Genomic DNA, 60948 nt, shown 5'->3' with positions numbered 1-60948 from the left:
CATCTTTGATTATATTTACCAGCGGTGCCAATAATTCTGACCACAACTGTAATTGCCCAGATTTTGCATCATGTCTGGGAAAACTTTCCAGTGTATGTTTAAGGAATTGGATATTACACATAATTTTTTTGTCAAATGTAAAGTGTTGCATATTTTATTGGTGCAGAAACTGCAGATTATACAGTATGTAGTTTGTAAAACCTTTGAAAATGAAGCGCCACATTCACACAGTGATTAAGTGTGTCTCGTTGAGTAAACAAACATCTGAAAACACTTGCGGCCTTCACGCACACTTGAACACTTAAGAATTCCGGAAATGCTTCTTGTAAGTAGACAAGTGGCTAAGTGAAAAAAACGCAAGTGTGGGTATTTGGACAGGGCAATGGTTTACATGCTTGCTGAATCGGATACCATTGTATTCCTTAAGTCTCTAAAAACCCATATAAAATTCCCTAGCAAAATTACCATGGTTGAAAAAAAGCTTTTTCACTTTTAGGTTTTAGGACTATAAACTGAACAGCTCTAAGAGGAGGAAATATTTTGAGCATATCATGCTTGAGTATTGCAAAGCTTGGAAAAGGGATGCTATAATACTGCACCATCTCAGTGATTCTGCATTTAGCTGTCGTCACAATCCGCCTCCCTTCACAGACGACTCACTATTCATTATGCATCTAAGGAGAGTGGGGTCTCGTCTCAGTGTAATAATATCTCATGCTTGGTTCGAAGGCGGCTTCATAATTAGAGGCGGGAAATCTGATGGATGGGGAGCAGGGTGGTGGGATGCTGAGCAGTGTGACCCCACTGACCTTGTTATCATTATGGGTGGCAGGGTTGACCAGTCCAGCCCCTGCTTCAGCAAGCAGCTGTTGCCTTTAATGGCATCATTTGCTCTTCACCTTGTCACCCCCTCTACCATTCTCTCTCTAACTCTCTCTCTGTCTTTTCCTCTCTGCGGTATCTTGTCTCATGGTCAAGGGCAGTTGAGTTCATGCCAAATCTGACTGGCAGCCTCATCAAGTTATCTAGTAACTACACCACCAAGTGAGGTGGATTGCTTTGAAAATATTTGCAAAATTCCAACTAAAATTATATTTAATAAACATTTTCAAACAAATTACATACAGTGGGTACGGAAAGTATTCAGACCCCCTTACATTTTTCACTCTTTGTGTGTACATTAATAAAAAACTTATTAATGTACACACAGCACCCCATATTGACAGAAAAACACAGATTGATTGACATTTTTGCAGATTTATTACAAAAAGACAACTGAAATATCACATGGTCCTAAGTATTCAGACCCTGTGCTGTGACACTCAATATATTTAACTCAGGTGCTGTCCATTTTTTCTGATCATCTTTGAGATGGTTCTACACCCTCATTTGAGTCCAGCTGTGTTTGATTAAATGGATTGGACTTGATTAGGAAAGTCACACACCTGTCTATATAAGACCTTTCTGCTCACAGTGCAAGTAAGAGAAAAAGAAAATCATGAGATCAAAGGAACTGCCTGAAGAGCTCAGAGACAGAATTATGTCAAGGCACAGATCTGGCCAAGGTTACAAAATAATTTCTGCTGCACTTAATGTTCCTAGCACAGTGGCCTCCATAATCCTTAAATGGAAGATATTTGGGATGACCAGAACCCTTCTTAGAGCTGGCCGTCTGGGCAAACTGAGCTATCGGGGGAGAAAAGCCTTGGTGAGAGAGGTAAAGAAGAACCCAAATATAACTGTGGCTGAGCTCTAGAGATGCAGTCGGGAGATGGGAGAAAGTTATAGAAAGTCAACCATCACTGCAGCCCTTCACCAGTTGGGGCTTTATGACAGAGTGTCCCGACGAAAGCCTCTCCTCAGTGCAAGACACATGAATGTTTGCTAAAAAAAAAACACCTGAAGGACTCCAAAATGGCGAGAAATAAGATTCTCTGGTCTTATGAGACCGATATAGAACTTTTTGGGCTTAAGCGGTATGTGTGGAGAAAAATATCACCTGTCCAATACAGTCCCAACAGTAAAGCATGGTGGTGGCAGCATCATGCTGTGGGGGTGTTTTTCAGCTGCAGGGACAGGACAACTGGTTGCAATCAAGGGAAAGATGAATGTGGCCAGGTACAGGGATATCCTGAACGAAAACAATCTCCAGAGTGCTTAAGACCCAAGTCCAACAAGACAATGACCCTAATCACAAGGCTAAAATAACAAAGGAGTGGCTTCACAACATCTCTGTGACTGTTCTTGAATAGCCCAGACAGAGCCCTGACTTAAACCCAATTGAGCATCTTTGGAGAGACCTGACAATGGCTGTCCACCAACGTTTACTATTCAAGCTGACAGAACTGGAGAGGATCTGCAAGTTGGAATGGCAGAGGATCCCCAAATCCAGGTGTGAGAAACTCCCAAAAAGACTCATGACTGTATTAGATCAAAAGGGTGCTTCTACTAAATACTAAGCAAAGGGTCTGAATACTTTATATAGTATACTAGATAATTCTTTTTTTTTTAAAATTTGCAAAAATCTCAACAATTATGTGTTTTTCTGTCAATATGGGGTGCTGTGTGTATGTTAATGAGGAAAAAATTGCTGTCATCCCCCTTTTTGAGAATAGACAAACGAAAGGAAGACGGACAGAGGAGAGTAAGACAAAAGAAAGTAGAACAAAACAAAGACAAAAGAAAATAAGATTAAAGTAAGACGAAAGAAAGATGAACAAAAGAAAGACGAAAGAAAGGGAAGGAAGGAAGGAAGGAAGGAAGGAAGGAAGGAAGGAAGGAAGGAAGGAAGGAAGGAAGGAAGAAAGGAAGGAAGGAAGGAAGGAAGGATTTTTTTGTGATATAAGAACTTTTTGTGCAAGTAAGGGTGACGGAGACACAGATGTTCTTTTAGTTTTTCTCCTTACAATTGCTGGAAATATTGCTCGGTAGCTGCTTGACAAATGTACCATTAAAAATCCAGCACGACTGGCTCGCTTTCGTTACGTGTGAGGAGGTACATCAGCGATGCACGTGGTGGGGAACTTCAGCTTTAAGAGAATGAATCTCCTGCTGTGGGATTAAATTGAGTTCTCTGGTAGCTTGATGAGTCAGTCTCATACGCACGCAGTCTGAGGCAGCCTGAAGGCCAGGAAACACGGCAGCCGCTCTTGGGCTCACTGATTTTAAATGGCAGTTCGAAGCATGGCCATCTGCACCATTTGGGTCAAGGACTTGACGTTTTGATGTGCATATAAAACGATGCAGTGGTTATTAAATGCTAGGTGGTGTCTCAGTGTAATGAGGGCTTGGGAGAACTCCTAACCAGGTGTAATGCCTGAGAGACAGGGAGGGTGAAGCGAGAGAGAACGAGAATGAAAGCTGCAGAGTGCCGCAGTGGTGGAGCTCTCCTTGTCAAGCCACTCTCTCTGCGGGAAGGCCTTGCCCTTGCAAACAGCAGACCACCAGGCAGACATCTATCGGCCTACCCCCGATTGAAACGGAATATTATAGAAAGAAAGAAAGGGGACGGGACTTGGTTCAACCAATTGGTTGTGGTTGATTGAATGAAGGCAGATTTGAATGCAAGTTTTGAATGTTATTAAATTAAAATGATCAAACCAAGTCATCGCCATTAAAAAGACAGCAAACTATTTAAATAAGAAGAGTGTTCAAAATGGCAGATGGGAGACGAATTTCATTTGAAGCATTGTGTATTTTAATCACATTGAAATTTGCATGTAGTTGACCATCATTCTAGCCTGGATGCCAGCTGAATTTAGCCCCGCCCACAACATTTTTAGGTCTGGCATCGCTCCATAGAGGAGTAATTATCCCCGAACAGAAATTGTTCAGACCAATGAAATCATCAGGGCGGGCTTTAGACGATGACGGACAGATGATCAACAGTAACGTAATCGTCACATCATCAAAGGAGCTTGGATTATATTTACTCGAATCCTAAACGGAGAGCTTGTTTGTATCTGCATTCACCTTCACAATTTCTCTCAAAGATGATGATCATGCGCGCGTGCAGACAGGGTTGCCAAGTTTTTACAACAAAATCCGCCAACTACTAGCCCTAAACAATAGCTTCTCGGGGGGTTCTCCTGGGAAAAAATGGTGTTTGGGGGGTAACGTGTGTTATTTTGGCAAGGTTCCCTGCTAAAATTCGCACTCATGGGTCTATATATCACATAATAGTCGCTTCAACCCTTGGACATATAAAACAGCTGTGGAAAAAAACGCGGACTTGGCAACACAATAAATGAGGAGTTGACATTTGACAATGCGTCGCTTCGTTGCTCTGATTCGTTGTAGCTCTATCCAATTGATGTCTTTCCTGGTTCGGTTGAAACACGCCCCATAATCACAGCCCAATGGAGCAGTTTCAGACTCATATTCTGACTAGAATTGAGTACGACCACGTCAGGCTACCATCATTCCAGAATAGTGAGCAAGCTGACTATCTAGATAGTGTGGTAAAAGTAGCCATACAATAGGATGTATGGCTGAAAACTATTACCATTTCAGCCTTGTCTACATTATGCCTTTATTGTGAATGTGATTATAAACAATATGCTTTCGTGTTGTGCTGCTAGTGTTTGCCAGTGATTCTATGATTTTCTGGGACCGGGAAATGACTGAAATGGTTATATTGTTAAAATAACATTTTCCCAAGACACACAAAAGTATGAACCTGGCGTCCTCCATTCTTTCCGACAACAAAGCACTTGAACACAACAAGTTCGTAATCACGAATTTTGAAGTGGGATGTAGGAAACTTCCGACAGCATGTGAAGGCAGCATTATTTCTGAACTTCCCAGTGGTAAACACGACATCAGAGGGTATGGAACGTCAAAGTAAATAGTAAATAGTAAATATTTATTAAAATAAATACATAAATAAATATACAAAGAAATGTAATAAAGCAAAAATAAATAAATAAATAAACATAGAAAAGCAAAAAATAAAGAATAATTATTTATACATTTATTTACATATTTATGTATGTATTTATTTCCATATATATTTATTTATTCTTTTATTTAGTTCTACATTTATTTATTTCTATTTTTATATCCACATTTATCATTTCTACATTTATTTTTAAAATTTTGATGTTTTTATTTTTATAAAAATTTTGTTTTAGGTTATAAAATCTATACAGGTCCTTCTAAAAAAAATAGCAAATTGTAATAAAAGATCATTATTTTCCATAATGTAATGATACAAATTTAACTTTCATATATTTTAGATTCATTGCACACCAACTGAAATATTTCAGGTCTTTTATTGTTTTAATTCTGATGATTTTAGCATACAGCTCATGAAAACCCAAAATTCCTATCTCAAAAAATTAGCATATTTCATCCAACCAATAAAAGAAAAGCGTTTTAATACAAAAAAATTCAACCTTCAAATAATTATGTTCAGTTATGCACTTAATACTTGGTTGGGAATCTTTTTGCAGAAATGACGGCTTCAATGCGGCGTGGCATGGAGGCGATCAGCCTGTGGCACTGCTGAGGTGTGATGGAGGCCCAGGATGCTTCGATAGCGGCCTAAAGCTCATCCAGTGTTGGGTCTTGCGTCTCTCAACTTTCTCTTCACAATATCCCACAGATTCTCTATGGGGTTCAGGTCAGGAGAGTTGGCAGGCCAATTGAGCACAGTAATACCATGGTCAGTAAACCATTTACCAGTGGTTTTGGCACTGTGAGCAGGTGCCAGGTCGTGCTGAAAAATGAAATCTTCATCTCCATAAAGCTTTTCAGCAGATGGAAGCATGAAGTGCTCCAAAATCTCCTGAGCTGCATTGACCCTGCCCTTGATAAAACACAGTGGACCAACACCAGCAGCTGACATGGCACCCCAGACCATCACTGACTGTGGGTACTTGACACTGGACTTCAGGCATTTTGGCATTTCCTTCTCCCCAGTCTTCCTCCAGACTCTGGCACCTTGATTTCCAAAGGACATGCAAAATTTGCTTTCATCCGAAAAAAGTACTTTGGACCACTGAGCAACAGTCCAGTGCTGCTTCTCTGTAGCCCAAAAGTGGCTTGACCTGGGGAATGCGGCACCTGTAGCCCATTTCCTGCATACGCCTGTGCAGGGTGGCTCTGGATGTTTTTACTCCAGACTCAGTCCACTGCTTCCGCAGGTCCCCCAAGGTCTGGAATCGGTCCTTCTCCACAATCTTCCTCAGGGTCCGGTCACCTCTTCTCGTTGCGCAGCGTTTTTTTGCCACACTTTTTCCTTCCCACAGACTTCCCACTGAGGTGCCTTGATACAGCACTCTGGGAACAGCCTATTTGTTCAGAAATTTCTTTCTGTGTCTTACCCTCTCGCTTGAGGGTGTCAATGATGGCCTTCTGGACAGCAGTCAGGTCGGCAATCTTACCCATGGTTGCGGTTTTGAGTAATGAACCAGGCTGGGAGTTTTTAAAAGCCTCAGGAATCTTTTGCAGGTGTTTAGAATTAATTAGTTGATTCAGATGATTAGGTTAATAGCTCGTTTAGAGAACCATTTCATGATATGCTAACTTTTTGAGATAGGAATTTTGGGTTTTCATGAGCTGTATGCCAAAATCATCAGTATTAAAACAATAAAAGACCTGAAATATTTCAGTTGTTGTGCTATGAATCTAAAATATATGAAAGTTTATTTTTATCATTACATTATGGAAAATAATGAACTTTATCACAATATGCCAATTTTTTTGAGAAGGACCTGTATATACATATCCAAGTCCTTTGTCACAGACAGTATCAACATCAGTACTTATTGTATTTCGACCAAACCACAAGGTGTCACTGTGGGCTCAATGCTTCGCTTTTGCCTACTCGGAGCTCTGAGGTAAACCCCGCCCTCCTCATTACCCTTTGCATGAATAAATGTAGGAATAAATAAATGCAGAAATAAATAACTGTAAATAAATAAATAAATATATAAACGAATGAACGGAATAAATGTGGAAATAAATGAAAATAGAAGTAAATAAATGTAGAAATAAATGAAAGAATAAATAAATATGGAAATAAATGTATAAATAATTATTCTTTTTTTTTTTTTGCTTTTCTATGTATATTTATTCATACATGTGTGTATTTATTTATTAATTATTTTTTCTTTGTATATTTATGTATGTATTTATTTATTTTTAATATTGGCAGCTTTGAAAATTGAATTGAAATTGAAAATTGAAAAAGCTTTACCTCGGAAACTCATATTTAACTGATATATCACTGATATATAACAAACCAAAATAGGCTATGGTTGAATTGTTCACAATAAGACCATTAAGATACATTAAGATAATAAATGCAGACTTTAAAAGCACAAATGTGAAGCTCATTTCACAACAGTACAGTGCTTGCATTCAGTCTTGTGTTAAAACGTATTATTTGAGCCAAAAAGCTGCTTAAATCATTATTGTAAGGCTGCCAGATTGGATATAACATTACAAAGAAAAGGTTAGTAATCAATTTTCCGCACTAAAATCGTGTTACCACCATGCATAGGCTATTTGTTGGTGAATGGTGCATTGGTGACTTCTATATTTACAGGTATTTTTTGTGGATTGAATCATGCGGTGGATTGATTACCATTTGTATAATCACAGTTTTAAAATACAGCGGTTAATAGTGTAGCAAAACCACGGTTAATTTGTGGTTACCATTGTTTTTGTTGTTGTGTTGTAGTAAAAACCCTTGGTAATTTCCGTACGGGTCAGATTGCACACACAAGTCCCTCACTGTACTCAGATGTTTTCCTTTTCCTTTTAAAAAAAGCAACAACTAAAAAGTAGACATGAATGTTGTAGTAATCAACATTATGCCACACATGTCGTTCGAGCTTAACTTAAGTTGTTTGTCTTTCGTGTACCCTTCTTCGAAGCAGCTACGCCGCTCTGAAGAGGCTTCCGTCGAGCTCACCGGGGTAAGTTCGCTCCATATGTTTACTTCTCTCGGGTGTTTCTTCTCCTTTCCACTATTTTGCAGCCTCTGATTCCGTTATCTTCAAAGATAAACAAAACAAACACAAATGCAAACTTCTCTCTTCGCATTAGCGCATCATAACAAGAAGCGACGAGGGTTTCTGACAGAATCTTCTCTGTCTTTATCGCAAGAGATATCAAACAGTCAGACTAGTTCTGAGGCAGCAGTTAGTTAGGCTGATGCCGTTCCAGACAGCTGTCATGGAAACAGATGTCTGTTCGGTTACAAGCTGCAGCTTTGCTCCCGTGGTAACGGCTTGCCGGTGCCTTTGATTGTGACTCGCTGTGCCTGCTCCGAATGTGGTTTCCATTGAAGTCCCTGCACAAAGAGGCCTCATCGTGTGATTGTTGGATTCATTAGTGGAAATTCCCCTACACTTCCTTCCAGATTTGAGGGCCCAAGTCAGCTGTGACATGGGTTTTGAAGAGAGCAGAGACCAGATGTGCTGTAATGATGGGGTGTTTTTTTTGTGTTCCTCCTCCTTCCCTTAATCTCCAACAAATTATCACCGTGTTTGATTATCAAACAGCCTTCAGATGAGATCTAAATGTTAGCAGTTGGAACAACTAACTTCCATAAATATTACAAAACGAGCTAATCTACATTCTCCATTAGGTTTGAGGACAGCTTCAGATCCCAAAATAAGACCTTCAGTATATCTGAGAATCCATAGACCTTAGGCTCAAGAAACCTAAAGCTGTGAAAGGTTACGAGCACTAAATCCTCCTTGTTTTCACCAGGCAAGGACAGTCTGAGTCTCCCCTGACCTATAACTGTTGACCGCACGTCCCGCTCTTAAGGTCTTGGATCTCAGCGGGAATTCAGAGGAGCTGAGCCCTGGACACGAAGGTCAGGACAGACCGCACTGATGTCCTAGTGTTGAGATTCTCACCTCTGTTTATTTCATGAAAGAGAAGATGCCTCCACTCCTTCTCAGCCTGCTGTGCAGCTTATCTGTATTTAAGACAACACTCAAGGCTTCCGTCTAGACGCAGGCTTAAAGCTGAGAATCGGACAGGACAGTTATAAAGCTTGAGAAAGAGAGGAATGTTCTGGAACGTTGAACGTCATGGCCAATATGCTAGGAATCTCACTGTTCTGTTAAAGATTAGTTCACTCAAAAATGAAAATTCTGTCATCCTCATGTCATTCCAAACCTATATGACCTTCTTTCTTCTGCAGTACACACAAGCAAGTCAGATTTGGAACAACATGAGGATATGTACAATTACATTTTTGGGAAAAAATATGATTTAGAAATCCTTGTCTAAAACAATTTCATTGAATGGAATGAAGTTACCCACAGGTATCAGGAAAAAAGCTATTTAATAAGAATAACCATCATGTACTCCAGCAACCCAAATGATGATAGAAAAAGCAAGGTTTTTTCTTTTGTAAAGATAAGATCTAGTTCTAGTCCATCAAGTGTTGAGCATGAACTGCAGTGACACCTGCTGTTCGTGTTGAGGCATTTAAAAAAGTGTGCATTTGGAAACAATGACCCTTTCTCAACTGAAAACACATTTGTGAAAATAAGAGCGAGATGACACATTCAAAGATAAAGATCAATAATACATTACTGTGGCACAGTATTAGTCATGTTGGAAACTAACGGTGGCACACTCACTACAATTATTTTTGTCACCTGTAATGCATCCAAAAAATGTCCCAAGTACTTATACGTAAAACGAGTTTCTGAGAGATGGAAAAATAAGTACCAGGAATCAATCTCAGGAACATGACAATTTAATTGACAGAACAATCAAAAACGAACATTTCAGAAAAGAAGAAAGCTTGTTTCTAGTGTTGTTTGCAACATTACAACACTAGCAAAACAAGACCAAAACAAAGTGCATTAGCCATCAAGAAAAAAAAGCCTAATTATAACTAAAACATAATTCATCATTATAAAATGAATGTGGAATAAAAATAGTATGCTAACATGGGGGCTTTGCTGCTCCCTCCCTGGAAAGTCTGTCTGCCTCCTCATTGCCAGTATATCCAGCATGACCTGGTATGTGCATCTAGAAATGAAAAATATTTTTTTAATTTTTACATATAATAACATGTCAATATTAAATGTAAATATGAAATGAAAACAAATAGCATGTTGTCAGCAGGTATCCCAACTTCTCTTCAGTAGATGAAATTTTTTATTTCAAGCTGCACTATGTAATTTTTTCATCCGCCAGATGACACCTATTCAAAACACAGGCGTAGTTTGATGACGCGAAGTTTGAGGGCAGCATCTTGGGACATGTGGTCTTCACCTCACAGCCGGTGGAAAATAGGACACGGGCAGAAAATCACGTTCATGAACGCGATTATTAATGTTACTGTAGTGTGAAGCAGAGCAGGACCGAGTGCTGTGGAGCTGAGCACAGCTGCTGGAGCGATTGTTATACAAACACACGGCTCACAAACACCGGGACTTTTATTATGACGGGACAGGACACATTCGCCGGGCGCCTGCACTGATCCGCTCTTCCGGTTATGATTTTGAGGTAATGCAGCTCTGTTTATCATATTAGATACATTTGTGTGTTTAAAACGATGTTATGACGTTACTCAGTGCGTTCACTTGTTCACACTGCTAAGAGTAAAGCGCTCCTGCCAAATAAAACCCGAAACTGAGGGTAGCGCAGATATGACGCCATTGACAGGCGACTCCCTCAGACGCTATTCTGAAACGTCCCGGTCTTAGTTAAAATAGCAATTTTCTCACAATTTACAATTAGTTGAAAACATCTGGGATATTGTAAGTACTCAACTGAAGAAAATATATAACACCGGCCTAGTGGTTTTTGGATCCTTTAACTCACTGTTTAAAGTGCACTATGTTGTTGTACTGAAAACAACCCCCTGATCTTGCTTTCCATCCTTAATCATCGGAGTTATCAGCTTTAGCAAAAATTATGTAGAGATGCAATGCATTTCTCAGTGCAAGTTTATCAAAATTGATGGACTGAAGGCCATGTTTATACAATGAAAAAGAATGTTCATGAACTAAGGTTGGGACATGATGTTTAAAATGTACAAGTTGAATAGCAGATGCCATATTGTACAACACTGTGAGTACAGATAAAACATACCCATGCGACCTCAAGTTCTGCATTTAGTTTATCCAGCTTTTGGAAGTCATCTTTGTTGATTATGACCCCACCATTTTTAAGTCTCCAGCCATTAGACTTCCAGGTCTTTACCCAGCTTGTGATGCCTTTGGAAAGCAAAAAAATATGTAACAGCGACCAATATTGTATTGTATTGTATTATATTATATTATATATAATTAATGATTTATATATATACTGGTTGGTGTGTGTGTATATATATATATATATATATATATATAAAATATATACACACACACACACACACACACACAGGTTGGTATATAAAATATTCTTTTTTAAGCTCTATAAATAACAATATCTACATGAAAAAAGAAATAGTATTTGACATGAATCAGTGTAGTACTAACATGTTTTTAAACATAAAAGCAGAAGTGCATACCATTAATGGTGAACTTGCTGTCCGTGTACAGTACAATCTTTTTAAAATTCATTTCTCTGGCCTGCTCGAGTGCCTTGCAAGCAGCCTGTGATGAAACGTTTTATTGATAGTTATCGATAACAGGGTATAAGAAAAAAAATAAAAAAGCTGTTTGTAAACAATTCTTACCTGTAATTCTGCTCTTTGGTTGGTCTGCCTCCCTGAAAGCCTCTCAGCCACATTACTGAGAAAATAATTAAAAGGTTAAACAATTAAATACTTTTTTTTTGGTTGAAAATTATAGAACCTACGAAAACATATATTACAGTGAGGTCAGAGAAAATGTTGAGTTATAATTAATTGTTGAATAGCAATGTTGTTTTTCCAGAATGCTATTTCATCACAGACGACTTACCGTGGATGATCACGACCCCAATATACACCAATTCCTGCACGCGCTCCTTTTTTCCCATTGGCCGAGCAACAGCCATCAGTGTACACCACTACAGAATCACCTAGGGGGGAAACTAGCTCATTTCATTTTACTATGGTAAAAGTTTTGTAATAAAAAAAAATTGGTCTACTAATTATGTTTCAGTTTAAATTTGAACAATTTCCAGAGAGACGGTGTTAACATTAAGTGACATGGCATCTGACGCACAGGAGCCAATGGCACATGTCGCGACACACGCAGTGGCACTTCCGGTTCTCATTGGCATATGTCAGTGGATAGTGACATGTGTCGCGACACACGCGGTGGCACTTCCGGTTCTCATTGGCATGTGTCACTGACACTGTCACGAAACGCTGACACTGGCAGTGACACTGAGTCGCGGAACATGTCGCTGTATGTGACACTCACTGGCAGATGAGCTGAACAACTATACTCACGTGGCACAAAAGCCAAAATAAATATCCTATTTTCGTGACTTTTTTCCCCTCTTAAATAAATGTTAATCTTACTTGTTAAATTTAGTAATATGTGTTAGTTTGTGACAAGCAGTATCTGAGTGGCATGTGCCACTGAATGATTTATGCAATGCCAATATTGGTGCCAATGTTGTTGATCACGCAAACTGCACGTCCTAGAAAACACGTACAAACCATCATAAGTCATTACAAGCATCCGTTACTGTAGTAAAGCTTTAATTTTGCATCATGCTGCACGCTCTCCTCTAGGTGTCAGTATAGCCAGCGCAAAGATACACCATAACTTAAGACAGTTGAGGAACATCAACTGGTGGTGCATTTGACATTTTGTCTGCAAGTTTGATGGTAGCAAAAACAGTATCTGATAGTATCAGAGTATATGTTAAGGCAAATTTGTAAATACTTTATCAAATTTATTTTTTGCATACTTAGGCCTACTCAGTCATGGCTTTAATATTTCACAACTAATTTTATGGAATTATGTAATGAGAAATAAACACAACTTTAAAAATGTGAACGCATTCCTTCTGGAGTTCCCTAAACGTCACACCATGGCAGACAGCAGCATGTGTAGGCAACTGGACGTGACACAACCCTATGGACACAATACACAGCGACATGTTCCGTGACAGTGTCAGTGACACATGCCACTATCCACTGACACATGCCACACATTCTAGTGACACATGCCATTATCCACTGATGTTAATGTTAATTAATTAACGTTAATGTTCCTCAACTGTCTTAAGTTATGGTGTATCTTTGCGCTGGCTATACTGACACCTAGAGGAGAGCGTGCAGCATGATGCAAAATTAAAGCTTTACTACAGTAACGGATGCTTGTAATGACTTATGATGGTTTGTACGTGTTTTCTAGGACGTGCAGTTTGCGTGATCAACAACATTGGCACCAATATTGGCATTGCATAAATCATTCAATGGCACATGCCACTCAGATACTGCTTGTCACAAACTAACATATTACTAAATTTAACAAGTAAGATTAACATTTATTTAAGAGGGGGAAAAAAGTCACGAAAATAGGATATTTATTTTGGCTTTTGTGCCACAATTACGTGAGTATAGTTGTTCAGCTCATCTGCCAGTGAGTGTCACATACAGCGACATGTTCCGCGACTCAGTGTCACTGCCAGTGTCAGCGTTTCGTGACAGTGTCAGTGACACATGCCAATGAGAACCGGAAGTGCCACCGCGTGTGTCGCGACACATGTCACTATCCACTGACATATGCCAATGAGAACCGGAAGTGCCACTGCGTGTGTCGCGACATGTGCCATTGGCTCCTGTGCGTCAGATGCCATGTCACTTAATGTTAATACTGCTACTGAATTTCCACCATCTCCAACAAGACTATAGAACATAAGAGTTACCCATGTATGTAAATCCATCACTACTGGATGCAGCTGTCTTTGGCTGTGGGGTTTCAATGAGTTTCACTCGTTTAGAAAAAGATGGTCTGTCATCTTCAGAGTCCTCACGGGTTCTTTTTTTCCCAAGGGGTACTGCCATTGAGGCATCAGGCACGTTTCTAGGAGGCAGGACCTCACACTCATATCCTTAGACGCAAACAAAAATAACGTCAATCACTTGCTTTATAGTACGCTTTAGCAGCATATCAATATATAGAAAACCATTTATCTGTGCAGTACTTTTGGCGAAGTTCCTGCAATGTGACATGCAATATTCCATCTACAATCCTTTTAGATAATATCTCATCAATTCTTTATAATTAGCAGATTTTATGGCCTCATTTATTAAGAGACCACATGGAACATTTCATTAGTTATGTCATTTAATAAACTAGTAGCTAAACAGGCAAAAAAAAGGTGGCTAAAAAATTGAATGTGGGGGGAACGCAGTGCTGTTTTATCATATTAGACACATTTGAGTATGAAAGCCTTTTTTTACAGTGTATAGTTGAAAGTTGTTATAATGCTACACTGTGCATAAATTGGCTCGCTGGTTACTATGAGACAGTAAGCAAGATTGGTATTAGGCATTGAAAAACATGGTAAAAAAAAAAATTGTAAAAGAAAAATTCAGCTGTGGCATGTTAACGCTGTCAAATCACTAGCCAATTTGGTGGGTTACTTATGTTCACTCACTCTGCTGGGAAGTAGTTAGTGTAACCCAAATCTGCACATATTTAGTGCAAATACTTGTGAGTCATCATGATATATATTAAATACAGCATATCTGACTTGCTTGAAAATATGCATCACTACGCAACAAATATGTTAATAACACTACGCATATTTACATCAAAGCAATAGCGAAAATTCAAAAAAACTATAATGTGGTGATACTTGCCTGGGGAAAAAACTAACACCAATGAAAAAAGGAAAGACTACGCCGAGCAAAGAAGGAAACCATGAAAAGAAATTTAGAAGTTAATACCACCTATCTATCTATCCATGCATCCATCCATCCATCCTCGTTTGTTTTCTTTCTCTCTCTTTTCGCTCTTATTTTAATTTCTTTTTTATTGTGAAGCATGTGATGTTCTTCTGATGTAATATGGAAGTTACCCTTTTAACTTGCAATTTTCTGTCATGTCACTTACATTTTAATTTAAAAAAAGTTAACTTTAATTTACATGTTATCTGTTGATAATAAAGCATTAAAAAAGCCATTGAAATATGTACGTATATCTCAAGCGGCAACCTCCCCCAGTTTCTCTTGAAGCCAATTCCTTGACTGGCCACTAGGGCTCCAAAGGGGAGCAGAATCTCATTGAGACCCTAGCCCGGATGCCAGCCGACCTCAGCCCCGCCCACAACATTTGAGCTTGGGCAGTTCGGTCTGGATTGATCCATAGAGGAGTAATTATGCACCAACAGAAACTGTTCGGACCAATCAAATCATCAGGGCGGACTTTAGACGATGACGGATAGATGATTAACAGTAACGTAATCATGCACGTCATCAATAAAGGCGCTTGGTTGAATTTGTTCAAATCCTAAACGAAGAACTTGTTTGTATATGCATCACCGTCTCTATTTCTCTCTGAAATGATGATTATGTTGGTAAGTAACTGTATCCTTAAATTCTTTTTTTTACAACAACAGCAAAAATTGTTTATTTCAGCGCGCATAAAGACAGGGTTGCCAAGTTTTTAAAACGAAACCCGCCAACTACTAGCCCAAAACAATAGCTTCTCGGGAGGGTTCTCATTTGGGGGTAAAATATGTTACTTTGGCAAGGTTGCCTGCTAAAATTCACATTCCTGGCAAATATCACATTATTGAGGTCGCTTCAACCCGTGGACAAGGGAAAAACCTGCGGGGGGAAAATGCAGACTTGGCAACACAGTGCAGTTGAGTTCTGTTGACATTTGACAACTAACGTTGAAGCGTCGCTCGGTTGCTCTGACTGGTTGTAGGTCTATCCAATTGAAGTGTTTCCTGGTTCGGTTGAAACACGCCGTAGTAGTACAGCCCAACAGAGCAGTATCAGACTCATATTCTGACTACAATTGAGTATGACCATATCATGCTATTGAGCGCCATGTTAAAATGCCCAACTTTACATCAGAAAAAAAAGAAGAAAAAAACTAACAGCCTGGTACAAATTGTGGTTTTGGTCAATACAGCTAATTTGTCCCTTCATGACAACTGTGAGAGGGGGAAAAATTTCTTTAAATAATTCATTAGTTTAAATTATATAAAGCCTTAACGTTCTGCATAATTAAGGCTGTGGCCACTTTGATTGACAGGTGGATAGCCATTTATCCACTGTCTGTTAGTCACCTCAGCTCCGCACATGTCGGAGATGGCAACGGACAGCTCGTCTCTAGTTTACGCTTCAAAACTGCTCTTCAGAATCCTATGGGTGATGTCACGGACACTACGTCCATATTGTTTTACAGTCTATGTCATGATATATATATAAACATATATATTTATGTATGTTTTAATCCACAAATCTCCAGGAAAAAAAATTGTGTTTGAGGGGTAAAATGTGTGTTATTTTGGCAAGGTAGCCTGCTAAAATTCGCACTCATGGCTCTATAGATCACATAATAGTCACTTCAACCTGCAGACATAGAAAACAACCGGCGGAAAAAACGCAGACTTGGCAACACAGTGCAGTTGAGTTCTGTTGACATTTGACAACTAGCGTAATGCGTCGCTTCGTTGCTCTGATTGGTTGTAGCTCTATCCAATTGAGGTCTTTTCTGGTTCGGTTGAAACACGCCTCATAATCACAGCCCAATGGAGCAGTTTCAGACTCTGATTAGACTTGAGTATGACCATGTCAGGCTAAATATAAATATGATCCAGTGACACAACTTGGCCATTTTAGAAATTGCAAATACATCATCCCAATCTTTCTATAAAGAGTTATATAAAATAAATTGTAATGGTATTTTCTTGCATTTAAGCTTAAATTTATAAATTGTGGCTGCTCTTTAGTCAAATAATTTACATGGTGAATTGACTATCTGTAAATCAACATGTTGGATATACATTTTGATCAAGAATCTAGATAAATATAACCAGCACATAAAAAAATGTACTTGCTATGAAGAATACTGACATGTAACAAAAAAGAAGGACGTTCTCTCTCAATATATGGTCACATCACATGACAAAATAGATGCACAGCTTGCCCCCCTCCTGAAATCTTTCCCTTGTACACCTGAAATCTTGATGATGCAACATTATGGCAGATCTTTATAAGGGGAGTCTTTGATATTACCATTTGGTCTCCCAAAAGATGGTGCAGCAGATTGGCTCCTCACAAAACCCCAAGCGTCCTTTTCAGAGGCAAACTTCTTATAGCTCGCAGAGGGAAACTTATCCACCTGATGTTTACATTCCTCCCTTTAGGAGAGTAAATAAATAATGCGTGGTCATGCTATGCAGTGCAACAAGCGCTCACAATTACAGAAAACACTCATATAGTTGCCTGTTCACCATGTTTGGTACACTCCTGGTTTAAATCCTTTCCTCACAGCGTAGAAAAATGTTCCTTTCTTGCCCATCTCTTCTGCGGCGTTACAGAGAGTCCTGCGTACAACATTGAAAAACCCAGGCAATCTCAACATACTCTCTGCTCAGAGCAGAGTAAACATGGCAATATCCCTTAGGCGTGGCATTTAAATGACAATAACCATGAAAAATAACCTGACAAAGACTTTCACAAAATGCTTATGGATCCAACGGTTTTGACTTTCGCTAGCGTATGCACCCACGTTACCAGTCGGATAACCAAAAGCTCGCTTCAGTTTCTTCTTCTTCTTCTTCTTCTTCTTCTTCTTCTTCTTCTTCTTCTTCTTCTTCTTCTTCTTCTTCTTCTTCTTCTTCTTCTTCTTCTTCTTCTTCTTCTTCTTCTTCTTCTTCTCATGTTTTCACCCCAAGCACTATAAAGCCATACCGCCACCAACTGGAGTGTGGTGGAGGTGGACATGTTGCAAAGAGGAAGGAGACAATACTTAGATAAAATAAAAAATACAAAAACGTCAATAGAAACATTGAGTCATATTCATAATGGCGTTAAGAGAAAATAACAATAATGTTAGTGAGTCAAAACATTCAGCGCGAACAGTGCAGCGCGATTTCCGAACATATGACTCTAATGAACCGATTCTTTTTGAACCACAAACATACGGCGCGGAACTAGCGGAGTCCGATTCCAAAACGAATGGTCTCGTATGAACAGATTCTTTTTAGTGAATCGAAAACATACTGCACACCAGTGTGAACTTATGACTCTTATTGACAGCGGATCTTTGTAGTAAATTTCCAATGAAGTGATACTCGCGAACTTTTTCAAAGCTAAGTTTTTACATCACAATGGAACTCCATATGAGTGGAAACCTGATTAGATATGTTTTAAAACTGTTTTTAAACTTCTTTATTAATCAGTATTTGCAGATTTTTTTTTAAATGCCTAGCCAGAATCCCTGAAAATATTTATAATATTGTTCTTCAGTTAATAAAATTAATAAAATAATACTGCACTTAGTCCTTCTTCACTTCACACACATGATAAATTAGAAGAACGGGCGCCCTCTGCAGACGGGATGATGATAACATTTCCCATCATGCAACACACCAACGCGCTTTTACCGGCCTCTCGCGAGAATACGGTCTCTTCCCAGGCCGTCGTTGAAAGAGGTGAGACTATTGAATGTGCCCAGCTAAAGCGATATCGAGCTAAAATGTAGAAAATAAGTCATATTTACTGCCATGCATGAGCTACATATGATGTTTTCACAGAGATGCGTTAGATGCTAGTGTATTAGAAAATGGATGGCTATTATGGAAATAGGAATTTAGACAGTTAAGATGTGCTAGCAGACGTGTCTGTACTAAAGGGTTGCTGGGGCCCATGTGCTGTTCTTAGATGCTCGAAAATGTCTATATTGAGTAAAATACTTTATCTCGAAGGCTTTCATTTGTGATGGAATTAAACCTGCAATGTAAATGTAGTGATTCTGTGCTAGCTAATCCATGCTAACGGCATGCTAAGAACATACTTAAGAGTTAGCAGGAATAGTTTTCTTAACGGTAGCTGGTGAACTAACGTTAACGTTACTTAGGACGGCCATAGTTATAATTGTAAATCGGGAGATTTATAATTCGATCAAATGCCGAGTCAATTGGTTAATGAATAATCTCGAATTGGTATTATGAATTCTGATGTATAATGTCATCATGCTTACCTGTACAGACTCATCAGGTTGTATGTCACTTTTGAAGGTTAACATTTGTCCACCCAATAATGATTTTTCTTCATTTACTCCCCTTCACGTTATTCCAAATACACGTGATTTGCATCTATGAACTACATAAGATAATGTAAATAATGTTATGTTAATTGATTTAAGTGAAGGTAAATCGAGATTAAGGCTGTCAGTTTGCAGCATTTTGCCTAATATCTTATTTTGTGTTTAACAGAGTTTGAAAGGTTAGCTTTAGAGCAACATGAGGGTTCATAAATGACACCATCTTAACTTAAGTGAACTGTTAACATAACGGGTAGTGTTTTTATTCTAATATGCCTGTTTCTGTTTCAGACACAGGCCATGTTCAGTACCAGCGCGAAAATAGTAAAGCCGAATGGCGAGAAGCCAGATGAGTTTGAGTCTGGCATTTCCCAGGTATAAATCAGCAACTCATGGCTTTTTGAAATGTGACCTCCATGCGTATTTTGCTTCCTCTGTTCTTATGATAAACATTTGTCTGGCTCATGCAGGCTCTTCTTGAGCTGGAGATGAACTCAGACTTGAAGGCTCAGCTGAGGGAGCTCCACATCACTGCTGCTAAGGTAAATTTTATTCATTTTGAATGTTTACCATTACATCAGTTCAACTACACCAGCATCAGTGCAATGATTAAACTGAACATTGACACAACCAACGTGGACATCCTGTGAGATGGCTCTCATTTGGCTCTGTCCGTGTGGCGTAAGGGAGCGCAGCACTTTGGTGCCATGACGTACAGTCCCGTTCCACGACGTTGAATATCAAGCTTGTCCCCGGCCTCTGGCTGGTGAGGACGGCGTCCTGTATATTCCTACATCTTCCCAGAGCCCTTTGGGCCGTTACTGGGGAGGTAAACCATGCAGTGCACATGCCCTCCACTGTAAAAAGTGACTTGCTGAATCACTTATAGATGTATACGGTTTGCCCTCAAGTAAACGTGGATTCTCTCTTTCTTGCAGGAAATTGAAGTTGGTGGTAGCAGGAAAGCCATCATCATCTTTGTGCCTGTGCCCCAACTGAAATCCTTCCAGAAGATCCAGGTGAGGCTCGTGCGCGAGCTGGAGAAGAAATTCAGCGGCAAGCATGTGGTGTTCATTGCACAGGTAAGACTCGTCCTTTCTAAGCAGCAGCATCTTTTAATGTAGAACCGTTGTCAGGTTTGGTGTGCTTTTTGTGGCTAAATCTTTCTCTAGTGTTTAGTTCAATGTTTTTGTATTGTTTTTTGTCCTTTTGGGGTGAAATTTTAATGACTTAATGAATTCCGAATTAAATGTGTGGCTTTTAGTCCAGGTCTCTTCACTTTGAGGCCATTGTTCATGCTAGTGTGCTTGAGACATTAATTTTCAAATGCTCTAGATTTAAAAAATTGTGCATGCCTGTGAAATTGGACTGGAGAGTTTAAATCAAGACAGCATTGAGCCATTTTTTTTTTTTTGTATTGGGCATTCATGCAAAATGACTGGACAATTCAAGTGTTTTAATTGTCCAATCCAGTGCTCCTATAAAGTAATTTGTCTAGTCATTTCACAGGTATGCTCAATTGTTTTAGTTTGTCCAACTCAAATGCTCTTTAAACTTATAACCTCTATCTCCGCCTGCAACTGACTACCATTTAAAGCCTATTGGATTTTTTTGAAAGGGTAACTACTAGTCCTTTTATATCTGGCCATCTCATTTGAATTGAACCAGCAAACACTTGGCAAGTCAATTCTTGGGGTCCTTAAACTTTGCCTTTTAATATGGATTTAAGCCTTGATGTTATTTTTGATTTACCAACGTGGACATCCTGTGAGATGGCTCTCATTTGGCTCTGTCCGTGTGGCGTAAGGGAGCGCAGCACTTCGGTGCCATGACGTACAGTCCCGTTCCACGACGTTGAATATCAAGCTTGTCCCCGGCCTCTGGCTGGCGAGGACGGCGTCCTGTATATTCCTACATCTTCCCAGAGCCCTTTGGGCTGTTACTGGGGAGGTAAACCATGCAGTGCACATGCCTTTTAGAGCCATGAAGATGTGATTTTTTTGCTTTAAATTAGCACGTTGACAACCAAATTAATGGTTTTAATCTTGATTTATCTTGTCTTCCAGAGAAGGATCCTGCCTAAACCCACAAGGAAAAGCCGCACAAAAAACAAGCAGAAGCGTCCCAGGAGGTAAATGTCGTCTTGTTGCATTTTGGAAGCTGTGTTTGCAGAGTCAGGGTTAGTAGCGCTTGCTTTCTCAGTGTGACTTTGCCTACCACATCAGTGTTCTGCTGATTGGCCTGTTAGCGTATCGCAAACCAACGTGGACATCCTGTGAGATGGCTCTCATTTGGCTCTGTCCGTGTGGCGTATGGGAGCGCAGCACTTCGGTGCCATGACGTACAGTCCCGTTCCACGACGTTGGATATCAAGCTTGTCCCCGGCCTCTGGCTGGTGAGGACGGCGTCCTGTATATTCCTACATCTTCCCAGAGCCCTTTGGGCCGTTACTGGGGAGGTAAACCATGCAGTGCACATCCAAATGTGTTGTTTAGGATGTTTTACATTTTTAGCTGGCATGAACCTAATGTTTAGTGGATAAACACTAAACTCATCCACTTAATCTGTTTTTCTCCTTCAGCCGAACTTTGACTAATGTGCATGATGCTATCCTTGAGGACCTGGTCTTTCCCAGTGAAATTGTTGGCAAAAGGATTCGCGTGAAACTGGACAGCAGCAGGCTCATCAAGGTCCACCTCGACAAGGCACAACAGAACAATGTTGAACACAAAGTGAGTACTACTCTCTTAAAAATAAATGCAATGACCCAACGTGGACATCCTGTGAGATGGCTCTCATTTGGCTCTGTCCGTGTGGCGTAAGGGAGCGCAGCACTTTGGTGCCATGACGTACAGTCCCGTTCCACGACGTTGGATATCAAGCTTGTCCCCGGCCTCTGGCTGGTGAGGACGGCGTCCTGTATATTCCTACATCTTCCCAGAGCCCTTTGGGCCGTTACTGGGGAGGTAAACCATGCAGTGCACACTATTAATTGTTAAAAGTTTGGATCCTATTTTGGAACTTGTGCTGAATTGCCAAGTAATCCTAATTTGATATGTGCATTGTAGTCATTCTATGATTGTTTTAATGCTTGACTTTAACTGGAGATCTTTACCTTTTGAAAAACTCAATTGGTATGCTGTAAATTTACCATTTATGAGTAACTGTCACAATTGCTTAATTTGTCTTTTCACTAAATAATCATTTTAATCGAGCTAATTTTTGGGTCTTGTTTCAGGTTGAGACCTTCTCTGGTGTCTACAAGAAGCTCACAGGCAAGGATGTGATATTTGAATTCCCAGAGTTCCAACTGTAAAGTGCAGATGACAAAATAAATTTGTTTACTGTCATGTCCCCTGTCTTTTTTCCATTCTTTTTCTAAGTCATTAAGTGACTTCTGTGCTTTTATATGTGGTCATACGAGTAAGATGCAAGTTCATGAGAACATTGTGACAGAAAAAGACTAAGCAAATAATCTGAAGTGGTAAGGAATCGCATTGCTTTGTGCATTGTGTGCCGCAGATGGCAAAGTGTGTTTTTACGGTTAGTCACAATATCACAATCAGTATCTTTTAAACTGCTCAAACTTGTGATCCTGACTCCCAAAAGATGGCAAAACATGATCTAAATCAAACCATCTCTGGTTATCTTTGATCATGTGCAGAGAGCATGTTGGTCAATGCCTGTACCTGAACTGGGTCGTGATGTCACTAACCTGGAATGTTACTTTTTCATTGGAATCAGAGCTATATTATACTTAAGTAAATTAGGTTCTTTGTTTTACGTTATTAACGTTTGAGTTTCAAAATACGGTTGTTTTTAAGTTTTCTTTAAGGACAACCGTTGCTAGATTCATCAAGCATGTAAATTCCCCATGTTTTGCAGGGTGTGTTTTAATGATCCATAGTCTGTTTGAGACTAGAAAATGGCTAATTATTGCATAAGATGTAATGAGATTTTAAAGAACTAAACCACTACACGTAGGTTGTTAAAACTGATATTTAGATTAGTAAAATAAAGTATATTCATTTAAGTTGTGGAATATTTTGCAGCATTTTGAATCACAACACCACCTATGCCTGTGTCTGCCATTTTTGTGATCAACAACACTTAAGCATAGTTCAGACTGCAACATTTTTCAAACTCTTCCGGTCACTGCATGACTGGGGTAGCATTCAGTCACTGCTGTGTTTACACTGCACGATGGATCGGCGACAGAGGGGTTCAAACTGTGCGACTACAAAAGGAAGAATTCCCGACAACTCGAGAAGGGTCTGACTGCAGATCACAGTTAAACCACAGCAGTTCTGACCGCGCATGCGCATTGCATCGTGAGAGTCATGACTTCCGAGATGCGTGTTACGGCACTGTAAGGGAATAAAACTACATTTGTACTTATTTATTGTAATTGCACTTGTTTGATTTGGTAGTTATTAGTTAGTGATCAACTGTAATGGTAATGACATGTTTAAAATATAAATTGAAAAAATGTAAATTAAATTCGTTTATCGGTTATGTATGAAGGTAAATTGATGCCATATAGAATTGCAAGCGTAGGGTAAGATTTGTGAAAGTGTACATAAGATTGCAAGCGTAAATTAAATTTGCATGCACAAGATAAGTTTTGCAAAGGTGTAAATTGCCTTTCAAGTGTAAGAAAAAAATATTTGCAGCATTTTACTGCTTTCATAAGTGTAATTCATGTATTGTGAAACTGCAGCTTCATGTTAACGCAAAATAAATATGATCTGTATTCTTCTGACTTCCATTTTTCTGCGCTTACCCTTTTGACACGTTTATTTCGCCAAAATACGGCCAAAAGCATTGCACGCCTGTGAACATCGATTTGCAAGCGGAAAAAACAGAGTCAGGAACTGCGAAATAGATTGAGTGTGTAAAACCAACCTTTGTGTAAAAAAAATAAACTGTTGCAACTGTCTAAATGACTTGTTGTGTGCGTAGGGCAAAAAGGCTCCCGAAATAAACCGATTTGCACAGTTCCGTCTTTCTTTTAGCTGCGCTTACAGTTTTGGCACGATTCTGTCACTGACTGAGTTTATCAAGCGCGAGGAGGAAGGCGGGTCCACCTTCTTCTGGAGCCAATCAAATGAGCTGCTCGATTTACTCTTATCTGATTGGTTCAACCAAGTTGGTTCAAACCTCAGACGCCAGAACACATCTTTATCTTCATTTTACTTTTAATGCACAAATACATATAAATAAACAAACAAACAAATAAATAAAGCACAATTGCTTAACAATCTGTGCTCCATTAGGCTTAAGACTTATATGTTTCCATCCAGAATTCTGAGCTGTTGTGTTCAGAAAGAAAATTTATGTGAATTCAGTGCATGTATCATCATCATTATTGTCATCATCATCATCCTGCCAGATATAAGTTTGTAATCTTGATGCTGCTAAAAGTAGACCTAGTATTTGCACTGCATGCATAATATCACCTGACTACTGATCAGAGGCGATTCCAAAATTATTATTATTATTATTAGTAGTAGTAGTAGTAGTATTTTGCTAAAATTAGTTCATAATAACAAAAATATGGTTTCCTTTAACATGTATTTTAAGGGTACCTCTAAATTATGCACCATTTATCATCTGTAATGCCATCGTTAAACCTCTAGATGGCGGTATATCCCTACTGAATGGCTGTGTATTCCTTGTTATATATATATGAATCATTATAAAAGGCTACTCTTTGTCAAAGTTGAGTTTTATATTGATTTGAAGTATCAGTTTTGTATTATCCTACAGTCAAATCTGGACAAAGAGAAAGCATTTCCTTTTTCATGCTAACTATAAATAGCTTGATCTGTCTACACAACTACACAATCACTAATCAGAATCAATATTGACAGTGACCAGAACGATGTTTCAAAATATATAATTGATTGTTAAATACCATGAAATGTGGTCTGAAAAAATTATTCAGAATGGTATTGTTACATGGCTATTAAAGAATGGGAAAGAAATGTTTTGATTGTGAAGTTTAACATCAGCTCAGTGGTGTATATATATATATATATATATATATATATATATATATATATATATATATATATATATATATATATATATATATATATATATATATATATATATATATATATATATATATATATATATATACACAATTCCAAACCAATGACTACACCAGCTCGAAATTCAGGATGAAAACATACGTCTAAAATGCACAGCTTATTTAGCAATCGTTATTTATTTATTTATTTATTTATTTATTTGTTTGTTTGTTTATTTATTTATTTATATGTATTTGTGCATTAAAAATAAATTGAAGATTAAAGCTGCGAGCAGCGATGACGGGCCCAAGTCGGGGGCACCGCCACCCCGGTGGCATCAGCTTAACTGTGCACAGCAGGCAATAGGCATTTAATATGGGAAAAATAAATAAAGGGACTATGTCAAAGTCATTTGAATTCACCTCATTAACTGCAGCAACTGGTGCTGCTATGACCAGGAACGCCAACAGTCACATCTCTGAGATCAATTACATTTTATTCATTGATTTTATGTTAGATGATGTCAAATGTCAATTTCAAAATGAGTGCAGAATACTGTCTAAATGCTGAAGTTGTATTATCCTTACACTTCTCTTAAAAATAAATTAAGCCAAATCACAGAGACCGCAACAATGATTTTAATATCAGTGTCAGGTAAGAGTAATATGCGTGCATATAATTTATGGAAGTTTATTATAAACAGCCACTTTTATAAAATCATGTGAAATTATTTTTTTATCCATTTGAATTCTATCAATAAATTATTAGTTTAAAGAGGTGTCATACGTGATCTTTGCAAACAGCACATGACCTTCTTTAAAGCTCATGTGATAGAAAACAATTAAAAGTATTAGGATATAATAGGTCACTTTCAATTATGTGCAAATGCATTTTTTGCAGCTCAAAATATTGTAAGTTCAGAAGACCAGTGTTATATATATAATACATTTTTTAAACTTATTTTTCACAATAAAGTGATAGAAATTGCTGATATAGCCTATGATATGAAAGGGTTAAATTATGAAAAAAAACAAAAAACAAGGCGACACACACAGAGTGAGAGAGACCCCCCTCCACACACACACACACACACACACACACACACACATATAGAGTGATCCTGAGAGAGGGAGAGAGACCCCCTCCACACACACACATAGAGTGATCCTGAGAGAGGGAGAGTGAGGGGGGAGGGGAATGACAGACACAAAATCTAAACAGTGAGCGAACATTGTTTTTATTTCACTGTCTGAAAACACTGTTTTTCAATAACAACAATAGTTTAATCTTCAAAACAGTGTTCCCTTGGACATATCCAACCTGGTTACTGAATAAGGCTACACTTCCACCTTCTGGTTATTCTATATGCCGGTAGCTCATTGGTTCTCATTTTTGTCCTTAAACAAAAGGCATTAATCTTCTCATTTTTTAAGTTACACACACTACTTTTTTTTTTTTTTAAAGACAATTAAATGGGTTTTTTCTTTTGTTAGTAATGTTTTTTTATATTTATATTTTTTATTAATAATTATTTGTATTAACACAATTATTTAACTAATTATATAAAACAATATTGTCAATGCCCTACAAATAAACTGGTTTTATACATTCATTTTTTTATTCAAACCCAGAATAAATTTTTTTATCCTTGAATGCAGGCCAGAGCACAGCATTGAGAGGTAATCTTTTTAGACAGAAGAGTGGCTCACACACACACACACACACACACACACACACACACACATACACACACACACTGTAGAAATCAGTGACACGTGTCCCCATGAGTCTGTGTGCATTCAGGTTGAAGTCCCCACCAGGCTAGAAAAAAGAACACACACGCACGCACACACGAACACACACACACAGTAGTAATGCTGAAGTATGCTGCAGGCAACTCTTATCAGTTAAGCCCATCCACCATCCCCCATCCACAACACACACACACCCACCCACAAACACACACACATACACACACACTCATGTCTGGTTCACTATCTTTCTGGGGACTCATAGATGTAATGGTTTTTATGCTGTACAGACCATATATTCTGTCATCCTACACTGCTCCTGCCCCTAAACCTACCCATCACACAAAACTTTCTTCAAAAGAACTCATTCTGTCTGATTTATAAGCTTTTGTACCCATTGGGAAGTCCCAATGAGTCTGTGTGCATTCAGGTTTAAGTCCCCACCAGGCTAGAAAACCATTCACACACACACACAGAGGTAATGTTTTTTGCTTGAAAACTTATACAATATTGCCCTCTACTGGTCATTTAAGGGAGAGCATAAGTGTTGAAAAAACAGAAAAAAAAACAGAAAAACAGCCAGTGTGATATATAGAATAACCAGCAGGTGGGAGTATAGCCTTATTTATGAACCAGGCACGTGTGTCCCTATTTTGTGTTTTTTAGGCTTTTGCTACGGGAACACCGTTTGAGATATCCAATAACCGTTTGCATTTTAGCATCTTCTGTATATTTACTTCATGTTGTCCGAGTTTGGAGGAGATTGAATGAATCGCTTTTGAGGAGAAGGTAAAAACTCAGAGCTCGCTTTCCACTTCTTGTTATCTTCCAACCAAATTATCTGACTTCCTGTTGGTCAGAGCTAATGACAGTAAATTAGAAAGTTGTCCGGCTCGAAAAGTACTATATATATACCGAGTTTGCTGAATGTAGATAAAACTAACCCTCCTCTTTGGACAAAAGTGACACTTCCTGCTGCCAGTTGGTGGCGCTATAACTTTGTCTCACAAAAGTCATATCCATGTGATCGGCCTCTTACAGCGAACACACAGCTGAAGTTTAATCAAAATGAATTAATGTATGCAGAAGTTATTACACACTTCCTGTTTCCCTTTTCTCGCCATTAATTCGTCTCTTCGCCACGGCCAAACCGTTTGAGATATCAAAAAGTTGCTCGCAATTTAGCATCCTCAGTGTCTTGACTTCATGCTGACCGAGTTTGGTGCTGATCGGGTGAATCGTCTAGGAGGAGTATCGCAAATTCCACAGCATGCGTTTTCCGAACAACCCATAATAGCTCACTTCCTGTTGTGCTGACGCATGACTTAGAGCACGAAAGTTGTTCGGCCCGATGAGATCTATATGTGTACCGAGTTTCATATGTGTACGTGCAAGTGTGTTTGATTTATAGACCCCGTTTTCAGACCCCACTTTAGGGGGCGCTGTCGAGCCCCCCTGCCACGCCCGGGTCCCAGCCTCAGCCTGGCCCTGATGGCCGCGCATTCTGATGCATGTGCAAAGTTTCAAGAGTTTTCGAGCATGGGAAGGGCCCCAAAAATGCCCAAATAGTCGCGTAAAAAAATAATAATAATAAATAATTAAAGCTGCGAGCAGCGATGACGGGCCCAAGCCGGGGGCACCGCCACCCCGGTGGCATCAGCTTACCTGAGCACAGCAGGCCAATAGGCATTTAATATGGGAAAAAATAAATAAAGGGACTATGTCAAAGTCAATTGAATTCACCTCATTAACTGCAGCAACTGGTGCTGCTATGACCAGGAACCACAACACTCACATCTCTGAGATCAATTACATTTTATTCTTTCATTTTATGTCAGATGATGTCAAATGTCAATTTCAAATGAGTGCAGAATACTGTCCAAATGCTGAAGTTGTATTATCCTTACACTTCTCTTAAAAATAAATTAAGCCAAATCACAGAGACCGCAACAATGATTTTAATATCAGTGTCAGGTAAGAGTAATATGCGTGCATATAATTTATGGAAGTTTATTATAAACAGGCACTTTAATAAGATCATGTGAAATTAACTTTTTTTATCCATTTGAATTCTATCAATAAATAATTAGTTTAAAGAGGTGTCATACGTGATCTTTGCAAACACAGCACATGACCTTCTTTAAAGCCCATGTTATAGAAAACAATTAAAAGTATTTGGACATCACTTTCAATTATGTGCAAATATATTTTTTGCAGCTCAAAATTTTGTAAGTTCAGAAGACCAGTATTTAATTAAAGATATAATATATGTTTTTGTTTTTTACTTATTTTTCACAATAAAGTGATAGATATTTGTGATAGCCTATGATATGAAAGGGTTAAATTATGAAAACACAAGAGAAAAGGTGACACACACACAGAGTGAGAGAGACCCCCTCCACACACACACACACACACACACACACACAGTGATCCTAAGAGAGGGAGAGGGAGGGGGGAGGGGGAATGACAGACACAAAATCTAAACAGTGAGAGAACATTGTTTTTATTTCACTGTCTGAAAACATTGTTTTGCAATAACAACAATAGTTTTATCTTCAAAACAGTGTTCCCTAGGACATATCCAACCTGGTTACTAAATAAGGCTACACTTCCAACTTCTGGTTATTCTATATACCGGTAGCTCATTGGTTATCATTTTTGTCCTTAAACATTAATCTTCTCATTTTTAAGTTACACACACCAATTACTTTTTGTTGAAAAAGACAATTAAATGTTTTTTCCTTTGTTAGTAATTTTTTTTAAATATTTATATGTTTTATTAATAATTATTTGTATTAACACAATTATTTAACTAATTATATAAAACAATATTGTCAATGCCCTACAAATAAACTGGTTTTATACATTTATTTTTTTATTCAAACCCAGAATAATATGTTTTATCATTTAATGCAGGCCAAAGCACAGCATTGAGAGGTAATCTTTTTAGCGCACACGCACACACACACACACACACACACACACACACACACACACACACACACACACACACACACACACACACACACACACACACACACACACACACACACTCATGTCTGGTTCACTATCTTTCTGGGGACTCATAGACGTAATGGTTTTTATGCTTTACAAACCATATATTCTGTCCTCCTGCCCCTACCCCTAAACCTACCCATTTCACAAAACTTTCTGCATTTTTACATTTTCAAAAGAACTCATTCTGTATGATTTATAAGCTTTTGTACCCATTGGGACCTCAATTTAGGCCCCTACAGTGACATGTGTCCCCATGAGTCTGTGTGCATTCAGGTTGAAGTCCCCACCAGGCTAGAACAACACACACACACACACACACACACACACACACACACACACACACACACACACACACACACAGTAGTAATGCTGAAGTATGCTGCAGGCAACTCAAATCAGCTCAGCCCATCCCCCCATCCACAACACCCCCCTTCACCCCCCCGCCCCTGCCCCTCACACACACACACACACACACACACACACACACACACACACACACACACACACACACACACACACACTCATGTCTGGTTCACTATCTTTTTCTGGGGACTCACCATAGATGTAATGGTTTTTATGCTGTACAAACCATATATTCTGTCCCCCTACACTGCCCCTGCCCCAAAACCTACCCATCACACAAAACGTTCTGCATTTTTACATTTTCAAACGAACTCATTCTCTGTGATTTATAAGCTTCTGTACCCATTGGGACCTCAGTTTAGGTCCCTACAGTGACACGAGTCCCAATGAGTCTGTGTGCATTCAGGTTGAAGTCCCCAACAGGCTAGAAAACCACTCACACACACACACACACACACACACACACACACACACACACACACACAGGCAAGTTTATTTTGCTTCAAAACTTATACAATACAGACACACTGTAGTAAGCTGAAGGTAGAAATCAGCCCCCACACCTCTACACACACACACACACACACACACACACACACACACACACACACACACACACACACACACACACACACACAGTAGTAAGCTGCAGGTAGAAATCAGCCCCCCTCCCTCTCTCTCCACACACACACACACACACACACACACACACACACACACACACACACACACACACAGTAGTAAGCTGAAGGTAGGAATCAGCCCCCCTCCCTCTCTCTCCACACACACACACACACGTCTGGTTCACTATCTTTTTGGGGACTCAGCATAGATGTAATGTTTTTTATGCTGTAACAACCATATATTCTGTCCCCCTACACTGCTCCTACCCCTAAACCTACCCATCACACAACTTTCTGCATTTTCACCTTTTCAAAAGAACTCCTTCTGTCTGATTTATAAGCTTTTGTACCCATTGGGAAGTCCCAATGAGTCTGTGTGCATTCAGGTTTAAGTCCCCACCAGGCTAGAAAACCATTCACACACACACAGAGGCAAGGTTTTTTGCTTGAAAACTTATACAATATTGCCCTCTACTGGTCATTTAAGTGAGAGCATAAGTGTTGAAAAAAAAAAAAAAAACAGCCAGTGTGATATATAGAATAACCAGCAGGTGGGAGTATAGCCTTATTTATGAACCAGGCACTTGTGTGCTTATTTTGTCTTTTTTAGGCTTTTGCTAAGGGAAAACCGTTTGAGATATCCAATAACCGTTCGCATTTTAGCATCTTCTGTATATTTACTTCATGTTGTCCGAGTTTGGAGGAGATTGAATGAATCGCTTTTGAGGAGAAGGTAAAAACTCAGAGCTCGCTTTCCACTTTGTGTTGTCTTCCAACCAAATTATCTGACTTCCTGTTGGTCAGAGCTAATGACAGTAAATTAGAAAGTTGTCCGGCTCGAAAAGTACTATATATATACCGAGTTTGGTGACTGCAGATAAAACTAACCCTCCTCTTTGGACAAAAGTGACACTTCCTGCTGCCAGTTGGTGGCGCTATAACTTTGACTCACAAAAGTCATATCCATGTGATCGGCCTCTTACAACGAACACACAGCTGAAGTTTAATCAAAATGAATTAATGTATGCAGAAGTTATTACACACTTCCTTTTTCCCTTTTCTCGCCATAAATTCGTCTCTTCGCCACGGCCAAACCGTTTGAGATATCAAAAAGTTGCTCGCAATTTAGCATCCTCAGTGTCTTGACTTCAGGCTGACCGAGTTTGGTGCTGATCAGGTGAATCGTCTAGGAGGAGTATCGCAAATTCCAGAGCGTGCGTTTTCCGAACGACCCATAATAGCTCACTTCCTGTTGGGCTGACGCATAACTTAGAGCACGAAAGTTGTTCGGCCCGATGAGCTCTATATGTGTACCGAGTTTCATATATATACGTGGAAGTTGGTTTGATTTATAGACCACGTTTTCAGAGCCCACTTTAGGGGGCGCTGTCGAGCCCCCCTGCCACGCCCGGGTCCCAGCCTCAGCCCGGCCCTGATGGCCGCGCATTCTGATGCGTGTGCAAAGTTTCAAGAGTTTTCGAGCATGGGAAGGGCCCCAAAAATGCCCAAATAGTCGGGTTAAAATAATAATAATAATAATAATTAAAGCTGCGAGCAGCGATGACGGGCCCAAGCCGGTGGCACCGCCACCCCGGTGGCATCAACTTAACTGTGCGCAGTAGGCCAATAGGCATTTAATATGGGAAAAATAAATAAAGGGACTATGTCAAAGTCATTTGAATTCACCTCATTAACTGCAGCAACTGGTGCTGCTATGACCAGGAACCACAACACTCACATCTATGAGATCAATTACATTTTATTCATTAATTTTATGTCAGATGATGTCAAATGTCAATTTCAAAATGAGTGCAGAATACTGTCCAAATGCTGAAGTTGTATTATCCTTACACTTCTCTTAAAAATAAATTAAGCCAAATCACAGAGACCGCAACAATGATTTTAATATCAGTGTCAGGGAAGAGTAATATGTGTGCATAAAATTTATGGAAGTTTATAATAAACAGCCACTTTTATAAAATCATGTGAAATTAAATTTTTTAATCCATTTGAATTCTATCAATAAATAATTAGTTTAAAGAGGTGTTTTTATTGTTTTTTTTATTATTTTTCACAATAAAGTGATAGATATTTGTGATAGCCTATGATATGAAAGGGTTAAATTATTAAAAAAACAAGAGACAAGGTGACACACAGAGTGAGAGAGACCCCCTTCACACACACACTCACACACACACACACACACACACACACACACATACACACACACACACACACACACACACACACACACACACACACACACACACACACACACACACACACACACACACACACACACACAGTGATCCTGAGGGGGGGGGGGGAACTAATTATATAAAACAATATTGTCAATGCCCTACAAATAAACTGGTTTTATACATTTATTTTTTTTATTCAAACCCAGAATAATATGTTTAATCCTTTAATGCAGGCCAAAGCACAGCATTGAGAGGTAATTGTTTTAGACAGAAGAGTGGCTCTCACACACACACACACACACACACACACACACACACACACACACACACACACACACACACACACACACACTCTAGAAATCAGTGACACGTGTCCCCATGAGTCTGTGTGCATTCAGGTTGAAGTCCCCACCAGGCTAGAAAAAAGAACACACACACACACACACACACACACACACACACACACACACACACACACACACACACACACACACACACACACACACACACACACACACACACACACACACACACACACAAGTAATGCTAAAGTATGCTGCAGGCAACTCTTATCAGTTCAGCCCATCCACCCCCCCACCCCCCACCCCCACACACACACACACACACTGTAGAAATCAGTGACACGTGTCCCCATGAGTCTGTGTGCATTCAGGTTGAAGTCCCCACCAGGCTAGAAAAAAGAACACACACACACACACACACACACACACACACACACACACACACACACACACACACACACACACACACACACACACACTAGTAATGCTAAAGTATCCAGCAGGCAACTCTTATCAGTTCAGCCCATCCACCCATTTTTATGCTGTACAAACCATATTCTGTCCTCCTACACTGCTCCTACCCCTAAACCTACCCATCACACAAAACTTTCTGCATTTTCACATTTTCAAAAGAACTCATTCTGTCTGATTTATAAGCTTTTGTACCCATTGGGAAGCCCCCATGAGTCTGTGTGCATTCAGGTTTAAGTCCCCAGCAGGCTAGAAAAGCATTCTCACACACACACAGAGGCAAGGTTTTTTGCTTGAAAACTTATACAATATTTCCCTCTACTGGTCATTTAAGTGAGAGCATAAGTGTTGAAAAAAAAAAAAAAAAAAAAAACTGTGATTATATAGAATAACCAGCAGGTGGGAGTATAGCCTTATTTATGAACCAGGCACTTGTGTGCTTACTTTGTCTTTTTTAGGCTTTTACTAAGGGAACACCGTTTGAGATATCCAATAACCGTTCGCATTTTAGCATCTTCTGTATATTTACTTCATGTTGTCCGAGTTTGGAGGAGATTGAATGAATCGCTTTTGAGGAGAAGGTAAAAACTCAGAGCTCGCTTTCGACTTCTTGTTATCTTCCAACCAAATTATCTGACTTCCTGTTGGTCAGAGCTAATGACTGTAAATTAGAAAGTTGTCCGGCTCGAAATGTACAATATATATACCGAGTTTGGTGAATGTAGATAAAACTAACCCCCCCGCTTTGGACAAAAGATGGCGCTACTGAGCCCCTCTACCACGCCCGTTTCTGAATCTTTGCTTGCATCTTCTGGACAGCATGTCTGATGTGTGTGTTGAGTTTCATGCAATTTCAAGCATGTGAAGAGTCTCAAAAACACCAAAAAAGATTATTAGACTTTGACACGTTGCCATGACAACAGTTTTTCTAGAATCAGGAATCCATTCATATGTCTATATCTGCCATGTTTTGACATAATACTGATGAAGTTTGAAGTAAATCGGGTGAAAATAAGATGGGGATTTAAAGCAATTTTGAAAGGGACACACTTCCTGCTGCCAGTTGGTGGCGCTATAACTTTGTCTCACAAAAGTCATATCCATGTGATCGTCCTCTTACAACGAACACACAGCTGAAGTTTCATCAAAATGAATTAATCTATGCAAAAGTTATAACTCACTTCCTGTTTCCTTTTTCTCGCCATAAATTCGTCTCTTCGCCACGGCCTAACCGTTTGAGATATCAAAAAGTTGCTCGCAATTTGGCATCCTCAGTGTCTTGACTTCATGCTGACCGAGTTTGGTGCTGATCGGGTCAATTTTCTAGGAGGAGTATCGCAAATTCCAGAGCATGCGTTTTCCGAACAACCCATAATAGCTCACTTCCTGTTGGGCTGACGCATAAGTTAGAGCACGAAAGTTATTCGGCCCGATGAGCTCTATATGTGTACCGAGTTTCATATATGTACGTGCAAGTGTGTTTGATTTATAGACCCTGTTTTCAGAGCCCACTTTAGGGGGCGCTGTCGAGCCCCCCTGCCACGCCCGGGTCCCAGCCTCAGCCCGGCCCTGATGGCCGCGCATTCTGATGCGTGTGCAAAGTTTCAAGAGTTTTCGAGCATGGGAAAGGCCCCAAAAATGCCCAAATAGTCGGTAAAAAAAATAATAATAAATTAAAGCTGCGAGCAGCGATGACGGGCCCAAGCCGGGGGCACCGCCACCCCGGTGGCATCAGCTTAACTGTGCACAGCAGGCAATAGGCATTTAATATGGGAAAAATAAATAAAGGGACTATGTCAAAGTCATTTGAATTCACCTCATTAACTGCAGCAACTGGTGCTGCTATGACCAGGAACCACAACACTCACATCTATGAGATCAATTACATTTTATTCATTAATTTTATGTCAGATGATATCAAATGTCAATTTCAAAATGAGTGCAGAATACTGTCCAAATGCTGAAGTTGTTTTATCCTTACACTTCTCTTAAAAATAAATTAAGCCAAATCACAGAGACCGCAACAATGATTTTAATATCAGTGTCAGGTAAGAGTAATATGCGTGCATATAATTTATGGAAGTTTATAATAAACAGCCACTTTTATAAAATCATGTGAAATTTAATTTTTTAATCCATTTGAATTTTATCAATAAATAATTAGTTTAAAGAGGTGTCATACATGATCTTTGCAAACACAGCACATGACCTTCTTTAAAGCCAATGTTATAGAAAACAATTAAAAGTATTAGGATATCACTTTCAATTATGTGCAAATGTATTTTTTGCAGCTCAAAATATTGTAAGTTCAGAAGACCAGTATTTTATATATATAATACATTTTTTTAAACTTATTTTTCACAATAAAGTGATAGATATTGCTGATAGCAATTATGATATGAAAGGGTTAAATTATGAAAAAACAAGAGACAAGGTGACACAGACAGAGTGAGAGAGACCCCCTCCACACACACACACACACACACACACACACACACACACACACACACACACACACACACACACACACACACACACACACACACACACACACACACACACACACACAAACAACCCAAACAGAGTGAAACTCAGAGAGGGAGAGTGAGTGGGGAGGGGAACGACAGACAGAGAGACAGAGTCTAATTCCGAAAGAAACAAGATTTGAAACAAACAAAAAAATAATAATCTAAACAGTGGGAGAAAGTTTTTTTTTTTCTTCACTGTCTGGAAACACTGTTTTGCAATAACAATAGTTTTATCTTCAAAACGGTGTTCTCAAGGACATATCCAACCTGGTTCATAACTAAGGCTATACTCCCACCTTCTTGTTATTCTCTATCATTTGCTCTCATTTTCGTCCACAAATAAAAGGCATTAATCTGCTTATTTTTAGGTTACACAAACTTCATTGTTTGAAAAGGAAACTCAAATGTGTTTTTTCTATTGTTACAAATTAACTGGTTCTATAATTTTATTGTAACCCAGAATAATATATTTTTTTATCCTTTAATGCTTGCCAAAGCACACAGCAATGAGCTAATCTTTCCACAATCAAAATGAAGCTGGCACCATCCCCCTCCAAACACACACACACACACACACACACACACACACACACACACACACACACACACACACACACACACACACACACACATAGAGTGATCCTGAGAGAGGGAGAGAGACCCCCTCCACACACACACATAGAGTGATCCTGAGAGAGGGAGAGTGAGGGGGGAGGGGAATGACAGACACAAAATCTAAACAGTGAGCGAACATTGTTTTTATTTCACTGTCTGAAAACACTGTTTTTCAATAACAACAATAGTTTAATCTTCAAAACAGTGTTCCCTTGGACATATCCAACCTGGTTACTAAATAAGGCTACACTTCCACCTTCTGGTTAATCTATATGCCGGTAGCTCATTGGTTCTCATTTTTGTCCTTAAACAAAAGGCATTAATCTTCTCATTTTTTAAGTTACACACACTACTTTTTTTTTTTTTTAAAGACAATTAAATGGGTTTTTTCTTTTGTTAGTAATGTTTTTTTATATTTATATTTTTTATTAATAATTATTTGTATTAACACAATTATTTAACTAATTATATAAAACAATATTATCAATGCCCTACAAATAAACTGGTTTTATACATTCATTTTTTTATTCAAACCCAGAATAATTTTTTTTATCCTTGAATGCAGGCCAGAGCACAGCATTGAGAGGTAATCTTTTTAGACAGAAGAGTGGCTCACACACACACACACACACACACACACACACACACACACACACACACACACACACACACACACACTGTAGAAATCAGTGACACGTGTCCCCATGAGTCTGTGTGCATTCAGGTTGAAGTCCCCACCAGGCTAGAAAAAAGAACACACACACACGCACGCACGCACGCACACACGAACACACACACACAGTAGTAATGCTGAAGTATGCTGCAGGCAACTCTTATCAGTTAAGCCCATCCACCATCCCCCATCCACAACACACACACACACCCACCCACAAACACACACACATACACACACACACTCATGTCTGGTTCACTATCTTTCTGGGGACTCATAGATGTAATGGTTTTTATGCTCTACAAACCATATATTCTGTCATCCCACACTGCTCCTGCCCCTAAACCTACCCATCACACAAAACTTTCTTCAAAAGAACTCATTCTGTCTGATTTATAAGCTTTTGTACCCATTGGGAAGTCCCAATGAGTCTGTGTGCATTCAGGTTTAAGTCCCCACCAGGTTAGAAAACCATTCACACACCCAGAGAGGCAAGGTTTTTTGCTTGAAAACTTATACAATATTGCCCTCTACTGGTCATTTAAGGGAGAGCATAAGTGTTGAAAAAACAGAAGAAAAAAAACAGAAAAACAGCCAGTGTGATATATAGAATAACCAGCAGGTGGGAGTATAGCCTTATTTATGAACCAGGTACTTGTGTCCCTATTTTGTGTTTTTTAGGCTTTTGCTACGGGAACACAGTTTGAGATATCCAATAACCGTTCGCATTTTAGCATCTTCTGTATATTTACTTCATGTTGTCCGAGTTTGGAGGAGATTGAATGAATCGCTTTTGAGGAGAAGGTAAAAACTCAGAGCTCGCTTTCCACTTTGTGTTATCTTCCAACCAAATTATCTGACTTCCTGTTGGTCAGAGCTAATGACAGTAAATTAGAAAGTTGTCCGGCTCGAAAAGTACTATATATATACAGAGTTTGGTGACTGCAGATAGAACTAACCCTCCTCTTTGGACAAAAGTGACACTTCGTGCTGCCAGTTGGTGGCGCTATAACTTTGACTCACAAAAGTCATATCCATGTGATCGGCCTCTTACAACGAACACACAGCTGAAGTTTAATCAAAATGAATTAATGTATGCAGAAGTTATTACACACTTCCTGTTTCCCTTTTCTCGCCATAAATTCGTCTCTTCGCCACGGCCAAACCGTTTGAGATATCAAAAAGTTGCTCGCAATTTAGCATCCTCAGTGTCTTGACTTCATGCTGACCGAGTTTGGTGCTGATCGGGTGAATCGTCTAGGAGGAGTATCGCAAATTCCACAGCATGCGTTTTCCGAACAACCCATAATAGCTCACTTCCTGTTGGGCTGACGCATGACTTAGAGCACGAAAGTTGTTCGGCCCGATGAGCTCTATATGTGTACCGAGTTTCATATGTGTACGTGCAAGTGTGTTTGATTTATAGACCCCGTTTTCAGAGCCCACTTTAGGGGGCACTGTCGAGCCCCCCTGCCACGCCCGGGTCCCAGCCTCAGCCCGGCCCTGATGGCCGCGCATTCTGATGCGTGTGCAAAGTTTCAAGAGTTTTCGAGCATGGGAAGGGCCCCAAAAATGCCCAAATAGTCGCGTAAAAAAATAATAAATAATAATAATAATTAAAGCTGCGAGCAGCGATGACGGGCCCAAGCCGGGGGCACCGCCACCCCGGTGGCATCAGCTTACCTGTGCACAGCAGGCCAATAGGCATTTAATATGGGAAAAAATAAATAAAGGGACTATGTCAAAGTCATTTGAATTCACCTCATTAACTGCAGCAACTGGTGCTGCTATGACCAGGAACCACAACAGTCACATCTCTGAGATCAATTACATTTTATTCATTAATTTTATGTCAGATGATGTCAAATGTCAATTTCAAAATGAGTGCAGAATACTGTCCAAATGCTGAAGTTGTATTATCCTTACACTTCTCTTTATGTGTTTTTGACCTACTGTAGCTTGTGATTGTTCACCAGTCTTATGCTACAAAAAGCATGCTTGTTTTTATTTCAATATGTGTGGCATTCAATATTTTTCTTAAATATAAATAAATAAATTAATTAATTAAGCCAAATCACAGAGACCGCAACTATGATTTTAATATCAGTGTCAGGTAAGAGTAATATGCGTGCATATAATTTAAGGAAGTTTATTATAAACAGCCACTTTTATAAATTCATGTGAAATTTAATTTTTTTATCCATTTGAATTCTATCAATAAATAATTAGTTTAAAGAGGTGTCATACGTGATCTTTGCAAACACAGCACATGACCTTCTTTAAAGCCCATGTTATAGAAAACAATTAAAAGTATTAGGATATCACTTTCAATTATGTGCAAATGTATTTTTTGCAGCTCAAAATATTGTAAGTTCAGAAGACCAGTATTATATATATAATACATTTTTTTAAACTTATTTTTCACAATAAAGTGATAGATATTGCTGATAGCAATTATGATATGAAAGGGTTAAATTATGAAAAAACAAGAGACAAGGTGACACAGACAGAGTGAGAGAGACCCCCTCCACACACACACACACACACACACACACAGTGAGAGAGACCCCCTCCACACACACACACACACACACACACACACACACACACACACACACACACACACACACACACACACACACACACACACACACACACACACACACACACACACACACACACACACACACACACACACACACAGTGAGAGAGACCCCCTCCACACACACACACACACACACACACACACACACACACACACACACACACACACACACACACACACACACAGAGTGATCCTGAGAGAGGGAGAGTGAGGGGGAGGGGAATGACAGACACAAAATCTAAACAGTGAGAGAACATTGTTTTTATTTCACTGTCTGAAAACACTGTTTTAATATATCAACAATATAGTTTTATCTTCAAAACAGTGTTCTCTAGGACATATCCCACCTGGTTACTAAATAAGGCTACACTCCCACCTTCTGGTTATTCTATATTTAGTTATTCTATATTTATATTTAAACAAAAGGCATTAATCTTCTCATTTTTTAAGTTACACACACTACTTTTTTTCTTTTTTTTTAAAGACAGTTAAATGTGTTTTTTTTCTTTTGTTAGTAGTGTTTTTTTATATTTATATTTTTTTATTAATAATTATTTGTATTAACACAATTATTTAACTAATTATATAAAACAATATTGTCAATGCCCTACAAATAAACTGGTTTTATACATTATTTTTTTTATTCAAACCCAGAATAAAATGTTTTATGCTTTAATGCAGGCCAAAGCACAGCATTGAGAGGTAATCTTTTTAGACAGAAGAGTGGCTCACACACACACACACACACACACACACACACACACACACACACACACACACACACACACACACACACACACACACACACACTGTAGAAATCAGTGACACGTGTCCCCATGAGTCTGTGTGCATTCAGGTTGAAGTCCCCACCAGGCTAGAAAAAAGAACACACACACACACGCACACACACACACACACACACACACACACACACACAAACACACACACACACACACACACACACAGTAGTAATGCTGAAGTATGCTGCAGGCAACTCTTATCAGTTAAGCCCATCCACCATCCCCCATCCGCAACACACACACCCACCCACAAACACACACACATACACACACACATACACACACACTCATGTCTGGTTCACTATCTTTCTGGGGACTCATAGACGTAATGGTTTTTATGCTGTACAAACCATATATTCTGTCCTCCTACACTGCTCCTGCCCCTAAACCTACCCATCACACAAAACTTTCTTCAAAAGAACTCATTCTGTATGATTTATTAGCTTTTGTACCCATTGGGAAGTCCCCATGAGTCTGTGTGCATTCAGGTTTAAGTCCCCACCAGGCTAGAAAACCATTCACACACACACACAGAGGCAAGGTTTTTTGCTTGAAAACTTATACAATATTGCCCTCTACTGGTCATTTAAGGGAGTGCATAAGTGTTGAAAAAACAGGGGGAAAAAAACAGAAAAACAGCCAGTGTGATATAGAGAATAACCAGCAGGTGGGAGTATAGCCTTATTTATGAACCAGGCACTTGTGTGCTTATTTTGTGTTTTTTAGGCTTTTGCTACGGGAACACCGTTTGAGATATCCAATAACCGTTCGCATTTTAGCATCTTCTGTATATTTACTTCATGTTGTCCGAGTTTGGAGAAGATTGAATGAATCGCTTTTGAGGAGTATGTAAAAACTAAGAGCTCGCTTTCCACTTCTTGTTATCTTCCAACCAAATTATCTGACTTCCTGTTGGTCAGAGCTAATGACTTTAAATTAGAAAGTTGTCCGGCTCGAAATGTACAATATATATACCGAGTTTGGTGAATGTAGATAAAACTAACCCCCCGCTTTGGACAAAAGATGGCGCTACTGAGCCCCTCTACCACGCCCGTTTCTGAATCTTTGCTTGCATCTTCTGGACAGCATGTCAGATGTGTGTGTTGAGTTTCATGCAATTTCAAGCATGTGAAGAGTCTCAAAAACACCAAAAAAGATTATTAGACTTTGACACGTTGCCATGACAACAGTTTTTCTAGAATCAGGTATCCATTCATATGTCTATATCTGCTATGTTTTGACATAATACTGATGAAGTTTGAAGTAAATCGGGTGAAAATAAGATGGGGATTTAAAGCAATTTTGAAAGTGACACACTTCCTGCTGCCAGTTGGTGGCGCTATAACTTTGTCTCACAAAAGTCATATCCATGTGATCGGCCTCTTACAACGAACACACAGCTGAAGTTTCATCAAAATGAATTAATGTATGCAAAAGTTATAACACACTTCCTGTTTCCTTTTTCTCGCCATAAATTCGTCTCTTCGCCACGGCCAAACCGTTTGAGATATTAAAAAGTCGCTCGCAATTTGGCATCCTCAGTGTCTTGACTTCAGGCTGACCGAGTTTGGTGCTGATCGGGTGAATCGTCTAGGAGGAGTATCGCAAATTCCACAGCATGCGTTTTCCGAACAACCCATAATAGCTCACTTCCTGTTGGGCTGACGCATAACTTAGAGCACGAAAGTTGTTCGGCCCGATGAGCTCTATATGTGTACCGAGTTTCATATATATACGTGGAAGTTGGTTTGATTTATAGACCACGTTTTCAGAGCCCACTTTAGGGGGCGCTGTCGAGCCCCCCTGCCACGCCCGGGTCCCAGCCTCAGCCCGGCCCTGATGGCCGCGCATTCTGATGCGTGTGCAAAGTTTCAAGAGTTTTCGAGCACGGGAAGGGCCCCAAAAATGCCCAAATAGTCGCGTAAAAAAATAATAATAAATAATAATAATAACAAATAATCCTTAGAAGAACAATAGGGCTCTGCGCCCTTTCAGGGCTTGGGCCCTAATAATAATAATAATCCTTAGAAGAACAATAGGGCTCTGCGCCCTTTCAGGGCTTGGGCCCTAATAATAATAATAATAACAAATAATCCTTAGAAGAACAATAGGGCTCTGCGCCCTTTCAGGGCTTGGGCCCTAATAAAGATGTGTTCTGGCGTCTGAGGTTTGAACCAACTTGGTTGAACCAATCAGATAAGAGTAAATCGAGCAGCTCATTTGATTGGCTCCAGAAGAAGGTGGACCCGCCTTCCTCCTCGCGCTTGATAAACTCAGTCAGTGACAGAATCGTGCCAAAACTGTAAGCGCAGCTAAAAGAAAGACGGAACTGTGCAAATCGGTTTATTTCGGGAGCCTTTTTGCCCTACGCACACAACAAGTCATTTAGACAGTTGCAACAGTTTATTTTTTTTACACAAAGGTTGGTTTTACACACTCAATCTATTTCGCAGTTCCTGACTCTGTTTTTTCCGCTTGCAAATCGATGTTCACAGGCGTGCAATGCTTTTGGCCGTATTTTGGCGAAATAAACGTGTCAAAAGGGTAAGCGCAGAAAAATGGAAGTCAGAAGAATACAGATCATATTTATTTTGCGTTAACATGAAGCTGCAGTTTCACAATACATGAATTACACTTATGAAAGCAGTAAAATGCTGCAAATATTTTTTTTCTTACACTTGAAAGGCAATTTACACCTTTGCAAAACTTATCTTGTGCATGCAAATTTAATTTACGCTTGCAATCTTATGTACACTTTCACAAATCTTACCCTACGCTTGCAATTCTATATGGCATCAATTTACCTTCATAGTTATGTCTCCAACAAATTATGCTCACTTTCATTTTAAAAGTAGGCTACGTTTTATTTGTTTTCAAGTTCATGCATTTACCCCAGGCAGAATTAATCAACTTAAGGAATTAGTTATCTTGACCTTAATTATAAAAACTTTTGACATGTCTATTCGAAAGTTAGTTTTTTTATACCAGGCTTAGAAAATATATTGTGTGTTTATTATTCCGGGCTGTTCATTTTTGTAGAAAAAACTCAAAAGAAATATTTAAGTGTTCATGACATCGTTTTATATCAGTAAAGAAGCCTGAAGGCCTCCGAGCTACAGCAGATACAAAACAAATAATAATAATAGCAGGAGCAACAATAATCAATAGATAGTTTTAGGACAGATTTAATTGAATTAAGATTTAAAAACACTTCGGTTACTTACGTAACCTCGGATCCCTGAGAAGAGTGAACGAGTATTGCGTTTTGCTAAACGCTAGGGGAATTTCCTTTACTCAAGATTTTGAAGCAAATTTTATCCTAAAAATACCATGTAAAACGCAGTGCAGCTGCACAGCTCTAGGTGCAGATCCACACGTCTGTGCAACACTTCTGTCATGCCGCGTTCCACTTTATTCCTATGGGTGATGTCAGGCGACTTTAACGCGCCCGCATAGCATTCCGGGAAGGCAGCGCTGCATTTGAACCAATTTGAACGCAGAAGTGACGGTAAGGGTCACAACATCACGCTTCAGTTGTGTCGCAAAAGTGGATCTCCACGGTCTCAGCAGGAAGCAGCTGCGTGCTGATTGGCTGTGCTGCTGCAACTGCAGGGAACCTATGGTGAGACCGCTGGGTGGGGATATCTAATAATCCTGCCACAGGGGGCAGCAGAATTTGCATAGCCAGGGGTATAAAACACCCTGTCTCTCCAGGTTCGTCAGGTTAATCTACTGAAGCAACTCCCTGCGCAAGCGAAGCACGACAAGCAAACGCAATACTCGTTCCCTCTTCTCAGGGAACCGAGGTTACGTAAGTAACCGAAACACTAGGTGTCGCTAGGTTTGCTAAACACTAGGTGAACCAATGCAAAACGCAGTGCTCACTTAATGGCTCTGATAGCCTGGAGACATCATACCCAGGAGGTAAAATGGCCGACCTAAGAGGGCCCGTAAATATAATATAAATTCCTAATATGAGCCAGACTTGAGTCGGGCTAATTTAATGAGAAAGACAGTGTATAAATATGTATATAAATATATAGAATATATAGGCCACATGCCAGACAGAGTCGGGACAAAGAATATTGAATGACCAGACAAGTCTAGTCATGTGAGAAATGTGTTTATGAGAAATAATTATTTAACCCAGACCCGATTATTGAGCCATAAAGGGTTAATTTGTATTGCACAGCAAGAAGTCCAGCCTGTAAAGCAGGGACATCTAGCTAGATTATAAAACTTGATAAAAGTGGACGGAGAGGCCCAACCTGCCGCCGCACAGATATTATCCAGTGAAATGCCAGTAGACCAAGCCCATGACGAGGCCATGCCTTTAGTAGAATGGGCTTTGATGCCTATAGGGCAGCTGAGATTTCTAGACTCATAAGCCAGCGAGATAGCATCCACTATCCATCGTGCTGTTCAGTTTTGCCTGTAAATTCTCAGTGCTCTGACAGGACAGAGCAAATTAGCATCTTCCTCATCTGACGATGATGAGAGTGCTAAAAGTGAAATGACCTGTGCTCTGAACGGAGTTGAAAGCACCTTATGGAATAAATATCCATTTCTTGGTTTGAGGACGACTTTAGAGTCATTTGGCCCTAATTCCAGACAAGAGGCGCTCACTGAGAGCGCGTGCAGGTCGCCCACTCGCTTAACTGATGCGATTGCTAGCAGGAAAGCAGTCTTGAGTGATAGGAGCTTTAAGCTCACCGAATGCAGAGGCTCGAATGTTGAGCCCTTTATAGCCTCCAGAACCGTGGGCAGGTCCCATATAGGGACTGAGGGGGGGCGAGGTAGGTGCAGCCTTCTAGCCCCTTTAAGGAAGCGCACGATAAGATCATTCTTCCCCAGCGACCATCCATTCACTTGAGTGTGGTGCGCTGCTATAGCGGCCACATAGACTTTAAGCGTGAAGGGGGGAACAACCCGCATCCAGTAGCTCTTGTAAAAAAGTGAGCACTTCTGACACTTCACAATTATGTGGGTTCAGGCTTCGTGCTTTACACCAGTCCGAAAAGACTGACCATTTGCCTGAATAGAGCCTCTTTGCATTAATGATTTATTTTTACTCAGTAACAGATGTAGTTTAAAATGTAGCGAAGTACAATACTTTAATCAAAATGTACTTAAGTAAAAGTAAAATTACAGATTAAGTACACAGAAAAACTACTCAATTACAGTAACACGAGTAAATGTAATTTGTTACTTTCCCCCTCTGTTTACGGGCTCGTTGGCTGTGTATGTAATTTGCCCAGCCACCTGCTTCAAGGGAGCTGGGGAACGCGTCATTGGAGGGTGAGGTGGTAAACTGGCTGAAGCGGGTATTATCCACCTTCTCTTTGTGCCTCTGGCTAGGACGGCTTCAGCGGCTCGGGATTCGACAGATTGCTGGGTCGGGGACCTCAACGTTGCGGCGGTCTGCTGCGGCTGGTAGAGCGGGAATGTTGTCCGGGCTTAGAAGTCGTGTGAGGCCGGGGACCTGCCCTGGTGGGCTGGGCTGGTACAGCTTTAGCGTGACGGCTAGCTGAGGAGCTGGAATGCTTAGGCAGGAAAAGTCGCATTGCCTGTGAGGCCTTCGGTGAAGCATTCTGTGAACCCTACCACAGAGGAACCGAATAATCCTGAAGGCGACATGGGCGCATCCAGGAAAGCGTTTTTTGTCCGAGTCTTTTATTTCGGTTAGATTGAGCCACAGATGGCGCTCCAATGCCTTCAAGTTGGCCATGCATCTGCCAATCGCCTGAGCATTGGCCTTGGTCGTGCGCAGGGCCAGATCGGTGGCGCCGCGCAGGTCCTTCAGGGCCTCGGTGTCAGGGACAGGCTCATCCAGGTAGCGCCATAGAGTGTAGCTTTGGAAGTGGTGCGGAAGTAGTGCGGCATGCCTTAGATGGGTGTACAGCTTTTGACTGCCATCCCCTGGTGGGTGGCAGGCAAAGGTGTGCAGCGACGGCTTCGTCGAGAGGAGGAATAGCGTGATATCCTTTTTCCTGAGCGGCATCGACCACCGAGAGCGCGGGAGAAAAAGAGGATTTGGTGCAGGATGAAAATGGCGCCTTCCACGGCAAGGGACAGGATACAGGTCGAAACTGGCTAGCCGAGACCACAGGGTCTGCAGCGCCATTTCATCGCACTCCGGGCAGCCGCCCAGGGTGAGTGCGGACTGCGCGTGGTCTCGTCTGAGACACGAGATGCAGATAATGTGCTGATCCTCGTCCGGGAGAAAACCTCTACACGAGGCTTAGGAACGAGACATTTGAAAGAATGTCTCTGCTCTTTTGTGAGTGTGTAGCAATGGCAAACACACGGGTTAGTATAAAAGGATATATGCCGGATGGCGCAGCTGGAAGGCAGGCTGAAGGCAGAGAGTCCAATGTCCTCAAGCTGTGGGGTTCCGCTGGGTGCGTGTCGACGGCAAGCTTCCATCCAGAGCTCAGAGAGTTGAGACGCTGAAGAAGAAATGATCTAACAAACCTGGCGAGACAGGGTGTTTTATACCCCTGGCTATGCAAATTCTGCTGCCCCCTGTGGCGGGATTATTAGAGGGACCTGATTGGTCCTCCCCGCCCAGCGGTCTCGCCATAGTGTCCTTGCAGTTGCAGCAGCACAGCCAATCAGCACAGGCTGAAGGCAGAGAGTCCAATGTCCTCAAGCTGTGGGGTTCCGCTGGGTGCGTGTCGACGGCAAGCTTCCATCCAGAGCTCAGCGAGTTGAGACGCTGAAGAAGAAATGATCTAACAAACCTGGCGAGACAGGGTGTTTTATACCCCTGGCTATGCAAATTCTGCTGCCCCCTGTGGCGGGATTATTAGAGGGACCTGATTGGTCCTCCCCGCCCAGCGGTCTCGCCATAGTGTCCTTGCAGTTGCAGCAGCACAGCCAATCAGCACGCAGCTGCTTCCTGCTGAGAGCTGTGCAGCTGCACTGCGTTTTACATGGTATTTTTAGGATACAAATTTGCTTCAAAACCTTGAGGAAAGGAAATTCCCCTAGCGTTTAGCATACGCAATACGAGAGTACTCTTGAAAGGGAAACTAATTTATCAGCGTGAAACCGCTGTAGTGAAACTGAGCATGCACCTGCAAAACCGTGGCTGGGGTGAAACTGCGGCTCAGATATTGCAAGATCACACGTGCGTCAGACCAGAGTTTCGCGCGAGACTTGGAGTTATTCAAAATAAGAAACTGCACAAAGTTTACTCTAAATTTTCTGTTTGCTGATTTGTGGAGAAAAAGAAAAAAGTATATTACGGAGGAAATTTTTTAGAGACATAGGGAGCAAGGATTGTGTTCTTCAAAGAGAGTTTGAGGTAAACAAATAATTTTGCAATGTGCTGCTTCGGCGGCTGGACGTGCAAATGTTTGGCCTTTGTTTCTGTTTGATACAAATTCATGATTAAAATACTGATATTCTGTCTATAACTACTCTTTGAACGTTCCGTTGCCCTCTATCTCACTCTTTCATTGACTGTCGGTAATCGTCGATGTAATTTTCAGTTAGAACACATTTCACACAGCAGGAGTGTGAATCGCCGACAGGTCCAGAACATAGACCGTAAAAAAATATGGACGACTCGACATCATCCGTTTCCGCTTGGTAGATCTGAAGCTTTTAGGCGGCCTGCACGGCGCTGACATCTTGGGACCGAGTCTGCGCAGTAGCGATTTCGGGACCGGAGTTGCGCAGTAGAGCGCAGGAAGTAGAGCAGGAAGTACAGTCGTGATATCAAAAGCCCGCCCACACTCTCGCAGATGCAGAACAATTAATTATGTTGGTGTGAAATAAACAGTTATGGAAATGTAGAAATTAAAGCTAAAGCTCCAATCTGCTCCCAAAAATTCCGAAAAAAGTCCGTTAGTGCCTCAGTGACAACTTCACTCAGAGAAGCCGTCAGTCTCAGCTGTCAATCATGACGTCACACCCCCCGTTTTTAACAAGCAAACTAAACTTATTTTAAAAACAAACACTTGAAATAAAATCATCGTGATGATAACTGCCTTCAGTGACATAAACTAACTTTGGGGAAAAAATATTTGAAGTGTAATTTTATTTAGTTTGCCTCGCGTCCATTAGAAAACACAGAGGGGCGGCTATACTGGGACCGGTCACCGGGGGGCGATCGAGGCGCGAAAGCTTCAGTAAATGAGAGGGAGACTGCAGGCTTGGTCCAGATATGTAGCACGCCAAATATCTTGCGGGCGTCAGTGACTCGTCAGTGATTCTCTCTGATTGCGTCTTTGATCATTCATACTGCGTGATTGTCACTCGCCCTATATTTATATTATATTTAAATTGAGTTTTTATCTTGTAAACATAATTTAGTATGTTTTTAAAACTATTTGAAATATGAGGACATTTGAAATGTTCTCATAAAACCACATTTAGTGTAATACCAGTGTAATACTCATGTAGTTATACAAATTTGTATCCTCATAAACCACATAAACAGGCTCACACACACACACACACACACACACACACACACACACACACACACACACACACACACACACACACACACACACACACACACACACACACACACACACACACACACACACACACTCACACACACACACACACTCACACACACACGTTGGTCTATGTGGTTTACAGGGACTCTCCATAAGTGTAATGGTTTTTATACGGTACAAACCGTATTTTCTATCCCCTTACACTGCCCCTGCCCCATAACCTACCCATCACAGGAAACATTCTGCATTTTTACTTTCTCAAAAAACATCATTTAGTATGTTTTTAAGGCCATTTGAATTATGAGGACATTTGTCCTCATAAACCACATTTATAATGTAATACCAGTGTAATACCCATGTAGTTATACAAATTTGTGTCCTCATAAACCACATAAACAGGCTCACACACACACACACACACACACACACACACACACACACACACACACACACACACACACACACACACACACACACACACACACACACACACACACACACACACACACACACACACACACACACACACACACACACACACACACACAACCAAAGCAGTAACAATTAAAATGTATTAGAGTATCAATAATGCAGTAGTCTAGTACTTCAGGGAGACAAAAAAAGCTTTTTAGACATTTGTATCTGTCCCTAACAAGATGAACATTTTTGATCTTAAATTGTATTTATTTTGTTTAATAAATGGTTAAAATTTGTTAACCTAACTTGACCAGCATATATTTTTTAAAATGTTTTACATCACTAACATGACTACACAAAATGTAGCCTACACTAAAATGTAATAACTTTTAAATACAATGGGTTTTATGATGGCCAAATTCCAGGAAAGAACAAAATACAAAACAAACTCAAAAGGCCACAATAGTCATTGTTCAACAGAGGGCGCCGTTTTACCGCAGAGACTACATTAATAATGACATACTCGGGTAAAAAAACGCAGTCAGTTCATACTATTAGTCAGTCAGCCAGAAATTCATAAACAGCACATTTCTGTTCTTAACCTGTGTTCTAGAAACGACCCATGATTGTGTTTCAGAATCCATTCTTTACTTTCATAATATTCAATGTGACAATTGTTGATCAAGGATGGTGGACTTTGCTCTGTTAGAGTTTGTTTTGGAGAGGGTGGTTAAGTATTATAGTTAGTCAACCTATTATAGCACAACGAGTTAGTGCTTCTCTCTTACGTTACCGTTTGCTTCTTAGGTTCTTGTAATATTAAACAAGAACTAAATTAATTAGCTCAAATCCAGCATGGCAAATCGACCTGTACAGAAGGCGGTCAGCAGTCAGCCACATTTCCTGCAGTTCAACAACCTTGCTTGTGAAACAGCTGGAGGAAAGGTGAAAAACAGTGCATTTTATTAAATATAATATACAAAGCCATAACCCTTTATGAGATTTTAAATATGTGTATGTCCTTTGTTAGATTGCATTTGCTCATAGACTAACATTGTCATTAAAGGTGATTTTTGCCACAGATGAATGGTTTGCCCCTGCCAGAAATCTTTTGAAGGTAAATTCCTTTGCTTTTACACTGGTAATATTCATATATTAACATTTTCTATAATTGTCTGAATTTAATCAACTTATGTTCCAAAATTATCTGAAGCGAGACCCTCCAGAATTCATAGCCTCAGCGTTTACTGAATATGGGAAATGGATGGATGGCTGGGAAACCAGGAGGAAAAGAATTCCAGGTATACGTCCATTTTCACAAATCAAAGTGAGTTCTCTGTAAAACTGTGAAATAGGGCTCTGTGTGTTCCTTATTTCAATCTAATGAGATCGAGTTTCATTGAGCCTGGATGAGTTAGAGCAGAATAGCTGCAGGCTACATCCTTCTCTCATCCATCCAGTCTCTCTGAAGATCTGTAAAATGCACGCAAGTGAGAAAGATGTATCGCAATACTGAGGTGCTTCCTCATCTGATCAGGCTTTCGGGGCATGTTTTGTAATCTCAAAGAGTGCTCCTTCTGTACTTACAACAGATTTGGTGATCTCATGAAAGATGCATGTGTCTCTCATCTTGTGTTAAAGGTCACGACTGGTGCGTCGTACAGTTAGGAGTTCCGGGAATAATTCATGGCTTTGATGTGGACACATCGTTCTTCACGGGGAACTATGCCCCGTACGCCGCCATTCAAGCTGCATGTCTTGGTAGTATCTATGGCCACCACCTTTGAGTATAAGGTTAAAGCATAAAGTATAAGGTTTACCTTCATTGTATCTGATATGTGTCACTTCTAAATCAGACCAGATTCCATCGTTCACTCTTGAAGGAGATCGTACAGGCATGGCAGCTTCCCCAAGCCAGTTTGAAGCTGTGTCAAAGGTGTAAAATATCATCTAGTGCTCTAGATCATGCTTAAAATCTACAGTCTGTTTCTGAGGAAACAGCTCTCAGTCTGATTTTTTGTTGAACAGCTGAACTCAGACAGCTGGGTGGAGATTGTCCCGATGACAGAGCTGAAGCCGGGTTACTCTGAATCATGCCACAATTACCTGAGTGTCTCCTATCCACACAGAGTTACCCATATCCGCCTCAACATTTATCCAGGTAATACATGTTCCGCAACATGAATCATTCGATGCAATTTTAAAAAATGACAAAACAGAGAATGTGATCATTCATAATAAAAAAATAAAAAATGGCCTAGGGGGAGATGCTACAGCGGAGCAATCTTGGAGAGCCATTTATTTTGTAAAATGAATACAAATGAAGGCTTGTAAAATGATAATAAAATATTAACGTTTTATTTATATACCACCTTAAAACTGGAGAGTATGTGTTTTTCCCCCACATTTTTAATGTGGTGTTTTATTTACTCATTTTTCTTAGCAGATGATTTCTTGCCTACAGGACAAGATTCTTTCAACAAACGGTGTAGCTTTGAATTAAAGCCGAAGTGTGTACTTTCTGTGCCACCAAAGGGAAAATAAATATAATAGCATTCCCCCTGCCCACCATTGGTTGGTCAAACTTTTAGTCCTGAACTAAACCATACTTTAAACTTTTTAGTAGTATTTTTCTTTGGGGCGCCATTTGTAAAGTGGCTCACACTGAAGATAACAGCAACATGTTGTCACATTTAGCTTCAAACAATGTTTAAAAAACTGGTATGAATTTTTGACAGTCACTTTTTTGCACATTTACAACAATATTTGTCAACTTGTAGATATTTTACATAGTTAAATCTAAATATTAAATGTTACCTAAATGTTAAATGTTAAATCTATTGTTAAATCACCACACTGCTGTATACACACTCCTGGAACGGATCGCCGGACCACAACCGCATGTGGTGTGAAAGCTTTAATCCGTTAACATGCCTAAGGAAAAAAAATATGCGCTGCAAACAGAGTATGTGTGAAACGGGCCGGGCATAACACACAGAATAACATTATAACTTTTAACACACTCAAATGCAGTTTAGATAGTGCCGACCAAGTGAAACAGTGTTGCTTTTCCTCACAATTTTAATTTATCGAATAAATTGACCTGTATGAGCATGTAATTCAGAACTTGCGGGTAGTCCGGTAGAATGAATTTATAATTTCTTTATATCCTCTGGGACTCCTGCGTGTGGCGCTGATATCGGTCTCTTATTAGTAATCGTGCCCTGCTTCATACCACAGTTATGTTAAAAAACATGAATACAGTATTTCCCGATAAACATTATTAGATCCATCGGTATGATGAAGTATGAAGTAAAAAATAAATGTTGTAAATATTCATATATATATATTCACACACATGTATACATAATATAATTAACAATAAGTTGAAATAATTTATTTCCAGAACCTGACAGTTACATTCTATTGGCCGAGCCAATGAGTCTGCGTTGGGACGGTCGGGATGCTTAAACAAATAAAGCAATGTTTTGCTACAGTGTTCACACTTTTTCTGAAAAAGATGTTTCTGCATAGAAATGTAAAAAAAAAAAAAAAAAAAAAAAAAAAAAAAACAGCTTTACAAACATTTCTTTTTTTGTTTGCTTTTTGCAGATGGTGGCATTGCAAGGCTGAAAGTTTATGGCATTGGGAAGAAGGACTGGTCAACTTTGCCTAGTCAAGACCTAGTGGACCTTGTTGCCCTGGTTAATGGAGGTGTATGTGTAGGTTACAGTGATGCCCACTACGGTCACCCACGCAATACGATTGGTGAGGGATTCTTTGGACTGACAAGTTGAGAGACATTTTATCGAGGCATTTTGTTCAGTTGAGCCAAGAGAAACCTCTAAAATGCAGATCGCTTTTACAGAAAACAATCTCTGCTTTCAATCGGGCATATCAGAAAACAACAAATTTTTCCCCCATTCTTTATTCATAATTACTTCCTACACATTTCCTACACATCACTTCCAAATAAACAAGTTATGGTCTATTTAATGACTGTAAAGTTTATTATTAAAAAACATAAAAGATTTTGAGATCTAGATCAGTACTTTGTGATTGTTTGAATGTGTGCTTCTCCATAAGCTCTAGGTAGGGCTGACAACATGGGTGACGGGTGGGAGACAGCCAGACGCCTGGATCGGCCCAAAATTTTAAGGGTAAAAGCAGTCTTGTCATTTTAGGAAACATCATAGATATCAGTTATACTCCACACAGATCCCATATATTGGTTTTCAGGTGGACGAGAAAGGCATATTGCAGGTACCAGGCTGTGAGTGGGCTGTTCTCAGACTAGGACATCCTGGCATCATAAGCAAAATTGAGCTTGACACCAATCATTTTAAAGGTACTAAAAATATTCATTATTATTATTATTATTATTATTATTATTATTATTATTATTATTATTATTATTATTATTATTATTATTATTATTATTTTTACGAAGAAACGATTAATTAAAATTTTGTTCCATTTTTTTGTCTAAATGATTTCTAAAGGATCATGTAACACTGAAGCCTGGAGTAATGATGCTGAAAATTCAGCTTTGCAACACAGGAATAAATTGCATTTTAAAATATATTACAATACAAAAACTGCTATTTTAAATGTAATAATATTTTATAATATTTATGTTTTGTTATCAAAAAATTATATATACAAAAAATCTTACTGACCCCAAACTTTTGAAACATTTTAATTCTGAGCTTGAAATGGGCTTTTCTTTTTCTTTTTTATCGGCTATTTAAAAAACAACCATCGTCTCAGGAAATTTTCCAGACTCCTGCAAGATCGAGGCCTGCAGTTTGACCCCAGACGAGGAGAACAATTTAATTCTTGACCAGTGGCGTTCTGACAAAAGCCCAGATTGGAGAATTCTCCTTCCTCCTCAAAAAGTATGAATTGCGCAGCTGGTAATTTCATTTGACTTCATCTTCAACTTTATTTCCTTTTGTTCCCTGTAATTGTGATCACAATCTTCCTCATCTAGCTGAAGGCACACCACAGACATTTGTTTTCTGGGGAGTCTGTGGTGCATTGTGGGCCTGTGACTCATGTGCGCCTGGTCATAGCTCCGGACGGAGGGGTCAGCAGACTGAGACTCTGGGGTCGACCGGTGTCCAACAGCTTGATTCGTCCTCAACAAATCTCCAAACTGTGATGCCATGATATATTTTCAACAGATGGTTACTTAGAATGATGGTCATGATGATAATGCTTTTTTTAGGGTTCAATTCTCAATATTACATAGTTGCTTATTAGCTTGCATATTACTAAGATATTAGCTGTTTATTAGTACTTATAAAGCACATATTATTCTGCATGATCATATTCTACATCCCTTAATCCTACCCAATACCTAAACTTAAACACTACAAAAACTACCTAAGCAATAAAGTTTATTGAGGGAATTCATAGTTAAAGGGATAATTCACCCAAAAATAAATTAATCATTTAAAACTGTAATCTTAAAAAGGTAATTTACTCACCCTCAAGTTGTTCCAAACCCGTATGAATTCTTTCTTCTGCTGACCACTAGGGAAGTTGTAACCAAACAGATTATTGACTACCATGGGAAAAAATACTATGGTAATCAATGGCTGCCGAGATCTGCTTGTTACAAACATTCTTCCAATATCGTCCTATGTGTTCAGCTGAATAAATAAATTCAAACAGCTTTGGAACAACTTGAGGGTGATTAAATGATGACAGAATTTTCATTTTTGGGTGAACTATCACTTTAATAGTGAATATGTGTTCCCCATACTACAGTGTTACCATCATGACATAACCATCACCTATGATATAAAATATTAACACCTTATTGTTAATAACTGTAGTAATTACCAGAGGTGGTAAAAGTACTCAAAAGTTATACTCGAGTAAAAGTATATATACCTAAATAAAAAAATACTCCAGTAAAAGTAGAAAGTCCTCCATTCAAACATCACTTGAGTAAAAGTACAAAAGTATCAGATTTAAAACGTACTCAAGTACCCAGGGCCGGCGCTAGCTCAAATGCCGCTCTAGGCAGAGCACGATCGTGCCGCCCCCCCACCTCACACTCACAATTAGGTATCCTTAAGATGCATGTACATACAAATTAATATGTTCTTTATCTATAAAATGACACTAAAATAAAAACGTGCAGGCATGTTTTCAGATTTTATTTTTCATTCTGCAACGTGAAAAAAGTACACAGTGCTACAGCTGCATATCATTTCTGTTTTATATAAGACAGTGTACAGAATAAAACTAGAGCCCTGCACGGGCCTCAAATCTAGGCTTATCAAAATTCTCGGCCCGAGTCCGACTGGAGGCCGGGTTTTTTTTTTTTTTTTTTTTTTTTTACATTGTTGCAGCCATTAAAATAGTTCTGTTTTGTTTTTAATGTCAAAGTAGATATATTTCGTTTCGTTTCTTTATTAAGTTAATTTAGAAAAATGTTTAGAGCATTTTTTTGTTTGTTAAATTAAAGTTTTATTTTTTTTAAGTGACGACCAAGCGGCCAGCGCCCGACAGTGAGTTAACCGCATATTTAATCGATTTAGTCTCTCAAATCAACTCTTGGCTTGTCTTGCCTATAATAAAATCCATAGATATAAAACACTTCAAGCATCACAATGTTAGTTAATTTCGCCAACTATTACCACCACAGTTAAAGGCATTTTGACGAGCTGAGGCAGGCTGATTATGCTCGCGGCTCTCGCAAACTGAGCTAAACAAATAAAAATAAAAAAAGAACATGCAGGTTGTCTTATAGCCTACCTTACACCTACGCAAAATGAATATAAATCCGATCTTCAATTCCCGTGGTATGCTCATTTAACGGAGTTTACAGCAACGAAAACATAAGATTAGATGCATTTTATTCAGCAGCTCATTTCAAATTCAAAGACCACATAAGAGAGAGCGCGACCTAAGCGCACGATAATTTAGTCATTTCGCAATCAGATAAATACCTGTTATAAATAACGAATGAAGGAACCAGTTGTGAAAAGGCCATAACGCCGGGGACACACTGCAAGCGTGTCGTGAGCATCTCGGCTGCGTGGCGTGTCCGTTTTTATTTCGGCTCCCATGTTAACCGGTTAGAGCTTGCATACTGCCTACGTCGGTCCGAGCCGCGCGGAAAATACGTGCATGCTTCAAATAGAAGATAGGCCTACGCCTATTTTCACGCGACACGCGAGCGTGTTGGAACCGTTTCCAGGCGAAATATAATAGGAAAAGATGTGTATATGCCATTTTGACACGAATACACATTAATAAAAATGACATTTTCATGTTTGAAAGTCTGTACATAAATGCAGATATAGGCCGAATTGTAATAATAAAAAACAATATAATTATCGATTTTGAAATATTAAACCAGTCAATACAGAACGAAATATTCTGTAGCCTTTTGCCGTCAATACCATGGATATGGTATGGGCCGGCTATACTGCCAGCGTTGTCTTTGCTGTATCAATCGGCAATATATTTATATTTAACATGAAGTATAGAGCTTCCCTGTACATTAATATCAGCAGACGCCCCACGGATGACACGCAACATAAACGCCACGCTTACAAGAAACGCGCGCTGCTGCTGCTGGCGCGGACTCTGAACTTATGCTCTGAACACTGTGCGAGCCATATCTTGACAGTCGCGTTAGCTATTATGGTCTCCTGTTGTTTCCACCAGCAGAACATCTCTAAACATATGCAATATGCAAACAAATATTTAGCTCATTGGAGGTTTCGATTTTTTTCTTGACTGATACACACAAACACACATTCACATAATCATAATCTGAGCTCACAGTGACGGGGAGAGTGAGAAGCACTCTCAATGCTATAAAAACATTGGGGAAAATCAACACAATCTCATGGTCATGCGTATAAATACTAAGAGTGTAAAATCTTTTTTGCGTGCATATGATACACTTTATGCGTATGTATAATACGCCATAACCCTAATAATACGGTTCATATAATACGCCATAAAGTGCGTATCATATGCACGCGAAAAACCACGTAGCCTACCATATGCATGCCAAAACTCATTTTGGCGTATACATTCTACGAGATTGAAAACTATTTATAGGCTATGCATTTTCGTGAGATCGGGCTCAGAAAAATTTATTCCATCCCTTTTTCATAGATGAATTTAAGCGCATCCAGTGGTTTAGATCCAGCAACCAGGCGTCTACCCAAAGCAGTCAGCTCTTCAAACTATTTATGCCTATCAACATCCCGTGAGTCTCCATGAGTCAGGGCCTTTTCCAGTCTTAAGCAATCCTGAAGAACTATTGTAGGCTATTCTCCTTTTCTTTGAGAGATGTGATGTCATATAAAAACCCAAATACGCGCCCATGGTCTCGAAGCAGCGAAAAGCGCTCTTCCACGGAACGGATGGCACAGTCGAGCGTATTTTGCACGCATATACTAATAGATGCCGCTCTAAGTGAGGTGGGGGCACGGCCGGGCGGAAATTTTTATTTTTAAATTTATACTAATGGAGTGGGAAAAAATGTTGTTGATATAAGTGCCATAATTGTAACCTACCTAATGTAAAACTAACAAATACATATTTTTTTTAATTCTCTCTCTCGCTTACACAGTTACACTCTCTCTCTCTCTCTTGCCGCCCTGGCTGAGCCGCCGCCCTAGGCGGCTGCCTAGTTCGCCTATAGGCACGCGCCGGCCCTGCAAGTACCGAAAGTAAAAAGTAAATATTCAAATTAACTGTAAATATCAATAATTAAGCAGATAAAATCTTTTGGGACTGATATGCAATGTTTTAATTGAACAAATTATAAAATTAGATACTGCAATTAAGAATTTGTTAGATTTGCAATTAATAAGAGACAATGAAGCACCTTAACGCAGTATAGGGGTTAAACTTAAAATAGACATGTTCCATAGCATTAGCTCCATAAAACAGATGAGGAGCAAGATACTATTAACTAATTCAAAATGAATTCAAAAGCCATAACCACAATGACATATTACGTAACAATTAGTTAATAGTCATGTGCCTCAACAAGTAAAGTCATACTATAATTCTGCCAATTGTTATGATTAATGATTAATTAAACAGACAACTGACGGTCGGAATGCATGGCTTTGAATACATGAATTTACATTATTAGTTAATGTAATATGTTATTAGGGAATTAATGATGTCATATTTAATTAATAGCAATTCACATATTACTTAATCTATTAATCATAGAGAATGTTCATTAGTTGCTGATGCAGTAATCATTAATAAATGGTTTAGTTCTTCATTAGTAATGCATTAACTCATGATTATCTGTGCATTAGTTAGGCATGAATTATAATAGTGCACCTGTATTGTAAAATGTTACCAATGTTTTAGTAAATTGTGTGCCGCAAAATAAAAAAAGTTGGGGAAACACTGAGCTAACGTTAGTGTGGCAAACCTGACTTGTCAGCTTTTCCAAGTCTAAACCCGACTGGATCATCCATGACCGACCAGACCGGTTTGGAAATCAAGTGTAATAAATACTTAAACGTGCAGTATGCAACTTTTGGCCACTAGGGGTCACTCATTCAAAATAATAACAACAGACGTACTTTGATGACGTCGGGAAAGTGCGTGGGCTCATGGGAGTTGTTGTCATTATTGCCACTGTCAACCAGCGAATCTGGCATCTCCAGCAGAAAACATGTTCACTGACAAGGTAATTGTTATATTACATCTCTATTATTGTTAAGTTTAGTTACGGCTTTTCACTTTATGTAATGTCAATCTAATGAAATAGCAGCGAGCTACCGTTACTTAACAAACTTATCAGTAACGTTAGATAATGTGCGAGACAGAATGTTGTGCGGGCGGTCGCTATGCCAACATACCTATAAGTTGGTAGGCTATGTTGACATATTAACCGCGCATCATAATTTGAGTTACTCAAATTATAGATATATTGACATGGCATCCGCGATTGTCGAACATTCTGTATATCAACTCTTCAATAAGGAAATAAATTTCAATTTAGTTTATCATTACCAACATAAAACAGTAAATGAGAGAACCAGGACCACCAATACGTTGTTCATTGGAACACGCGCTGTGTCGCTCCCCACGTTCATCAATCATTCTAATAAACATTTATTTTGGAACTCAGAGATATATGAATAAGTAGATCATTATTAAATAGATATTATATGTAGCTAGTATTAACATATGATAAAAGTGACGGTCACCTTATATTAATTGACCAAGATAGTGGCATATTACCTTATGAAGCTAACGTTACTTTCTTCAGCTACATATAAAACCAATAATAGCTAGTCCATCTGCGTTTTACACATGACATCATCGTGTCACCAAATATACGGATAGAAATACTTTTGAATCAGTTTTTAAAAAAATAGCTCTTTCAGTCTCCAAAAACAGAGAATCCGCCTGTTTGAAAAGCCGATACAAAATGTATAACATTACGTATTCAGCTAAACGCGTCTCACTGTGGTCAAGATCGCTATGCAATATGCAAACATACAGCATGTTATGATTATATGATTATTATGTTAGCTGAATGGTTACTTAAATGACCTGTTTATTAAAACGCAAGCGAGATCAGCATCTCTCTACAGTCCGAGCTTGTCACGAAGATTTCGCCATCTTTCAAAGGCTTCTCCAAGGTTTACACGTCTATTGCTTCTTCTACTGTCCCAAAATCTTCTCGGGTCATTTTTTTCACCCGTACGTTTGCGCTTTGTTGAGCTGGCAAAACGTACAGGCAAAGAGTAGTCATGATCCATTATCATACAGACTTTTTTATACGGGGGTTCCCCTTATACTGTCTGTCAGTGTTCCTCTTTGAGTTTGGCGGTTCCGCCCATAGATATCTATGGTTCCGCCGAGTTCGCAGGAAGCAAGACGCAAACGTGGATAT

At 39.5% G+C, this 60948-nt stretch overlaps 3 protein-coding genes and 4 non-coding genes across 10 annotated transcripts; 6 read left to right on the top strand and 1 right to left on the bottom strand.

Annotated features, from left to right (window-relative positions):
- Positions 1–9714: 9714 nt before the first annotated feature.
- rnaseh1 (ribonuclease H1) lies at positions 9715–17683 on the bottom strand. Of its 2 annotated transcripts, XM_067417562.1 has the most exons (9): positions 17557–17683; positions 17347–17439; positions 17129–17253; positions 13798–13983; positions 11892–11991; positions 11666–11720; positions 11498–11582; positions 11077–11201; positions 9715–10008 (listed from the first exon to the last, which is right to left on the bottom strand). In XM_067417562.1, the coding sequence occupies exons 2-9, from the start codon at positions 17412–17414 to the stop codon at positions 9922–9924; spliced, it is 831 nt and encodes a 276-aa protein (XP_067273663.1). In that variant the 5' UTR covers positions 17415–17439; positions 17557–17683; the 3' UTR covers positions 9715–9921. The 2 variants fall into 2 exon arrangements, with proteins under 2 accessions (XP_067273663.1, XP_067273662.1); XM_067417561.1 differs by having other exon boundaries at positions 17347–17682.
- Positions 17684–18487: 804 nt separating this feature from the next.
- On the top strand, positions 18488–22510 carry rps7 (ribosomal protein S7). Its single transcript, XM_067417560.1, has 7 exons — positions 18488–18549; positions 19452–19535; positions 19631–19702; positions 20099–20242; positions 21227–21291; positions 21742–21892; positions 22399–22510. Exons 2-7 carry the CDS (start codon positions 19461–19463, stop codon positions 22474–22476), a joined length of 585 nt encoding a protein of 194 aa, XP_067273661.1. The 5' UTR covers positions 18488–18549; positions 19452–19460; the 3' UTR covers positions 22477–22510.
- LOC137042275 (small nucleolar RNA SNORA73 family) lies at positions 19791–20011 on the top strand. The gene has a single exon (XR_010898383.1). It is a non-coding gene; the product is annotated as a small nucleolar RNA SNORA73 family (small nucleolar RNA).
- LOC137042276 (small nucleolar RNA SNORA73 family) lies at positions 20912–21132 on the top strand. The gene has a single exon (XR_010898384.1). It is a non-coding gene; the product is annotated as a small nucleolar RNA SNORA73 family (small nucleolar RNA).
- Positions 21420–21640, top strand: LOC137042273 (small nucleolar RNA SNORA73 family). The gene has a single exon (XR_010898381.1). It is a non-coding gene; the product is annotated as a small nucleolar RNA SNORA73 family (small nucleolar RNA).
- Positions 21928–22148, top strand: LOC137042274 (small nucleolar RNA SNORA73 family). Its single transcript, XR_010898382.1, has one exon. It is a non-coding gene; the product is annotated as a small nucleolar RNA SNORA73 family (small nucleolar RNA).
- Positions 22511–50769: 28259 nt separating the features above from the next.
- Positions 50770–55883, top strand: allc (allantoicase). 3 transcript variants are annotated; one of them, XM_067418597.1, is made up of 11 exons: positions 50770–50984; positions 51106–51156; positions 51253–51340; positions 51681–51800; positions 51896–51975; positions 52068–52200; positions 53652–53831; positions 54126–54199; positions 54279–54387; positions 54810–54955; positions 55033–55170. In XM_067418597.1, the coding sequence occupies exons 1-10, from the start codon at positions 50895–50897 to the stop codon at positions 54941–54943; spliced, it is 1059 nt and encodes a 352-aa protein (XP_067274698.1). In that variant the 5' UTR covers positions 50770–50894; the 3' UTR covers positions 54944–54955; positions 55033–55170. The 3 variants fall into 3 exon arrangements, with proteins under 3 accessions (XP_067274698.1, XP_067274696.1, XP_067274697.1); XM_067418595.1 differs by having other exon boundaries at positions 50773–50984; positions 54810–54937; positions 55033–55883; XM_067418596.1 differs by having other exon boundaries at positions 50776–50984; positions 53652–53807; positions 54810–54937; positions 55033–55883.
- Positions 55884–60948: the final 5065 nt, after the last annotated feature.

Source organism: Pseudorasbora parva, chromosome 15 (genome assembly GCF_024679245.1).
Source record: "Pseudorasbora parva isolate DD20220531a chromosome 15, ASM2467924v1, whole genome shotgun sequence".
NCBI lineage: Eukaryota > Metazoa > Chordata > Actinopteri > Cypriniformes > Gobionidae > Pseudorasbora > Pseudorasbora parva.
This window is presented reverse-complemented; position numbering and strand designations above follow the sequence as displayed.

Coding starts and splice junctions, on each gene's coding strand:
- rnaseh1 (XM_067417561.1), bottom strand. CDS start 17,477: ATGTTGAGATTGCCTGGGTTTTTCAATGTTGTACGCAGGACTCTCTGT. Junction 11,583..11,665: donor ACCAAAGAGCAGAATTACAG/GTAAGAATTGTT, acceptor GTTTCATCACAG/GCTGCTTGCAAGGCACTCGA. Junction 10,009..11,076: donor CAGAACTTGAGGTCGCATGG/GTATGTTTTATC, acceptor TTTCATTTCTAG/ATGCACATACCAGGTCATGC.
- rps7 (XM_067417560.1), top strand. CDS start 19,461: ATGTTCAGTACCAGCGCGAAAATAGTAAAGCCGAATGGCGAGAAGCCA. Junction 20,243..21,226: donor ATGTGGTGTTCATTGCACAG/GTAAGACTCGTC, acceptor CTTGTCTTCCAG/AGAAGGATCCTGCCTAAACC. Junction 21,893..22,398: donor AGAACAATGTTGAACACAAA/GTGAGTACTACT, acceptor GTCTTGTTTCAG/GTTGAGACCTTCTCTGGTGT.
- allc (XM_067418595.1), top strand. CDS start 50,895: ATGGCAAATCGACCTGTACAGAAGGCGGTCAGCAGTCAGCCACATTTC. Junction 51,801..51,895: donor CATTCAAGCTGCATGTCTTG/GTAGTATCTATG, acceptor CTTCTAAATCAG/ACCAGATTCCATCGTTCACT. Junction 54,938..55,032: donor TTCTCCTTCCTCCTCAAAAA/GTATGAATTGCG, acceptor TTCCTCATCTAG/CTGAAGGCACACCACAGACA.